Source organism: Chanos chanos, chromosome 3, assembly GCF_902362185.1.
Source record: "Chanos chanos chromosome 3, fChaCha1.1, whole genome shotgun sequence".
Lineage (NCBI taxonomy): Eukaryota > Metazoa > Chordata > Actinopteri > Gonorynchiformes > Chanidae > Chanos > Chanos chanos.
Window position 1 is genome coordinate 18,415,701 of NC_044497.1, and position 72,089 is coordinate 18,487,789.

Below are 72,089 nucleotides of genomic sequence, written 5' to 3' on the forward strand. Positions count from 1 at the left end.
AGTTAGGAAAACGTGAATAAACTATAAACAACGATATCAACTTCTAAGTAAATAATCGTTTAAGTGGGAAAAATGGTAGAGGCCCTGATGAAAAGACTTCAATTACCATATCAGAGGGTCAGCTCGGCAAAGCTGATCACAAACACACGTCTAAGAGAGCAAAACGAGTGAGAATGATCAGGTGTATCCCCACCAAATAGGACAAAGGGAAATACAAAATTATATTCTTCTCAGAAATACCTCTATAACACTGACTTCAAAAAGAATGCTTAAAATACATATTTCACCCAGGAGCAGCTCTCATAGCCTTCTGCAAACAAATTTTACATATTTTTTTCAGAGGACCTCCTTATCGGCTATTGACAACCGTGTATCAAATCATATTTGATAGCATTCTAGACATAGCAAAGTAACATTTTATGCTTATACCACATGGGGTGAATTGTTGTAGGATAGAGTTATGGCAGACACTCGCACGACCCATCAGAATGACCTTTTGGATCAGAATAACAGATACTCTGGCACACATATTGAACACTGGGTAACAATAACAGCATTATCATCAACAATGAGAAGGAGAAGAAGAAGAAAAGGAGAGGGGGGCTGATGATCTGCCAATCAGAAATAACGTTAAAAGTACTGTACTAGACGCAGCCAAATTTTCACCAGCTTAATCTTTCCATGATTATCATGATGATGATTATTGTTTCTCTTGTGCTTGTTGGCGTGGAAAGTTTAATAGACTCATGAGAAATCATTGCAGTTATGCTCATTTCCATAGGAAAGGTAAAATGGTAAAATCTTCTAAAACATCTTAAAGTTTGTAAGGAGTCAGGGCAACAATTGCATCAAAAGAAGAAGAAAAAGAAGAGGATGGTGATTGTTGCTGATGTAGCATACTATATTGTCATAATATATTATCTGTACAATTCATAAACGATAGGAACAAATTATAATTGTAACTTCATGACTTTCATATATGTCCTGTTCTATTCATACAAAATTTGCTTTAATCAAAAGAGTGTTAAAATGAAAGTCCGTGTAATTTCAAAGGCCGAGATCTGATTTGCAAATAGTAGCTTCATCAGAAATGCCAATTTGCTCACCTAAAACATCTGGAGTCTGTGTGACATTAAAGAAATGCAGGAAAAATTCTCTGTTGAGTTTACATCGACTCATAAAGATCAGAGCTGGGATGTCAACACAATTAATCTTCATAAGAGGGCTGAATTCGTCAGTAAACAGTCAGTCAGCAATACTACAGCAATCATCCAAATGCATCTCAACTCTGTCTCGTATTAGCTGGCGAAAATAAGCTAATTATTCAAAGTCCAAACCCTAGTGCTCCATGTGGCAACCTTGTGATGGGATTCAACAGAAACCCAGAAGCAGAAAAAAATAGTAACACAAACCTTCAAAATTATTATCAATAAAGAGTGTTCTGGTGCTAAAACAAATCACTTTATTATGAGGATATTGGTGTTCAGTAGAGTATCAAAGTCAATACCCAGAAATATTTAACAGTCATTCATCACTATTAATTGGTGTAACTAGCTCATATCTGGGTTATAAGGCTTACCCTGGATCAGCCCTTATAAACACACAAATCCCATTGACAACCACTGTTTTCAAGATACTGTCATGCTGGCCTTGGATGGGACTCACTGAGTGTCAGCTATACAGTTTACTCCAGTGACAAAAAAAGACGTTGTATGAAAGAACGTAAGAATTTTAAAGATATAACGTGTTTTAGAGTATTTGAGAATACGCATGTGGTAAAATGATGTAAAATGCTAGGTTTCCAAACACCAGTGGCTCAAAACACCTTTTTTTCCCTATTGATTGGCCCCTTTTTTCACAGTGTATTAAAGGCTCAAAACAAGAACATACATTTCATTTGACATTTCATAGCTGTGTCTGAGACCTTTTGACCTCTGTATTAAATTCTCATGACACCTTTGACCTTTGAACAACGATGTACCCATTTGGTTTCCAAATCGCTATGTGCCCTATACTTGCTGAACACAGAGGAAGCAGTGTTAGGACCATACAGACTCTGACCTCTGCATCTCCTGTAGCTTGAGGCAGAACACATTGACCAACAGCCCCTTACAAGACAAAACCACAGAGATACTCACATTACAGTATGGTAGCTATTGCCTCTGAGGTCTGATCTTGGGGATGGTTTTTATTTTGGCTTCAGAATTTATTGAAAGGATGGAGATTTGCATCAGAGATTATGGGCATGCTAAACTCCACAAAGGCACAGGGCTAGAGGGCAGTATGTGTACCAGTGTTGTGTATGTACATATGCAGCATAATAAATGGAAGAAATAAAGTAAAAACCTCAGTAACACAGACTCTTACAGATTCAGTAGTATGATTGGGGGAAAATAAATCAACCTCCGAACAAACCCTAAAGACAAAACCAATGACAAAAGAAAGGACAAATACTTAAATTGAGTCTGTGCTTGTGTGATTTTGATTTTCTTTGTCTGTGTAATGCTCAAAATAAAGTGGTCATAGAGAAAAATAAGCCTGACCTCTTAAACCAATCATAAGAGACAACCACAGGCCAATGAAACAGTCGATTTCATGAAAGTTCACTTACACTCAGTGAATAATCAGGAGCTGTTTCATTCTCTGGGCTTTTTACTAAGCAAAATGTTTTTCAGTGGGGGGATGGGAGTCACAGAGAATTAACATGGAATAAACAGGTACTGTCTTTTTTCTGTTATTAAGTGTGGCACGCTTGTCATTGAAGTGGATTTAAACTGATGAGTTCTGCAGTAAGGCCAAGAGCATAGAGGCCACTCAGTGTCTTAAGAGATGACTGTATTTTAGCATACAGATTTGCTATGAGCCAGCTGAGCCTTAAATTACTAGATCTGTGGATGTATCTCTCTCTCTCTCTCTCTCTCTCTCTCTCTCTCTCCCACACACACAGACACACAGACACAGACAAAGACGCAGACACACACACACACACACACACACACACACACACACACAAACACACATTCCTCCCACATATCTTGTACATATGTTGATATATGGCATGATTTGATGTATATGATTGCCTATGTACACACATGGACAGATTTACTGATTGGCCTCAGCATGTGATCTGATCAAAGTGAAGCTGAAATCCTGTAAGGATAGATTTGCCATGCTGTCAGGGTGCCACATGTAAATGTCCACTTAATGTCCATGATAATAACATGCTAATCTGAAGTGTGTATTTTTAGCAGAGAAATCATTTTTGTTTGCCCAACCTTATGTTTGGGGGTGGCGGGCGGTGGGGTGGGGGTAGGAAAAGCCAACCTCAGAATGCAACCTTTTCAAAGCCTTTGAATGAGCCTGAAGTAAATTACTCAGTCACATTTAATTTGTAATGCTATAGTCATTAAACATAAGCTGAAACACAACTCCACCTACATCTAGGCCTCATGGACTCACATCCTGAGTCTCGCTGTAATTACCACTTAAAATTAAAGCGTTTCGTCTCTTACTGTGGCCGTACACAAGAGAGGAGTTGAAGGAAAGAAGGAAACGGGCACTAATTCTCCAATGTGGTTTACACATGTAGCTTCACACTCCCACAAAGAGCCCGGGTCCTGTGTCCATGTGATGCCTTAGCTATATTTAGAAAACACCAAAGTGCACTCAAGAGCCAAACATAGCCCTCATTTTCCTTTAATGAGTTAAAGAAAAAAGACATGGTCTGTAATCAGTGTACCTCACTAATGAAATTACAGTGGGCTATCCAGCTCAAACTGTCATTTTCTCCCCAATACACGGGAGCTGTCATCAATGAATTGGTATGTTTTTATTTATTGACTCGATACGAACAGATACATTAATCACTTTGTTCCCATGGCCAGAAAAGGCCAGAATTATTTTGATAGACAAGAACCCTGGATCACATTTATCCAGCAAAATCTGTCGAGAAATGATCAAAGAACCTGGAAAAAAAGGGTCATCCTATGGACTTCATGGCCTGATCATTACGAACTGGTCTTAATAAGGATTACAACTAATCCTGGACAAAGTTTGATTTCTGAATGTAGAATCTTCACTGATCCTTGTCTCAGAAAACAGCTTGAGGTTATACATTCTTACAGATGCAGTAATCAGTTCACCTCAGCTGCTTTGGTACGTAAACAGCTTGGAATACGTTTTGATCACTGCTGAATGACATCATCAATAATCACACACATACACGTGTTCCTTTGCTGGACAAACCGTGAATCATTATGGGTTTAGTGGCAAAAGCATTGTTCTGATCTAAGACAACAAAAAAAGAGGAATGAGTACAACAAAGGAAAACAATGGAACGGTGATTAGACAGATGTAAGGAGTTAATGAGTTTTTCTGTAATATTTCATATCTCAAGCTGTGACCCTTGATTCTTGTTATAATTATAAAAACATTCCTATGAAAACTTTTCAGAAAAACAGAAAAACCAAACTGTGGAGTGGATGACGTGTGTGGTGGGATAACGCAGCAGTGGTGCCAGTCTGAGGGTGGCAAACCTCGCCAGTGTGCCCTCAAAAACACCCTACCGTGATGCCAGCCCTGTGTCCACTGCCAAACATATCAAAACATTCACTCTGGACAAAAATGTTGTACACAACTTTTAGGAGGTGCAAACTCCGCTGTAAAATAGCAGGCGGTTGGCAGGAACGTGTGTTAGGATCTATTTCAAGGTTCAGCGTTCAAGTGTGCAGTACTTTACATTTAGGGTATTTTTGTCATATTGAACTGTTGCAGTGTCACTCAAGTAACTAGGGTTTTATCATTTTTTTTATACAAGGCAGATATTAAATTTAAATATCTGGAAAAATGGGCCTAGTGCTGCTGATTGTTAACTGTTTAGGTGCAGTCTTTTGTGGTGATGTGAAACGTGTAAAACTACGTGCAAACATGTCACAGAAAAAAGAAACAAAAACAGCTAATAAAATGTTTAAATTATAACTTTAGTGAAGGTAAAGTAGGTTTGTTAGGTTTCTTGAATTTAAAATTGTTTAAGTATGTGTAAATATCTCACCAGTTTCAATGACATTTGTTTTCCACCTCTCAGATGAAATTCACATAGTCTTTGTAATTGAGCTGAGAGTTCATAGAAACATCAATCAGTGACGTGATTTAAAACATACATAATTAAGGTTATTGAAGTTGTGTGATTGCTTATATTTTGTAGTAATTCTCTAAACTGATCAAATAAACCATCAGACACAGATTTTTGAAAAAAAGACTTTATTCAAAAGGCACAAGTCCATGTATAAAAACATACATTCCTTTCATATATTGCTCAAGTTTCTTCATTTTGAAAAAAAAAATTAAAAAGGGACAATTTGTTTAAATTATTTTTAACATTTTTGTTTTTTTGTCTCTAGAACAAAATGCAGTCACATGTTTTTACCAACTGAAAATCTCATTTGATGAAAGTTGTTGCAGTGGAAATATGCAAATATCAATAGATAAAGAGACAAGAAACTGGAGCAGAGTTCATTTAAACCACTGGAACTATAAATTACATATTTATCATTTTGACATATTTAGATTATGTGCGGTCACGGTATAAATAAAACATTGAAATTAAATTAAATACTAATTGAATCTGTTTTCTTTTCTTTGCTGCTAAAAAGAGCGGTCACATAAAGACCTGTGTGGATTCAGAGTGAGAGCTGAGAGAGAAAAAAAAAAAAAGAAAACAAAAAAGAAAGTACAGTGCATCAAAAAGGGTCCATTGCCAATTGTTCCCTCTTTGGGCTATGGACAAAATGCTGCCTACATTCTGTGCACAAATCAGAAGTCCTTGTGGTCAAACTGAGAAAAGAATAGAAAAAGACAAAACAAAACAAACAAATGCAAAAACATTGGCAAGGACTAGCTGTCAACAGGCTTCCTCGTGTCTGTCTAAATCTTGTGTTGTGGTCTCCATTCAGTTTTACGTATATTTACACCTTTCCGGAAAGTTTGAACTGACAGCGGAAGTGGGCTTCATCTGGCTGAGTTAATTTCGATAATGCCAGTATTGGTAACGGTACTGTGCTCTTTTGAGCCCCTGGGCGGACTGGTCCTCCGGGCTTGTCTCGATACACAGGACGATGAACTGATTGGAACAGCTGCGACTTTGCTGGTTCAGCAGACCGCTGTACAGGAAAGACGCCTGCCCCACAATAGCCATGTCGCCGGCTCGCCACGACTCACAGTTCTGCTCATCCAGTCGCTTCCCCCTCTCTGAGGAACCATGCCAGATGGCCTTCTGGGGCCTAAACAACAGAGAAAGGTGGAAAATCACACAGACACAACATAGTCTATGATGTACACACATACATACATATAAAGCCAACACAGTGCAATCAGTTTGTTAGCAGTAAAAACACACCAATATACAAAGCTCACAAAACACAAAATACCCAATTTAGAATTGAATATGATGAATATGTATGTCTCCTTTTCAATATCCATGTCACGAAGCACTCAGGTGTTTGAAAACCAAGGACTAATCTCAAGCAAACATATATTTAGCTCAGATTTTTTCAAGTCAGAACACATTAAGCTTCCTAAAAGAGCAAACAAAGACTATATCTTTCTTGACAGTCTTTTGTCAGCCATCATAGAATGGCTCATTTTGTTGAAAGGCACAATGTCACGTTTCTAACAGATTCCTGAAGGATTTATGATGAGGTTTTACAGGGCAGTAACAGTAGTGGAGTCTTTATTAACCCTACACAGATGTTCACCATGATAACATGTGACATAAACAACCCCACTTCTCTCTGCTAAATTCATTCATCCTTTGCCTGAAATATGAGTTACCACAAGGTCCAAAAATTGTCCCATTTCATAAACAACCCTAAAAAAAGATGACTCCCAAACCACAATTGCTGGTCCTTGGTCTCTATTTCATCTGGCATATGAGTATGAGTGTCTATATATAACATTCTGGGGCTATAAATAGATCTAAACTGAAAGTGAGAGGGCAAAGTTAGTCATAAAAAACAGCTTTGGTGGAAAATGCAGCAAAGAAACTCAGAGATGCAGCCCCCGTTGTCTGGGTTGTGGCTGGGCCATCCTGAGCTTTTGTGGAGGCAGCTGGTGTTTTTCCCCTCTCTGTGCAAACACTTGTGCCTTGGTGTTGTGTTGGGGATCTCCCATGTGGTTTGAAGCAGAATGTTCAAAATGATGGAGGGAGTCAATTTATTCCCATTTTAAAGCTACATTTCAATAGCATTATTCTTCCAATCAAGTCTTTATCAAATGTGTAAATGGATGTGGTTCTGACTCCCTAAAGGTGTTTGGTCCCTAGGACTGAAAATGTGTTTCTTGAGCTCATCACAGTAAAGTTTAAATATAAAAACGGGTTTAGCTGTTTTTTAAAGTTCAAATATCCCAGTAGACAGAGTAGACAAGGCATAGTATGTTTGCCATATAGTTAAGATGAAGATGAGCTGGTGAGACACCTGGTTCAGATACTAAACCGTGTGTAGTCATCATTCGACAAACTGTACATGGTTTATTAAGGTTCTCACAAAAGATGAGTAAGACTTATTATCATTGTTTAGTTTTTACAGTAAGAAGCTCCTAACCTCATAACGTATACTTGCTTATCATACCAGCCATTTGGAATGTGAACCCTCTAACTTTCTACGGTGTAAAAAACGAAGGAAAAAGAAAGAGAGGAAGAAAGAAAAAAACAAGTTTGACCCGGTTACTGACCAGAAAGGGTCACTCATTACGTCCCGTCCGTCAAAGGAGAAGAGAGGGATACCAGGAGGAAGAAGATGGTTGATGAAGATACTCTCCCAGTTCTTAAACAAGATTTCACCCTAGAAGCACCCAGAAAGAATAAGCTGACATTAAACATCCAAGAACACAAATTTATTATGAAAGCTTTCCCTTACAAACCATGGAAGAAGTGATTCTATGTTTTCTGTTCCTCTTAGGAAGCAAAGTAAAACACTTCTGCTCAATCATTGTGGTTATTTAAAAAAAAAAAGAAAAAGGGTTAAATCTTGTTTTGGAAAACACATTTTTCAAAAGAACGCATGTTAATATAACACAAAGACGGGCACTTCCAGAGCTTACAGACAAATACGCACTAAGTCATCATCTAAGTGACATTACGCATTTACTGGATCATCACCAAAACCATTTGTCTTTCTCTCATTGAAAAAAAACAAAAAACATCAGAAATACTGTTGACTTTAAATTCTGTTGTTATGACCCGTGGCAACGGAACAATGAGAGGACTCACAGATGCTCATATTCATGCACAACTATTAAACACATCAGGTATTTTGTGCAAAGCGAAGCGTCTCTCACTCTGAGGTTGACGACTGGCATGTTGGTCCTGTATGCCGGGTGGACGAGATCGATGAGGTCCTGGAGATGGTGGGAAAGGAATGCCCGGTACTCATCCCGAATCCCCATGGCCTGGGCCTGTGCGCGGCAGGCTTTGTTTACAGTGTGAATGGAACCCATGTTTCCAGTGTAGGGTGTGTTTAAGGCAACCAATCTCAGCTGTACAGAAAGACAGGCAGAAATAGATGGCAGAGGTCAATGCTGGTAGAAGTGGACCAGGTCTGGGCCAGGGTAGATTTTTCAGGTAGGGGTAAGGTAGATTCTCAGTTAGGCTTGGCCTGCTCCACCATGGGCTGTTTCTCAGTTAGCCAAATACCAAAATCTGCACAGTATGGATGTATAAATGTCCCTGTAACAAAGAACTTATCCTACCAGAGATACATTTGTGAAGGATTTTAACTTTAATTCTCCATTTATCTGAGAAATCCTGCTTTTGGGAAAATTCCCCCACAAAGGTAAATACAACTCGACCTGGATTTAACAGCAGTTATTTGAATCGGTCTTTAAATTCCAGTTATTAAAACCAAATTTTCATCTTTCCTCTAGCATGAATGAGTTGGGAGGGTGAATTTACAAAACCTGAAAGAAAATGGACCTGGATAAGCATTTTGGAGGCAATTTAGTGCATTACCAAATGCATCAATACATAGACATGGGGTTACAGCACTCACATGCAAACCACATGATTTCCATGCCTGAAATGACAAAAACAAAGCCTTATATCCTGCAGTGCCTTCATTGTCTTCTCTCTCTCTCTCTCTCTCTCTCTCTCTACCTTTCTCTCTATACGGACACTCCATGTAGCTAAACCATGAAACCACGAACATACATTTGGCCTGTCTGGCGTGCCCCTCTGCAGCAGTGGACAGGCAGGACAGTAATTTAGCAGTTTACTGTATAACTTAAATATTCCACATCATAATCACAGGGACTCACTGGGCACACAGACATACTGGGCACATTTTAAGACTCTGTTTCAACCAAACAAATCAGCATGAAAACCAATGATGAATGTAGTAAAAAAAAGAAAGAAAGAAAGAAAAATATCACAATCTTTAAATATCACACACGCACAAACACACACACACACACACACACACACACACACACACACACACACAATTACACACATAAAGAGAGGGTGAGGGAGGGAGGAAGTGGAAGAGAGAGAGAGAGAGAGAGAGAGAGAGAGAGAGAGAGAGAGGGCTCACCACGTTTCTTGTATGGATTCTGGGAGTGCTGCTGAACTGAGGGCTGAAAACCAGGGGCTGGGCCTGAGCAGAAACAGGTCAATAGGACATGAACTCTGTGATCCTAATCAATATCATTTCCTATTCAAACGGTGCATCTCCCAAGGAAGCATTAACAACACTCAGATCTATTTCTCTATATCTTTGAATCCCACGGTTTAGGTGTCTAAATAACAAGTTCACTGCTATTATGCTCTAATAATAATTAACAACCTGCTATGACTGGACAGATTAAAATTTTATCCCCAGCGTTTCATGTAATTCAGTGTGAACAGGCAACGTGTCACATTAAAAAGAAGAATAGTGCAGACTACAAGCAGTACCTCATCTTGTGAGAGGAAAGTGGAGGACTGGATCTCAATTAGTCCACCAAGCTGTGAGCAGAAAAAGAGGGAGAAAGGGAGAGAGAATCAGAGAAAAGGTGAGAGAGGGAAATTATATTACATATTTTGCCACAGCCATTTTTTTCCATCTAGTAAAAGCTTCTGTAAAAATCAGGCCCTACACCTGGGCAACCATTCATATGCATTACATCAGCTCATTCCAGACATTATGACAAAACCTTCAAGTTCAGATCATTTCAGATGGAGTAAAGTAAAATGATTCTTACCTGAATCTCCTTCCAGCCTCCAGGTACTCTGATGTACAGTTTCCCTGTGTCAGTCACATATGATAACGTTCCATCAGTGTCCAAATACGCCTGCCGTTTCATCACTTGGAGACTGGAATATGTCTTTAACTATGATACACATGGAAGAGACAGGGTCTTTCACTTCTTACATGGAGTGTACAGCACTGTCAGAGTGTTGTCAGTCTGAATGTAAGGGCCTCTGTTAAATCCTGTAGGTTTGTGTTGGATCAATGTGCAGATGTGTGCTCCGTTTAACTTCTGAGACATTCTGTTTCCCGGTTGTTGATAAAATGACTTTGATAAATGATCCTAATCCTGAAATACTGAGGGGCCATTTTGTGTGTGTGTGTGCGTGCGTGCATGCGTGTGTTTGTGTGTACACTTTTTCAGTGAAAAATTGTAACTGTAATGAGAGTGATTTATGGAGGGTGTCATAGAAATGACCTTAAGTTATGAAAGAGAAAGTTAAGCTAATGACTTCAGAGTCTGGGAAGTTGCTGTATCAGTCTCACTCACTTGGTTAGAGTTTTCAGCTGGTCTTCCAGGAGGACCTGGGGGTCCTGGAGGGCCGGGGATAGTGACAGCTGAAACGATATTTTTCAGAATTATCTTTGAGTGTGTTGTTGAATAAAGAAGACAGAGTACTTCATAACCTTCGTCTTTCTTTAATAACCACATTCCAAAAATAATGTCCTCCATGCTCATCCAAATCATTCACAGATCTCCTGGTGCTTCATAACTTTACTATATGCCTCTCCTTGTTGGGAGTGAAGTCAACAATTTTTCACTGAATTTCCTATTTCTCCAGATACATTTTAAGTCACATAACTGATAACTAACTTGTTAATACTTCCTGTACAAGCAATTTCTACATTTGTTCCTTGAAAATGAATGCGACTTCAAAGAGCCAAAATATGTCAGTTTACTCCTCCCTACCCAAATAAGCACAGAATCAAAGTATAAAACTAACATATCTCTCCTTACTTGGCATTTGAAATCTGTCATATTCGCAGAAATTTGGCTCACTGAATCAGTTCCTTACTGATCACTTTCCTTGTCTGGACTGTTTGCCTGACTGATTTGAAGTATATTCCAGAAACTAGCTGTTTTTTTTTTTCAAGCGACTGCACAATTTAATCACCCAACTGCAAAATCTCTTTTTGTGACAAAAAAGTAATTTGCAATCTCTTGGGTTTTACCAGAATAGTAGGTCAGTGGTATATGGGTTTCTCCGGGACTCATCTCTTTTCTAGAGTTTTCTTCAGCCTCACTTTCCAGACTGCAATTCTTCAGCTGTACTTTTCAGGGATTATCAATACACCATTCCAGCGTTTATGAAATCCCTCACAAAAAACAGGCATATGTCAAATGTTTGACATACCGAATGAGCAGTGAACCATCATCGCTGTTTACCGAAAGAGCTCTCCTCCCGAAACACATATCGTCTGTCCTTCAATCTTGCAATCTTCTATAATTTTATCTGTTCTCCTGATAAACATGTTGGTAATTCAGGATCTGAGAAGAGCCCCTTGTTTTGGCATCACACTAAACAGCTTTGTCCAAACTTCTCTTTAGAAAACACAAACGTTAAAGAGTATCCTCTAGGGCAAAACGAGGAGTGGAACAATTGAGCGGTAGTATATCTGGAATTTCATTTTTCCACCCCTTTTCCTCACATTTTACAGCTCTGAGGATTTTTTTCAGGTGTTTGTGAAACTGCTAAATCTTCAAATCTTTCTTGTTTGTGGGCCAGCATGTGGATGTTTGAATATGATGGATCCCAGATGAGTTCAGAGAAGTTTCAAACGCTTGGCTCACAAACTGTCCTTCATTATAATTAACAAGTTCCACTGCACATCCAAAATGAAAAAAAGTCCAAAAACAGTGAATAATAACATGTCTAAATATGACATTTTAGGTCCTCCTGGATCTCAGAGGTCAAGTCAAAGTGTGTTGACTATATATGTATACTTTTTCCCCTCATAGTCATCGTAGTCAGTTATGGATAAAGGAGATTGGACAATGACTCAGCAGTGCATGCTTTTGCTACACTGCCGTGTGTATCTTGCACTCATAGGGTTGCAAAGGTTAAATGCATCGTGGTTCTGTGGTCAGCTTTTCAGAATGAGAATGAGAAGTTTGTGGACATTTTGTTTGAATGAGGAATTTGTGGTCAGCGGTCATTCGTTCAAGTGAGAAGGTTGCAGTCAGTTTGTAGAGCTAACCTTTCTACCCAAGGGTGCAGTGTTTGACTGCCCACACAACCTCTTGCTAATTGTGCATAAGAACTTTCCATCTTGGTCTGAGTGACTGACGCAAAAGTTCAGCCTGTCTTGACCACGTTCACAGCTCTGGAAGAGTGCCTCTTAAACTTTAACTGTATTAAGTTATAATTTGGCATTTCACAGATGCTTTTAGAAATGTGACTTACAATCAGTGCATCAATCAGCTCAACTGATGCATCTAAACTCTCTTCATTTCTCTGAATGAATTCATGTTCCTAGAGTCCAGTCAGACATGGATTTTAACAACTGCCGTCCTTAGCTGGAAACAATGGTGCATATGAGGTCATGTTTTGGCTACTTCAAATCTTGGCTTCATTGCTCCCTTTGTTTGCACCTAAAAGAATGCTAACGTTAGCGTCTTAAGACTCAGCTACCAGAACCAGTGAAATGTCAATCAACAGACCCGTTTTAAGGTTTAAAAAATGGAAAACTTGTCCTTCGTTGAACTAACACATCAGCTCACTCTTCCTGTTACTGCATTCCTTGTCTGAAGTTGTGTCTCTCTAAAACCACATATCTCTGTGAAGTAAATTTACTGTAATGTAAATACTCAAAGCCACTGAAATCTGATCATTAGCACCCTTTTCCATGGGAAAAACATAAATTTTGCACAAATCTTTGCCCCATAAAGTACAATATCATAACTCTTATGCTCTGGCCCTAATATTCCACTAACAAAAAAATAAAATTCATATTTTTTTATGTTTAATAGTGCGTGGATTGCACTGTGGTTAGGAGACCCAAGGTGGAGAAAGCTGAGTTACACAAAAAGGTAATAATTGCAAACGAATTTCAATCTAAAGTTCACTGAAAGGAAATCCACGTCACTAGCTCTGACAAAAACACTTATACTCAAAGTTCATCCCTAAACCCCAAAATACTGTGCTATTGAATAGAGAGGACAAAGTTCCCCTGTCTCTAATAATATTCCCAAAGACAGCATGTCCTTTGTATTTATCTGTTCTACACCACTCTACATCTTTCTAAGCAATGAATGAGATAAGCGATATTTCCGTAACTATGTTACAGAATAAAAGGACCACATAAGACCATATGCCTCCACCATGGTCCTTTTGTGGCATATCGATGATTACAGCACACCACCACTGTTTTTCTTGTTAATCTTTAGTCATTTTCACTGATTAGTCATCTGGCAAGACAGCAGGAAGTCTCACACCAGGGTGTGTGGGAGTGCTTTTTCAGTTAGGCTCCATTTGTTTCTCTTTAATTATAAAAGAGATTCATAGCCACCCATGTAAAATCTAAAGGTGTCAGAGATATGCAGATAAGAGGGGGCTGTTCTCCTTTAACTAAAGTACAATTAAAATAGTTCTTTGTTGCTGTTGTTGTTGTTGCGTTTATTAAAACTCACTAAAGCAGCAAACGCACTGGCATTGAATATGCAGCAGTTTTCAAGAGTTCTGAACTGTTTTGGTTTCATAAATATATCATACCCCCATTGTCATGACACAGCTTTAAAATTGCAGAAAACCTAAGCATTATTTCTTCTGATTCTTCTGACATTTCAAGGACAAAGAAAGTGTTTGTTCTGCTTTGTGATGAATTATTTCTGTAGATTGAAAGTGGAATTTCTTACCAGCTCCATAGTGTCCAGGTTGTCCCGGTGGGCCAGGGGGCCCAGGGGGACCAGCAGGTCCAGGTCTCCCAATACCAGGTGTTCCAGGAGGCCCCCGTAAACCTGGATGTCCAGGGGGTCCAACAACAGAATCTCCTTTAGGTCCCTAGAAGCAAAACAACAGATTTCACAAACTTAACAGTTTCCTCAGTATATTTAAATTTAGTTATTAAAATAAGAAGTGACATTTTACTGGACTTAATGGATTTAAATCTGAAAATCTGTCATCTGAATCATCAGAAGTGTTTTCCTCTATTTTCCCCCTTCATAAACAGATGTTGTGTAACGGACAGGGCACGAATGAAACAGTAAAGTGACGTGAAATTAAAGTTAATTAACGTTATTCTGCTGGCTAATCTGTGTTTTGGTATAAACACTGACTTTTGGAGCTTTCAAAAAGAAATGAAACAGTGTATACAGAACGCTATCTACTTGTCACTTGGTAAGATATACTGGATCAATGGAAAAAAATCCAAATAAAAAAAGAAAAAAAAAAACACAAGAGCTGGGTAAACAATCACACTCATTATCTTCAGAGATTTTCCCATTTGGCTTGTTTTTCCACTACACTCTCTTTAATCTCTAAATGAAGGTCATTTCTAAATCCTGATTACATGAGGTAAAACAGTGCCTAAGACATCTTGAATATATGAAAAAAAACACATTTTGGCAGTTAATTTTGGCAGGGACATATTAAATTAACTAATTGTCGAATCATGGAGACATCAAAAAGACTTTGAACCAACTACAACGAGCGAATCAAATAGAGGAATTTTCATCGGACACAAAGAAAGAGAAAATACTCGCAAGAGAATAGAGATGAATGAAGATGGGGGTCAGATGGAGAGAAGAATATGAGATAATTCAAATAAGAAGAGGGAAAATGATGGGTCAGTAACAGAGAGTGACAAAAAGAGAGAGAAATCAGAACAAAAGAGGTGGATTTTGAAAGACAGGCAGAAAATAAAGTCTAGTTTACACTGAACATTCTAGTTGAAGAGAAGTCAATTTTTGTTTGTTTGTGTGTGTGTGTGTGTGTGTGTGTGTGTGTGTGTGTAGACTCACCACAAGCCCAGATCTCCCAGGGACCCCAGGTGGTCCTGGCATCCCAGCCTCCCCTTTCTCTCCCTTCTCTCCTTTGAAACCCTGGTCACCCTGTAACACACACACACACACACACACACACACACACACACACACACACACACACACAGATTCATTGAGCTACATTTTATTGGAAACAAAGTTATTTTCAAATAAGTCATGTTTAGTTTTTTGTATGAAAGTCTGGCTTCAAGTTAGATATCTATAACTTACCGACGCTCCCTTTGTCCACATGGGGACTGCTGAGAGAAGAGAATCAAATCATGAAAAAGCAAGTGAAAGATTGCTGAATTTTGACTCATACACACAAACACATTTGCATATCAGACGACTAAAGAATAATTATTGGTCAACCCAAAGGGATTCAGACATAGCTGAGCATTATGTGAGTAAAGGTAAGAGGCTGTGTCATTACTTGAGATGCCTGGTAACCCTGGGAGACCTCTGTCGCCCTTTTCGCCTTTGGCACCAGTCAGTGGACAGTTAGCTCCCCCTATAGGTGAAGAGGGAAACAGCAACAAATCATCTGGGCATAAATGATGGCACATGTTTAGGGACTTGTTTGTTATTGAGATACACTGTTGTGTATTAAAAAATATAGCTAGATCTGCTGATTAACTGAGGTTCAATTTCTCTGAGAGATAGACAATTATGTCTTATAGTAATATAAGTATGAAGTTTCTCCCACATGTAGGCTGCTGAAAATGCCATTACTATCAGTCAGAGCATCAGTTAAGTTACAAACAAATTATCGCCATTGTTCTTATGAATGGATATTACTGTATTCCAGACATCTTTCTTATATTGCCATGAGAAAAGGACAAAGAAAAAGACAAAGATTTTTGCTGACAGGCTTGTGTCAGCACCTGCCAAATGTTTTTCTCTTTACTCATGAAAAAAGAAAAAAAATCTGCAGAATAAAGAAATTAAACTGGGCTTTTCTTATCAGATCATACATCTATTTTGGTCAGTGCTTATTCACATGATCTCTGCGTCCCACAGAAATGTAAAGGATTACCATAATCATGTAATACTAGTTAACAATTTTTTTTTTAAGGAGGAAGGAGGCAGAGAAAAGGCTTAGTGTGATTATTAAGACATTTAACACTCACCTTGTGTGGAATTACTATTAATCTGCAAAACAATAAAAACAACAGAATGAGATGACGCATTTAACGTCAGCAATGTGACAAAAGTAAACAGATTTGTGCTAATCCAAAAGGAATGATGCAAAATGAGCTGTGAGAGTTTGGAAATGAAATGCTCTTGGAGGAGAAATCATGCATGAGACAAACACAGATCATGACCAAACTGAGAAAGCAGATGTGTATGTGTGTTCTTCTTCTTCTTTTTTTTTTTTGTTAAACACTTTCACATTTGGTATCATACTGTTTAGACCAGACACAGGAGAAGAAAAGACACATTTACACAATCTGAGGGGTTGGAAACTTTTTTTTTTTGGAGTTTTAAGACAAACTTTAGACAACGCTTCATTCATATCGTCTTAGGTTTCAGAAAGACGGCCTTGGTCGTTTGCGTCACATAAACATCAAATCTGTGGTCCACAGAGAGCCTGGTAAGAAGGCATGACTGCTGGTCTTTGATAAAGGGGATAATGTCTTTTAGATTGGTTAGACTATTCTGTCAGATCTCTGAAAGATCTGTACAGATCTCTACATCTGTAGGATCACATAATTAAACACGGGGACAGGAAAGCAAAAACACAGCAATCTTTAGGGAGGTCATTAAGAGTAATTGTTGTAATTGAAACAGCAGCAATTGTGGCACCAATCACTCAAGTGATCACAACCAGTTAGGATGATGCAAATTCAAGATGGCACTCTACATATATTAAGAGATCCAAACCATCAGAGAGAGAGAGAAGAAAACGACAACATCTCCCTGTTGGTGCTCCATACTAGAAGAAAAGATGTTGTCTATGAGAAATCTGTTCAGACTGATTGGTTTGGTTCTTTGAGGTCCATCCTGAAGTTCTGTGAGTGAGTCAACCCAACAAGTCATCACTAAACACCACACCATGTCTGACTGACATGCACCATGCTGACAGAAGCCCATGACAGATGCCGGGTATGGGTTACGGACTATGATAATGGAACGGGTTTTCTCATGAATGTTCTGCATCTCACACATTAAAAAAAAAAGCATCCTTACTTCGGAGATGCTTTAGAAAGTACAAATTGTAAGTCAAAATGTGAACACATCAAAGCTGGGAAAAAAATTAAGCTTTGATGGATTCATAATTTAAAAACAATTACAAAAACAAGTATGAGCATGTAACATGTGGAAAGTGTGTGTGGTACAAGGATCTTTTTCAGCTTCACAATTGGGGAGGATTTCTTTTTGTACATGTGTGTGTGTGTGTGTGTGTGTATCTGTCAGCAACTTGTCATATTATGTGAAACCAGCCATTGTACCATACTGTACACTGCCAAGATATACTCAGGTCCAGATCTTTGCCATAAAAAATAATTCACATAGTCTTACGTTTGGTTCAGGTTTCCAAATATAGTCCATAAACCATGTTTTCAGGTTGACACAAACCAAAACGGCATCTTCAAATGAAATACAACCATATGGTGTGCAGTAAATGTTTATGCGACACCATGCAGTGGTGCCTTCCCACATGCTTTTGACTAGTACACCATGCAATGGCCGAGAGAGAGAGAGTGAGAGAGAGAGAGAGAAAGAGAGAGGGAGAGAGAGCGAGAGAGAGAGCAACTCAGGATGATAAAATGAATGAGATGACACATTCGGTTCCAAACTAAATGTGAGGTACTTTTGTCAAAAAAGCCTACATTTAGATCCATAACATAAGATCTGATTTTAGCACAAATCTGCCTTATTTCAATGACATGTTTATTTCAGTCATCATTGCTGGTCCTGCAGCAATTACTGCCAGCCAGATAATGATAACAGGAAAAGGTTTATTTAGTTTGACAAGAGCACCATCTGAATGTTTAGGAGGAATATGTGTCCTAAATGAGACACTAAATGAGGGAGAGTCAGTGTAAAAGAGGATGAACTCAAGCCCCAGGCACTGGCTTGACCTGGCTGCCTATCACTCAGTCACTTACGGGCTGTTTGCAGTGTGGCCGAGGAGGAATGGGAAACACTGTCTATAAAAAAAGGTGAAGGTAAAAAGAGTTCTGAACAACCAAGAGTCAGCAGACTCACATCTAAACAGGTACGGTTTACCAGAGAAGGAGGAGAGAAAAGAGAGACACAACTTACTCCTTTGGGACAGTTGAATATTCCTGGACGCCCAGGGGGGCCGGGGGGACCAGGTGGCCCCTGCAAAGAAAGAAAGAAAGAAAGAAAGAAAGAAAGAAAGAAAGAAAGAAAGAAAGAAAGAAATAGGATGGGAGAAAAAAAGAAAGTTGGAAGTGGAGGAGAGAAAAAGTAGATGTAACACTGAACTTTATTTTGGCCACCATTAAAAAGGACAAAACAACTTTGAATAATTAAGTAATTGAGTTGTGTCAAACTTTATAAAGAGTTTAAGGTGAAATCAATATGTTTGCCTTTATCTGTAATCATCTGCACATAGCTGAGCTTTCAACATGTGCAACGACCAGCTCGTTAAATGCCAGTCTTGTTTATAGGCCGTTTTCAAGTCCTAAATGATTAAAGCTTGTTTTTTCCTGTTTGCATTTCTGAGCACGAGCCTGACATTAGTATACTATTAAAAGGGCAAAAATGTTGACTGGCATCTTTAAAAGCCATCCCAGAAATAACAGACTACTTGATTATTCCACGGTCTTCTGAAAGAGGCTAAATGACCTCTGTCAGAAGCCTGAGTTGTGGCACAGCAGGGTCGTACTGACCTTTATTTCTGTTATTATTCTATTATTTTGGTAAGAGTCACTCCCATTCCCTCTGAGAGCAAACAAAAGTGCCGAGTCAGCTAACAGGCACTAGGTTAAGTACTCAGAAAAATGTCTTTTCCCTCAGTCATTTTGTCCATTAGCACAAAGTACAAAAGAATGAAGAGGGTACGTTAACTCACTGAGGACCTCATCATAGTTATAGGAATCAATTCACAGTTAGCTAACTGTGCTTTAGTAATACACGAGTCATCCATGGTGGCTGAGAAGGCAGCGGTATCAAAATGAGGGGTTTAGCAAGTTAGGTTAGCACCGGGGCGTGAGTGTGAGAGTGTGTGGATGTGTGTATCGCACACTCACTGGCAATCCAGAAGGTTCTCCTTTAGCTCCTTTAGGGCCAATCAACCCAGGACGACCCTGAAGAGATGCATAAGTGATCTTAGCATTACTAGGAAATAATTATGAATGGAGAGTGAATGGAGACGATGCATCAGCCATCTTAACCATTTGCTACACTGAAGTTATGGTAGCTGGTGGGCAATAACAGATTTCCCCATGATCCTCTAAGGCATACTCACTACAAAAACAACTATTTAATCAATAACACACTGATTCTTGGAACTTACAGGGCGACCAGGAAGACCGAATTCTCCTTTAGCACCAGGCGGCCCCATCTGACCCTGTGATGGGAGAAAAAAACAAAACAAAACAAAAAACAAAACTAAGATATCCTTGAGGCAAGACTGTCCACTGTTCCACCAACGTGCGCTTCACTAAAGAGCACAGAACTAAAGGAAGCCAAACTGTGTTCTGCATTACAGAGGAGAATATGCCTGTGCTTGGGCTGTCCAGGTACTCTGCATCCTTGGCCTGAACAAATTTTCCAAACCACTTTGAACTGAAGCAGCTGTAGGTAGACAATGGGACCGTAGAAAAAGAAGAAGACAAAAAAAAAAAAAAAACAACAACAAAAAAAAATGGAGAAACAAACACATTTTTGGGTCTGATAACATCACCAACTGCCACTCACTGGACTTTATTACTTTATTTTTAAGGTCTTAAAATCCTTTCTAGTTGTTAATGACCACTGAATTCAAGTTGTAACGACCACTTGGGATGTATTACGGTAACTAATTAAACTTTATAAACCTCACAATGGTTATATGAACCTTAGAACAGGGAACTAATACAGTTTAACCAAGAACTTTTTTAAAATACTGACAACATAACAATCCAGTATAATGGTCATAGCTCAGTTTAATGATACATCAGTGCAGAGATGAAATTTATGTGTGAAGGTCATTTGGAGAAAGGAAGCTCACTTACAATTTGACCAGGAGGTCCAGGAACACCACAGTCACCCTAAAAAGACAGTGTAAAGAAAAAGAGTGACCACACGAGTCTGTTTCACCATCTACCCTCATTTGAACTTACATTTAATGGATAATGTAGTTTCTTTAATGGATATAATGATAGCCGAGTGTAACTCAGAGATGTGTCCAAGTTATTGTTTAGGCAGTGAGTGTGTACAGTGAATGGACATGGAGCTGTTTGTTCACTCTTGTGAACTTGTTAGTTGTTCAATGTGAACTTTGACCCAGTATGAAGAAAAAAGGTATCAACCTTGGTCCCCTTTGGTCCCTGTGGTCCAATCAGTCCTGACATGAGCGCACCATCAGCTGAAATGGTGATCCCTGGTTCTCCTTTCTGACCCTGCACCGGAGTACACACACACATACACACAAACACAACCATGCACACATGTACATGTATATATACATATACACAAGTACACATGCACAAACATCCAACCATACACAAATACACAGGCACACAGAGAGACAGAGAGAGGAAAAAACAGAGAAAGAGAGGTTAATACAAACCACATGGGGGGAAAATTACCTAAAGCCCTTCAGTGAAAGGTTAGGGCTGGATAAGGATCTCTGTTGAGTAAGTCTGGCCCTGAGCTGAGTCTGCTATGGATGGAGTGTGTATGTGTGTGTGTGTGTGTGTGTGTGTGTGTGTGTGTGTGTGTAGGTGTATGTGTGTGTGTGTGTGTGTGTGTGTGTGTGTGTGTGTGTGTGTGTGTGTGTGCGGGAAAAGGGGTGCAGTGTGTGTTTGAGGGAGGGAGGGGGTTTAGGCTGGAAATCATTAGCTGAGTGTTTTTTGCACATCAATGCTTTGTGAATGCAGAGGTGCTCTTTAATCACAAGTCTGGTGCTCAATTTCACACACTTTTCACTGATTCTAATCTAAAAGACTTTGACTGAGAATATTACGTTTCTCTTGGTCTCATGATTACAACACACAATGGGCTGAGTGTCAAATGACCACATGAATGTCTGAACCATCGCTGACCGAGTTTTTAGAAGATGAAGTATTATAAGATTCGTATGGAAGCTGTTGTATTAGTTTAACTGGACCCAGTAACTTGTTGGTGATTTTACATTTGGCTGTAGGTTCATGTATAATGTAGCGTTGTCACTAAAAGAACCAATGCATGGTCATCTATGAGTGGTTCACTGTTTGGCTTTGGTTGTCTCCTCGAGACACACACAACTAGAGGCAGCAGGCGGGTACACACACAATGTGGATTTCAGTTTTGTCTGTTTTGACAGAGATAATCTCAGAGGAGGAAGTCAGTTCTCTGCTTTGAGTCCAATGATGGTTTCTGTCAATGCACCAAATGCACCAATTACAAAAAAAGTATTAAGGCAGTTTCTCACACACACATACACACACACACACACACACACACTCCTCACCTTTACCCCTGGAGTTCCCATGTCTCCTTTAGGACCCCTTGGTCCCTGAGAGAAATCAACAAGATAATTAAACATTTAATAACAACAAACCTAATCCAGATAAGTCAATGTGAAATCCCTCAAAAGTATTATTATATGTCTATTCAGCTCTCAATGGCATAGCACCTGTGTTTGAAGTAGAGTGAGATTTCCTGCTCATGCAAAAAGATGAGGAAATGTTCAAGTGATATGTTGACTCATTTTCTTTACGTCAATCTTTCAGCAAGGTTTTTTTCTTAAATGTGAGAAACCTTCTCATCCCACAGAATTAACTAATATTGTGCTGACATATCACTAACTACAACAACAGACATCCATCTCAGTTTTTTTGTGGTGCAACATTTGGAACAAATGGTTATGGAAATTCACCTCAAGCTTGTATCACTGACAGTCATGGAGAAACAAATAAGGCTACAGCAGATTTGCATTAGGTGTAATCTCTTTCTGACAGGTCCTGTCTCACAGAGGATCAGGCCTTGAGCTGGCCTGTCAAACTAATTCAACAATGTTATTATCAGGCGGCTGGCATTGTGTAACTTCAAACACAAACAGTTTCAAGGCCAATATTCCACTAAACTCTCCCCAAATCTGTGACAATAGGGACAAGATCCACCAGTGAAGCATGGATAATGATTTTCCATTTAAAAGTTCTGGTAAATTTAAGGACAAAGCATTCCAAAAGAGAGGGAGAGAGTATGCACTGTGTGTGTGTGTCTGAGAGAGAGAGAGAGAGAGAGAGAGTGAGAGAGAAAGAGAGAGAGAGAGAGAGAGAGAGAGAGAGACTAGGTGTTTTATGGTCTTCTTTTACTGACAGAAAAGGTATATTGTATAAATCCATGGCACTGACTAAACTGAACCATTTCAACCAGAGGGGACACTCTACACAATGTGGATTTCAGTTTTGCTGGGAAAATATACCACAAGATCAGACATAAACACAGAGGATGAAGTGAGTTCTCTGATTTGAGTCCAGTGATTGTTCTATAAATGCTCCTATGGAGGAGAGACGCAAAATACTGAAACAATATGAAGGCAGTTTTTCACAATGTAAAATTATGTTTGGTCAATTACCTCAAACCACAAGCCTTGTTTAAAGGCGAGCAGGTTTTGAATAGGATCTAAAAAGGGTATTTAACTGAGAGAATTAAACAGAACTATAAAATTTGAGAGTGAAATAAGCAGTCTCCCATTATATTGTACATGCTATGGCACAGATGTTCCCATCAAATCATCTGGAGAAGAGAAAAGTCCACACAAACAGAGAGAGACAGAGAGAGAGAGGGAGAGAGAGAGAGAGCAAGAGGGAGAGAGAGAGAGAGCAAGACAGACAGACAGAGAGACAAACTCAAAAGCTTTTTTTTCAAACTGTCAGTCCTAGGTGATTAAAATGGAGATCACTAGGTTTTTTGTTTGTTTGTTTGTTTGTTTGAGTAGTACAGGTCTCAGAGGACCATCAAGCCACAAAGTGAAAGGATCTATTAGCTGTCATCTGGGTCAGGAATTAAGATTCAGAGTTTTCAAAATGAGTATGTAAGTCAGTAAAAATAGCAAACGCCCCAGTAAAACCGAAAATACGTTTTATGGCTGCTATGATGTCATGGAGTCAGACTGTTTAGCACAGGTCTTCACATCTCACTCAGTCTTTTGACGTGTCATCACAGAGAAAAACATCCTTTACAATCACTCTCTGCTTTGGACTTTATATCCAGGATCCAGGCACTGCTCTGTTTTTAAGTTTAAATCAGTAACAGATCACATATCTTACACCACAACCGTCAGCCTGTACAAAATCCATTCCTGTGCTTCGAAAATGTGATAACAGACATGGAGATGTTTGATCAGTCTTGGCTGAGAAGCAAACTTCAGAGTTATTATAAAATACCACCCTCAATTCCCTCTTCTCGTTTCTCCATGTCACCCACGTTTGGAAGCATGTGGATTGCCAGAACCACTTACCATGGGCCCCTGAGGCCCGAGGGTCCCTGAGAAGTTGAAGATGCCTTCTGTGTCATTCAGTAGTAGCTGGAGGCAGAGAGGGAATCGGTCAAACTTTGAACCAGAGTAAATATAATTCTAAACGGACTGATGCAGACATGAATAGATCGACTTACGTCTGGGAGGTTGATGACAGGTCCCGGTGGTCCGGGAGGTCCTGGCGGGCCAGGGAGACTTAGCCCGTCCTGACCTCTCTCTCCCTGTAACACAAAGCCCCATGGGTCAGTACCATCCATACTGACACCATTCAGACAATCTAATACATAAACTAGCACAGAGTACCTTCAGTCCCATGTCCCCTTTCTCGCCTTTCTCTCCCTGGGACAGAAAAAACAGAATGAATAACAGTCAGAACAGAAAGATGAACGAAGGTCAATGCACCTGAAGCCTGGACAGGTGTTTTCAGTGCCAGGCACTGAAATAATTTCAGAAAAAAATCGTGGTGGAGAATTATACACTGACATTTTTCCCAGGCAGTCCAGGTATTCCGGGTTGGCCATCTGCTCCTTTGGCCCCAGGCTCCCCCTAGAGGTTTGGACGACAAATGACAACAATGAGTAAACAATGAATGGCCCACAGCATCAGCTGCTCCTATTCATTAGTGGACAACTCACTTGACAATCTTCAACAACTTAACTCATTTATAGAAGAAAAGAAAAGAAAAGAAAAGAAAAGAAAAGAAAAGAAAAGCCATCCTGTAATTAAGGATGATGTCAACTCTCTTCATATTCTCTGTTTGCAAATAGTGTCTGGAAAAAACTGGTGTTTGGAAAGAAACATTCTGTGTCTTCACATTTTGGGGATATTTGACTTTGTTTCTTGTATACGCTGGCTTATTTTGGATCAAAAGAGAATACATGGTCTTAAAAAAAGTCTTAAAGATTTCTGTTTTATATTCTTAATCACAACAGTAGGTTTCTCCAGCTTAGTCATCACCACTTTTGATGTTTCCAAACCTTTTCTTTTAATAGTGAACTTGTGGTAAGCCATGTATTGTGTTACTGCTTACTGTGGGTATAATGAATTTGCTTTTTTTCCATAACTTTAGTTCATCGCCGCACAGCCGAGTCATTGGGATTTTCAAATGATTCCATGTTGCACAACATAAACAAAACATTACAGAGTTACACACACCAGTACTGTGTTCTTCAAGAGTCCCATCCTAAATCCAGTTGACACTCACCCAAGTTTATTAACCATTAGAAAGTCACTTTCACGCTAACGTACCATCAGCTGTTTGCGTGTGGTCACAGTCTGTCTCGTTAGAGTATTTTAACAAGAGATGATAGGTTCTGTTTACATTTAATTAGCACAACTCAGACAGATGAACAAGGAACTGTGCCCCCCCTCTACAACTGAGAGATGAAAGCAGCGAAATGATATGTTATTTGAAGACAGATCCCCCTAGTAACACATAGACAGGGAAGTGAAATGTAAACACGGATCAACGTGAATCATAACGTAAACGAGTTCACGTTTAGAGTGATGTGTGCTGAAGGGTTAAAATGTGTGAAGCATTCCTTTGACCTTCACTGATGTGTTGTAGAAGGACTCTTTGTAAATTAAGGCCTGATGGGAAACATATGGGTGTGAACAGCGTGCTTCCTTTGGAAAAGAGGAATGGGAAACAGTTGTGTGCATGGCTGGCTGTGTGAGTGAGCGCAAATGTCTGAGAGAGAGAGAGAGAGAGAGAGAGAGAGAGAGAGAGAGAGAGAGAGAGAGAGAGAGATGGAGTCTGGAGAGAGGCAATGAGGTTCCAACCTTCACAGATACACCAGGAAGACCATCTTTTCCATCCTTGCCCTGAGGAGGAGAAATATGAAATGAATATGAATTAGTCCAAATGAAGGAGGAAAAACACACATGCACACACACACACACACACACACACACACACACACACACATTCCTCTTGGTATGTACATGAACATTTCTAAAAACTAAAAAACAATAACAGCAACAGCAAAAAAAACAGATTTTCATATGTGTGTATAGAGATGCACGGAACATTTTGAACATGTTTGCATGCACTCACACAACTCATATCATTGAGTAAACTCTACAAGGTCTGTAAAAGTCTAGAAATCTATAAACGTATGCTTTCATATTCCTTCAGACAAAGCACGACTGGACCTACCTTTGGCCCTGGAGGGCCGGGAATCCCAGGAGGCCCCTGGGGAGGAAAACAGAAGTAATTTAAAGGGAGGTACAGCGTAAAAAAAGACCCATGTAAATGTAAAGGTAAACAGTGTTAAAGTTTTTTTCTGCCTCTGAATGTCATTAACAGAGCAGCTTAAGTCTGTGGCCTGTCCTTTTTGCCAAATCAAATCACTAAAAAAAATCACTCTGCAAATCCCTCAGCTCTTTCTCATCTGGGCATCTGACTGATCCATCCCTGCATGTTCCTGTACCTTCTTGCTCCAAACTGGTGGAATGATCTTCCTACGGATGGGAGAACCGTTGGGCCCCTCCCCGTTTTCTATCGCCAACTGTAAACTCACCTATTTTGGAACGTTCCTCGACTCAGACTCTCTCTAAACACCAGACTGCTTTATTTAATGAAAAAAGGCAATTTTGTGTAATTATTCTTGGCTCTCACTCATGGCAAAGCTCTGCACTTGGCGATACGGTGGCATGCTGTTATTTAATTTGAATGCAGTTTGTTTAGTCCCTCAGGGTAAGAATGCCTGCTGAATTGACATAATTGCTAATTGTGAAATTGTACTCACTGGCGGTCCAGTGGGCATCGCTGCGCCAAAGCCGCTGGCTCCCCCTGAACCCTCTGTATCCTGTTAAAAAAAACAGCAGGAGAAATCTTTTTTAGCATAGCCAAAATCTATTCACATGCTACATAAAGTTTCAAAGGATCTGTAATGAATGAGTCATTAATTATGGCTAGCCTTGACACGAGAAACTGATATTAAATCTGGCCCCAACGTACAAGCATATTGACTTTCCTCATTCAGTAGCTGACAGTGGAAATAAATGAGATATGTCTGAGGAGTCTGAGTAGCTTTTCAAAGGTGCTCAGACACAAATGCCTTTTAAAGGCAATAGAATACAAGCATAAACCTCCAGTGAACCTCACACTCACTTCCAGATTAAATCTAAAGCCCAGTGCTGGAGGTCCCGGAGGTCCTGGTGGCCCTGGGGGACCAACTGGTCCTCTGGGCCCCTGTGGTCCATCAGGTCCTGGTTGTCCTGGGTCACCCTGAGACCCCGAAACAGAACATAATATCAAGAATGTTGTCTTATAAGACTTTCAACAGAAATAAACTTAGATCAGATTGACAGACATTTATCAGTGTGATATGTTAACGATGAGTGCTAATGCAGATATATGCAAACTCTCTTATTATAATAGATTTTCTAGTGTAGAGACTCAGGTCAAACTACCTTTGGGCCTGCAGGTCCAGGCAACCCTGGATCACCCTATAAAAGAGACACAGCATTTTATCATGTAAATCAATCAATCAATCAGTCAGTCAGTCAGTCAGTCAGTCTCTAATTTAACACTGTGTGTTAGGTACAGCCCTCTTACCTTCTCCCCTCTTTCCCCCTGTTTTCCAGGCTCCCCATTGTGACCATCCACACCCTGTAACAACCAAACAATACCTGAGGCTGTCCTTCCATGAACATGTCATTATCAGATTCCTAACCTAGAGTTACAAACTCAAATGTGAGAGCATAGGTTTCTCTGCTAGTTTACAAAGGGTTCAACATACAATTACAACTCATTCAGAGAATACAAAAAAAGTGCAAAAGTACAACAAACAAAACCAAATGATCTAAAACAGCAACTTATGTTTTGCCAAGATATCATTTGACTGTGAGTTCCTATGATCCTGTCATCTTTCCCTCTCCACTCCAACATTCAGTCTCTCCAGGTCTCTTGTTCTTTTGTTTAAAGCGTGAGATGCCTTTGCTGGCTTTAGTTCATTTAATACAATGAATCTCATCAAAATAAAAACAATCACATTAAAATAAACAAACACACAATAAAAAAACTTGTGAATGCAAAACTTATTACAATGTGCACTTACCATTACAATGTATCAATATCTATAAATCAACATTTCAAAAACTGTAAAAGCGGTGGTGTTGCTGTTTGCGAGGTGGACAGTTAGTGAGTCAGTGAAAGCTTTTGGAATAGTGGCAGTGACTAGAAAAGGCAGCTTTCCCCCCAGCAACTCGGGAAAAGGACATGTTTCACCAAAGGCAGTCGGCTACGGTCAAATGTCTTAAGCTCCGAGGAGAAGTGCAGGAGCAAAGATTACATGGCTCTCTCTCTCTCTCCCTCCCTCTCTCCCTCTTTCTCTTTCTCTCTCTCTTTCAACTTCTGACCCTAACGATGAAATAATCTTTAGATCTTGCTCCTAACTGCTCCTTCAGCTGACACGGTTGAAGTAAATTCTCAACTGAGAAGGCCAACACACTATTAAAGATCTTATTGGATTAATCCAGTCTGACTATACGGCCAGGAAGAGGTCTTGTCCAGCTGGTTCTCCCAAGGGAGAGGAAACATTTGGTAAGAGTTAGATCGGACAGCCTTGTTATGACTGTTGTATTGCTTGTATAACATCAACATATCCATATCTCGACACAACAAAAAAATGTCAAGTTTCACAAAAGAGATGTTTTCCTAAATGGAAAAATCCTATGGTAAACATGATAACACAGGACAACAGTTTTCTGCACTAGTCTACACTTATGAACTATCGATGGATGGTGTGTAAAATGACTTTTGGCTGATTTCTGACTGCACTCAGCTAAATCTCAGCCATGACTGTCAAATGGGTAATTTTACTCATAGCAGTAAAGCAAGCCTGTGGCATGGTCTTCTCTCATACAGCATTTGGGCTGAGTAATCAGTCTTGGGCAACAAAATGACTTTGGAAGAAATCTCAAGAGATTTCTCTACTGTGCATTCTGTGAGCAAGACATCAAAACTGTATGATTGTTCATACGATGGCCAAAATGTCAACAGAGCAGACCACACAGAGAGAGAGAGAGTGCTTGTGTGTGTATGTGTGTGTGTGTGTGCGCGCGCGTCGCGCGTGTTTGTGTGTGTGTGTGTGGGTAGGAGGGTTTTATGGTCTCCAAATCTGTGAAAAGATTAAGAGCAGGATACTCTGTTCTTATAGTAAACTTATATTTTACAACCCTTTGGGGTTTATGTAAAAACACTGACATTATTCATGTTATTCCATGTGTAATGAATTATAAAGAAAAGACATGAATGCAGGAATAGACTCTAAGCAATACAGTTTTCTGTTATCAGTTACAGACTGATATATTAACAAAATGTAATAAAAAAAATTAATTAAACTGTTCAAGATGCATTTCTTCATTTTAAAATGAGAATATATTATCTAAAGCATTAAATTGCACTTTGTCATGAAGGCTTTCCTAAGCTGTGTTAGATAACACAAACACAAAGTTTTGTTCGCGCAATGAAAACAACGATGAATGTGAGGAGTAATTTTCAAAAGCAAGTTCAAGTTGATCAGATGATTAACACATTAAGGGACATTAAAGTTCACACCCAAAATGATATTGGCCCTGAGTTCTGACCACTGGGATTGTTCTGATAAACACATCATTCAAGAACCTACTGAGGGGTGATGGAACAACAGTAACCCACCACTTGTGTGGAGGGGCATGACAGGCTTCTTTCAACCCAAATTTCCATCCAAACCATCTCTAGGATTATCAGGCAGAACAGTATTCTGCCAACGTTTTGCCTGCACAACCAGCTTCTTATACATATTAAACCATATTTAAAGTTACAGTTGGAGTTACTCAAGTCGACATACTTCAAGCCACTAAGGTTAAACGACACTGCTCCTATGCACTGTGTTCCTTTTCACTGAGCATATTTTTGCTTTTTTAAAATTCCATTCCAAAGACATGAGAATTGTGCAAGTCATTATCTCTTGCTTAATTCACTCGGCTAAGGCATTCAACTTGTTTTGTTCGTTTGTGGGATGAAAGCGGAGTGCATGCGAAAGCAGCCAGGCAGAGTGTTATGAAACATGGGGGATCAGAGCAGTGGGCTGGGGGGTGAAAGGCTGCCTTTTTGGCCCAGAATGGTTACATTTTACCAGCTGGGCCCTGTGTTATACCTCTACTGAATCCAACCCTGAGCCAAACTCATATCCAGACCCAAACTCAAATCCAGAACCACTAAACCAGTCCTCAAACACCTGCAAACAGACAGGGCAGTTCAGGGCATAGTCAAAACACAACACACAGTAAAAAAAAAAAAAAAAAAAAGAAAAAGGAAAAAAAAACACATGCTGTCTATTTCTGTGTTATCTAATTCATCACTGTTGTTAAATACGTTTTGAAATCCAACACCCTGTGAAAACAATGCGTGATCCTAAAAAACTTAGTGATCCTTGCGTTTTAGCCAGGAAGTGCTTCATTCCAGTGAGGGATGACTTCGGCCTGGGTGACTGGTCTACAGATGCTTGCTCTGATCTCCAAACGGACTGCTATTGATCAAAAGCCCAACTTAAAGCGCCAAAAGAAGGCAAACAGTCACTTAAAAAAAAAAACAGAGAGCTTCTAAAGCCTCGTAAAATATAGTATTACTCTCCAATGTTGTTTGGCCTTTCTGCACCATCCCGCACAGATGTAATGAACAAAGACTAATATGAATGTAAAATGAGATGTGTATGTTGTTTCAGTATTATTTTTCCAAAATACATCACTGTCAATAGGCAGGACCTTGTACATAAAAGATTTAAGGGGACAGAGCAGTTCAAACCCAAAGACACATTCCATGTACTGCTGTTCTTAATGAGTTCCACATGTCATTTACAACACTGACATTAGCTTAAGTTTAAAAAGGAGAGATTTTAGATGTTGTAAGCTGTGTCACAGGCAGACAGATGATGTGACAGCGAATATGTAAATATAAACCCATCAGTGTAGCTTTTGTGATGAAAATGACAGTGTTACAAATTACACACATTGCTTTGTGCCCCATTCACCCTGTTCAAGGAGTCAGAACTGAAGAACTACAAGATCTTCATAACCTTATCCTTATAGCTTTACAACTGTAGAACTGTAGATCTCAATAAAGAAGGACCTGGAATGGCCCAGAAATGGTTATACTGAAAAGACAACTCACCGGCAGACCAGGTTTACCCATCTCTCCATCCTTGCCGTCCTTTCCAGGGGCCCCTGGAGGCCCGGTTGGCCCTGGAATAGGATCCTGTGCAGGGCCAGGTGGTCCGGGCTGTCCTGGGGGACCAGGAGGTCCTGGAGGACCCTGCAGGTCAAAAAAATCACATCAGTTCAGGCATCAGCTCTTACACAGAGAAATAACTATCCTAATGGCAGTGATCTCAAATAGAATGTGACATCAATTAATTTAAAATACAGCCATTTATAATTACATATTAAATAGTTACATATTAAAAGTCACACTGTGCTCATTCCGTAATGCTGATTAGCAATACCTTAAATGATCATAATTACACATACATCATTGCATATACTTATATGATATTTCAAGACCTATAAATTTGCTGACGTTTAGAAGTTAAGACGATTCCTAGTGATATGTAAATCTTATGTAGATGCACTGCAGACATCCTGTGTTTGATGTATTACCCAAGATTTTTCTTTCTGTAGAAGTTTGCCTATTAGTAAGTCAGAATGTGTGACCTTTCAGACTCCCTAAGAGGGCAAACTGTTGGAACACAAATGGCTGGTGATTCAGTAACAAAAACTGCTGAGTTGTTTAACGTCTCAAGAGGAACTGTTTCTAAAGTCATGATGGCACACCAAAAACTAGGGAAAACTAGTTCTAGTACGTAACCCTGGATGGAAGCCAAAACTCTATGAATGTGACTGCAGTGCACTAAAACGCATTGTGTCAAAAAATCACAGAACCACAGCTACTAAAGTGACTGCAGAGCTAAACAGTTCGTTGAGAGCTCAATGCAAATGGATACCATGGGAGGACTGCCATTGCCAAACCTTTTCCCTCCCCCATCAATGTTCGAAAACGCCAAAAATGGTGCAAAGAGTATCAGAAGTGGACAATGGACCACTGGACAAATGTCCTCTTCTCTGACTTATCATCCTTCACGCCTTTTCCTTGTTCAGGACGAATTTATGTTTGAAGGAAGCCAAAAGAAGCCCTTGATTTCGATTGCCTGACCCCAACCATTAAGCATGGAGGCGGTCCTGTGATAGTTTGGGCCGCAATATCATGGAATTCTCTTGGTCCTGCATGGTAGGTTTACCTCTAAAGAGTTTTTGTCAGTTTTGGGTGACCAAATTCACCCAATGGTCCAAACACTCTTTCCAAACGGTGGTGCCATCTATCAAGACTATAATGTACCAGTTTACACTGCTAAAATCATTAAAGACTGGCATGAAGAGCACAACAGTGAAGTTGAAAACTTGGATTGGCCCCCACAATCACCAGATCTTAACATAATCGAAAATCTCTGGTATATTTTGGAGCAGCAAGTAATGAGCCACTTCCCTCCACCATCATCTCTTAAGGAGCTGGAACAGGTTCTGCTTCAAGAATGGATTAAAATTCCCTTAGTCACTGTCCAAAAGTTGTAGGAATCTATTCCTCGACATATTGAAGCAGTTATTGCAAAGGAGGACCAACTCGATATTAAATAATACAACTGTTATTTAACAAGGTGTTTCCATTATTTTGTCACCTGTAGGTACATACAGATAGGTATGCATATATGTACACGGGACTTACTCTGATCACCTCTGTGTCACTATCAAAGTCTTCAAATCCGGAGCCATCGATAGCATCCTGACAAAAGAAGAAAAAAAAAAGCAAAAATTGAAAATTAGGGTACACTGCTACTCTAGTGGTTAAGGGATTATGGGGGAGGGATATATCATGTGATTAATGTACAGTTATCCAGATGACAGGGCCCAATATTTCTCTTTGGTCTGTTTTGAGATTTGTGGAGGTCCTGACTCAGTACATACCAAAAACTTTGAGGTCCCAGGTCGTCCAGGCGGCCCAGGAGGTCCAGGGGGGCCAGGGACACCCACTCCAGGATCTCCCTGCAGAAATCAAGCTTGGTTAATAGAGCTCTGAAGACCACCAGTTGGACTATTCTAAACCAGATGTCTACAGATCTAGTCCCAGCAGTCTACACCTCTGCATCTATCATAACATTTGATGTCTCTAAATGGAGTGTTTTGACAGATGTTTATATGAGAATGATCTGGGCTTGGTGGCACCTTATCTCCTTTCAGACCAGGCTCTCCTGGCAGGCCCGGAAATCCCGGAGGTCCAGCTTGTCCCTGCAACGAAAACAAAGCTCAAAACCTAAACCCCTCCATCCATGGCCACAGTGTAGCCAAGGCATTCACCACAACTCTACTGCTCAAATACAGTCCACGAAAAGGATTTCATTTGGTTAATTTGGCCGAGCACTAAGTCACAGATGTACCCCACATGCTGAGACGGGCTGGGGGGAAGGGGGGACAGGGTTACAACCCCGGTCATGGTTTAATCAGACACACAGGTGTGCAGGTGCAGCAGTAAGCCAATCACACAGAGAGACAGATGAGAGAGAATCGTGGACCACCACCATGGACGGCTGAAACCGCTCAGAATTCTTCGGTGGTTGGAGTTTTTTTTTTTTTTTTTTAATTTGCCAATAATAAGAGCTGGATGCAGGAAAAAATGAACTTTACTGAACTTACACGACATTTCTGCGTAATTTCACTCTGTTCTTTTGGCTTTGGAATTAGTTCTGCTGCACACATGCAAAAAATCGGCAACTTGATCCAAATAATCACAGGTACTATATTAGGATATGTGGGCATCTCTGAAAGTATTAGCCTGACAGAAACCGGCAATGATAAAAACAAAAAGCTTTTTTCTACACTGAATGAACATTTTTTTTAAAAAAAGATATTTTTATCATGGAGTACTCTGAGGGTAACACATGCTAATGAACACAGAGAACGGAAACTAACTCAGACAGTGGAAAAACAAGTAATATTGGATTTGACACAGAAACTTCTCATCAGTCAATCAGCTTCATTACAGCAAAGAGCCTGTGAGCAGACAGATGCCTTCCAAAACAAAAAGAAAAAAAAAAAACCAAAACCAAAACAAACAAACAAAAAAAACATGTTTAAGAAGTAATTGTTACTACATGTCTCTGGATTTTGTTTTTCACTCTGTCTTCAATATCTATCTATCTATCTATCTATCTATCTATCTATCTATCTATCTATCTATCTATCTATCTATCTATCTATCTATATTTTGATGTATCTAAACCCTGATGAAGAAATGAGAGGCAGGTGTGTATGTATTGTGACCCTGACAAAACCAGAATACTCACTGGATCTCCATCTCCACCTCTGACACCCTGAAAGACAAAGGAGAATATTACTTTAAAAGTATTACTTACTTTTACATTCGGCATTAAATATGATTGTCGCTGGAAACATTTTAGATAAAACTGTTGGATGGTGACTTCTCAAAGTTTTCCATATTGGAAATTAGTTCTCATGGGTGGCTTGGTATGTCTCCTAAAAAAACCATGAGGATCCTGGAATACTTAAATGCCTGCACCAAAAAACCATTGGATGTGACACATCAAGGATATTTCATAAAAATAAAAACAGCCTTTTGACATTGACAAATAAGTTTCAAAAACAAAACTGAAAATGTCCTGTTGACTGGAGAAATGAAGGAGCCAAACCGCGACAAGCGAAAAAATAAGAATAGTCTGTTCCTAGCAGAGAGAAACTTCAAGGGCCTGCCAAAAACCTCAATGCTTCTTGTGCAGTGCTTTACATGACAAATCATACCAAGTGCGGTCCCTCTCCAAGGAACTGTTTAGGTGCCAATGTGACAAATTTTACCAATACCAAGGACAGTAGATCTCAGTTAGACCTAATTTATCACTGGTTTGGTGTAATGCAGGGCCAGGGACTGGTACACTGCAGTGACTTAGAGAACTCCAGTGGCCATAGTGTTTCAATGTCAAAGTGGTTGATTGTTTTTTTATAGCAGTTAGGTGCCATTCAATGGACTTGGTACAGCTTTTGTGAAAATATTATTCGAAGCTGAGTGCTTCATGCAAAGGTTTGGGAGCTTGATTGGGGATACTTACGGGCTCACCGTCCTTTCCTGGTGTTCCAGGAGCTCCTGGTGGTCCCTGAGGGCCTCGGGCACCAGGCTCACCTGTCCCTGAGCCTTCTCCTGCGGGGCTGGATGGACCTGGGGGCCCAGGTGGTCCAGGAGGCCCAGGAGGGCCTGGATCCCCTCTGTCTCCTTTCTGTGAGGGGGACACCTGCAAATCCACCAAAATGCAATTACAGGGTGAGAAACAAAAAGGTTAGAAAAAGATTTTTTGTGTATTACAAAAAAATACACACAAACAGAAACACACACAGAGAGAGAGAGAGAGAGAGAGAGAGAGAGAGAGAGAGAGAGTTCTTCCTCACATTCTTTGTCTGTTCAGTTTTCTCTCGATGTGCTGCCTCCTCTGTCCTGCTTGGGGCTGTTGACAAATAAGGATTAATATAACATAACATAAATATCAATTAATCCCATGTAATCCCATTCACTCCTTCAAGTGCTTGAGACAAAAAAAAAATGTGAATGCAGGTTAACTGAGAGTATTTGTCAAGACATTTTAAACACTTTTCACATCAGTTTTGGAATGCCAAATTCAGAAATATATTTATAAACCTATCAAGGTAGATGACGCAACACAATACTGCAATATAATAATGTAACATGATCCTGTACCAGTGTATACAGGAAAGAATGTCCCCTGAAACAGAGATGGTGAGACTATGGTGTAAAATGCTCTGCCGCCCCCTTGTGGTCATTATGGATAGATGCTTTCAAATCAGAGGTTGTTCTAAGCCAATAGACCAGGATTTAATGTGCTATTACAAGTGGCCAACATAAACACACAGATAAACCAAATTTATGTCTATAAGAGCATGTGTGACTTATTTTACTTCCACAAACATAAGTAAGACATAGTGTCTGAGAAACCCTGATACTGCGCCAGCTGAGCTGCAGCAATACCTCCAGTTGTGAATAAACATCTTTTCCACAAATTAGTCATTGTTCTCTAGTTAATCTAGCATGTGGAGTGGCAACCACGGGAAATCAATACATAAATAAGAACAGATATCCATAAATGAGAAGATATTAAACATTCCCACACAGTTTCCATGAACCGGTCTTTCCATGATGTAACTAAGCCTTCAGTGTACTCACTCCCTCTTTAAGAACAATGGATGTAATCACAGGCCCATAATTCTGTGTTTACATCCGCTGAAGCTGCAATGTAAACTATCCACTACATCCATCAGGTCTGCTGAAAAGCTGTGAACGTAACTTTACGATATACACAGTATTTGCATTACATTATTATGGCTGAACCGTTCCAGGTCAACTGTTACAGGTGAATTGTTAAAAGTGAATTGTTAAAAATGGATTATCCAAAAATGAAGTGTTGAAAATTAATAGTTAAAAATGAATCATCAAAAGTGCTAAAATCAAAAGTGAACTGTTAAAAATGAATCAACGGTAATGAATTATTAAAATTGTATGGTTAAAAATGAATTATTGAAAGTGAATTGTTGTAAGATTATGAATAATCTCAAACCTTTCTCTGTGGGTAGTACCAGGTCCTGGCCAGAAGACTCCTCCATGTCCTCGTCATCCAATGAAGCCTCTGTAGGGGGCGCTCTGACGGGCGTGGTCTGCAGGTCCTCTGGCTGTGGAGTAAAGAGAGCAGATGTGAGACAATCAGTATCCAAGACAACCAAAACAAGACATGGACAAACAAAGCCGATCTTGCCAAGCTTCCTGAGAGTTCTCTTAGTCACCAGACTAATTCCATTTTTATTTGCTTTGGCATCTTATTTCTGACATTAACTGGTTCCTGATAACTGCCGTGCTTCCTCATTATCAAATTTCAAACAGAATTTTATTTGCAGATGAGGTTGTGTCAAAAGCACTTCAGTGTAGAAATCAGATTCATTCTGTTTGCTGTTTATAATTTACTCATCAAATGTATATCCTCTCCTGTCTTCTTGATTACATTATCTGTAAAGTCTCTTGAAGGAATATGTGGGTAAAATGGTTACTGCAGGCTTTGTGTAGTGCTCCCTCTAGAGGTTCACTGTGGTATTGGAGCAGTGAGGGTGGTCGGGGCTGTTTATTAACTGTCTGGGTCCCTCTCCAGCTGCAACATTGCTTTATTTGGCATTCTGTAGGTGTGTCAGAGAGAGAGTTGCTATGTATATATTTGTGTGTGTCTGTGTCTGTGTGTGTGTTAGTGTGTGTGTGCGTGCATGCGTGTACACGTGTGTGTACGTGTGTGTGTGTGTGTGTATGTGTGTGTGTGTGTGTGCGTGTGTGCGCGCATGTGTGTTAGTGTGTGTGTGCACATCCCAGATAGTGCAGTGCGGTCTAATTTCAGACTCAGGGCAGAGCTTTCTTTTGAGGTTATGTTGGCTGGAAACTGGATCCATTTTCCGCTGATGCTGGGAACCAGTCCTGATAATCCCTGCCCTGTGTCTTGGTGCAGCCTTGAAGAGGACCACGAAACAACCTCACAGATAGACACGTCCACGGACTTCAAACAGACAGGTCAGAACATCTGTGTTCTAAAAATGCCCAAGGACACAGGTGCACTGTGTTTCAGTGTGGGAGCATGTGTGCGAGTGAGCATGCATGTGTGTGTGTGTGTGTGTGTGTGTGTGTATGTGTGTGTGTGCGTGTGTGTGTGTGCGTGTCTGCATGTGTGTTGAGGTCTAAGAGATTATTTGAAGTGGACCTTGGCAAGGACTTGAAGAAAAGTCTGGAAATCACATTTTATGCTTGAGAAATTGCAAATTCACAAAATATTTTCAAACATCTTATTATCACTCACACTAAAGATATGATGATAAAAGCATGTCACTGTTAGCTTTGACCAGAAGAGCTAATATATAGAAGTGTAAGGGAAAGGTTTACCAGTTTTTCATTGTTTTCAGCATGATGTCCTTATTTTATACCAACTCCACCAGTGGATCCACCAGTGAGAATCTAATACATTCTGTTAGCTGTGATAACTGTAAGCTTTAAGATGTTCAAATGATTATCTTCATGGCTGCAAACAGCTGGAGTAATGAGGCCCAGACCTGAACCACTCCTACAAATTATGAGCCCAAATAAAGTTTCTATTTACAGAAAAGGTTCTTAAAAGTCTGAATTTTGAAACTCAGTTATTGCAGCCAGTTATTGTTTTAATGTGAGAACCCCATGGTTAAAAATAAAAAATGTGACATTTTCCCTTACCATCTTATGCTGTGTCAATGTAATAAAAATGTGTGTAAAACAATGGAATTTTTGGTCTATGGCTACATGCTGCGGTCATTATGCCAAAGTTACAATAAAATCCTAAATAATAACACTGGGCATAAATTAAAATCCTGAGGAGATTTCTAACTCAGAGTGCTTCACGTTTACAGTAACCTATGGATCGGAAGGGGAAGGGGGGGGCAGAAAGGGAGTGAAAAGAGGAAAAGAGAGAGAGAGAGAGAGAGAGAGAGAGAGGGTAATGAAAATGTTTAGTCTACACACATTTCTGCATCTGTGTTGTTTCAGGTCACGGCTGAAAAGCACTGATAATAATTTGAGTGAAGTCGCTGATAGTACAAACATATCTTAAAGGCAATGTCAAAACATGCAGCATGAGCAGTGGTGCCTGCAGAAAAGATTTAGTGGGGGGACAGATAGGGCCAGTGAAAATCCTGGGGTGGCACACTAAAAAGACTATACAGCACAGAGGAGTTTCAGGGTATGCAAGGTAATACAAAGGTAAAGATATGCATCATAGTGTATAACAAATTGCATACTGTTTAATTCCTTGGCTGATCTCATGTGAATATCAGATTATGATATTCACAGGTGATCAGCCAAGGAATCATTAATTAGCCTATCAAATTCCAATTTGATTGCATCATCACCAATAAATCAAGGGTGTAGGTTGCTTAAACATAAATATTAATTATTAGCTGATAATAAAGGTTTCATTTATGTCCAGCACATCGTATTTTATATTATTTACAAGTATCTTCCATTCTTTGAATCACAGCCTTGAACAGATATTGCATTTCAAATGTAAAGATTCTATGTGGCCAAAAATTCTACAAGTGGCTAGGTGTATCTGTAATCTATAGAATAAAATAAAGAATTATTGATGCGAAAATGTCTGACCTAAAGTTCTGATGCAATTTCAAAACACCACACATCAGATTTCATACTCAATTTCTTAGCGTAATTGGCTGGAAAGACGTCATGTGAGAAGAGATGCATAAACACAGACATAGGATCCATATTTTACTATCCTGACCTTGTCAAGAAATTAATTAACATGGGATAACCTGGACTGATTACAACAACTAATACTAAGTATCATAAAATGATCAAATTATCGCACATTATGATCGTACATTGTACAGAGGGCAAAATTATCGTACAAAAATACGATCATTATCGTACAAATGGCAACACTGAATTGCTCACCTCAACATGTGTTGAACCAGTGCCAAAAAACAAGGGAATTATGTGCGCTTGTAAAAGTGACCTGTAATGCCACGGCCAGAACCTCAATTGTTCCATATGTCGGATTTTTGAGGGTTTGCCATTGCAAAGAGACTAGAATGACTGGGGCTCGTCAGTTAGGGAGGCCAGTGGGGTGGCCATGGCCCCTTGGCGACCCCTTGGGGGCGCCCTTGAGCATGAGAGAGAGCAATTTCGCTCTTTTAATCTAGAGAGCAGATGGATTGGAGAGCTGCTCCAAGTGTGTAAATTGCTGGCATTCAGCAGAGGAAATGTTTGGCTCATAATGTCTTTGTAACATGTCCAAGACTGTTAGAGAGCTGGCATAGGTTATAGCATTTTTACACAACTGTACAGCCAAGCTGGGTCATGACCTTTGATTTGTGTGTGTGTGTGTGTGTGTGTTTGTGTTTGTGTGTGTGTGTGTGTGTGTGTGTGTTAGTAGTAAACCAGATTTGGAATGAATATTTCAGCAGGAAAGACAGAGAGAGAGAAAGAGAGAGGGAAAACAACAGGTTAAAGAGGGAGGACTGAGAGTGTCTGTGTGTGTATGTGTGTGTGTGTGTGTGTGTTTGTTTGAGAGAGAGAGAGGGTCAGAGAGAGAGAGATAAATAGAGTATGTATTTGTATATGTTCACCATGGTATACTCCATCTCTTCCACTATTTTCTTCACTTCATCCATTGTTTCTGTGTCATCGAGTATATCATCACCACTGCTGTAACCAGAGGCCTGGAATGGCACACAGACACACACACACACACACACACACACAGACATGCACGCAGGCATGTACAAACAAACACAAATTTTGCCACACATTAATCAGTCTGTCACGTCCTGTGGTAAACTAAATTATTACCCTACAGTGCCACGCTGCTATGATATATTCTTGCCACTAGAGGGAGATGCCCACATTTTTTAAAGTACTCATAACATTCATTTGACTGTGAATGTGAGGCTCAAATTGACATTTCACTGCACTGTAGGGTCAATGGGATATTTATACAACTGGAACAAATAAATGTAAAACAAATATAAAAGTTTATTTACGTAAGGATCATCTTCTTCACACTGCTCATCAACAGTCGTGGGGTCAGGACTCAGCACTAGTTGTTGGATAGAGCCCTGAAAGAGAGAGAGAGAGAATTTTGTTTGAAACAGCTGACAACTTTTATTCACGTAGGCTGTGATCATACCTAAACTCATACTGAAGTAATAAATATTATACACATTTATGACTATCAAAAGAATGTAGTGGTAAACTAAACAAATTTGCCTGAATGCACAAAACTGTACAAACATCAGACAAAATATACGACACAACACATATCCAGCTAGAGCCATCAGTCAGAACAGGCGTAAATTTTTATCATTTAAATGTACTATATTATAATTTACAACCACACATTATGTTGAAGGATAAACTTTGTGTATTGAAATCAATATTTCAATACATTTCATTCAATGTTAAACATTTAAATTCAATTAATACAGCTTTTTGCCATCAATATTTAACTTGCATACCATAACATGTTTACAAGTTCATTTAACACAGAGAAACATATTCAGATGTTTCCCCAACAGAACATTGCCAGAGAATGAGACTGATATCTTAGGTGATCAACCAAAATCTGGACCCCATTGTACTTAATCATCAAAACACCTGCAAACCAGCCAGCCAAACCCACACTTAACACAGCCATACAGCTGAGATGGGCAAAGATGCAGACACGGGCGTGGTTAGCAGAATCACGTAGCATAACATTCACAGCACAAACACCTGTTTCCATTCAGCAAAAGCCTTTTTACACAGCATGTGCTGAGAGGAGAAACAAACAAAGAGAGAGAGAGAGAGAGAGACAGAGAGAGAGAGAGAGAGAGAGAGAGAGAGAGAGCATAAATCTGGGATAAACTAAAATCAACTCCACATGTTTTTCCACAGCAGTAAACAGGGATCAATGATAAACCAATATCGCAAACAACAGTTCATCTCCCTAAACAAGGTAAAGAGTCTTTACCTCTAATGGAGAAGGTGTAGAAAAAGCATTTCCTGTGGGTAAATCTCTAATCTCAAATCTCGAAGCCACAGAAATTTATGATCCATATCCCAGCCAACACACAGCAACTGCAAAATGTCTATAACGGTTACATTGTGTCCTATTACCTGACAATAAAAAATATGTAATAACACATAAGTCATAATTCACATGTTTTCAAATCAGCATCACAGAGTGCAATTATGTCTTTATAGAAGTCACATTGATTTGCCTTGAGTTAACAAAGAGGAAACACACAAACCACATGTGTGAAATCATGAAATTAAATGACCGCTCACACACTCACTGTTCAACCACAAGTTTATTCACCCTGCTGTTCTCCTATTAGTCTCTCAGTATTCACCTTAAGTCTCAAAGGCAGGGGTTCCCAACCTTTTTTTGTCAGCTGAAACCCTTCAACGCAATTTTTGCTCCTCATGTTCCCATTTAAGATTTTAACTAAATCAAACCTCATAGCAAATACTGATAAATCACAATCTTATGAATCTCCTGCAGTATCACCATGAACCTCTAGGGGCGCCCTAACACCCAGTTGGGGTCCCCTGCTCTAGGGCAATAACAGTTGGAACATCAAGTGTTTTCCCACAAGTTTGTCTCAGGCACATGAGAGCAATGCCTTCGGTTACTAAAACATTATGTTGCTGCAGAAAAAGTCAGAGAAAGAGGGAGTAACAAAAGTGATTAGTAGTAAACTTCCTTTCATTCATGTTCTTGGAATTGGTGTTTCACAGATAAAATTTCATTTCTATTCATTTGTATTCCTGGTCACTGACAGGAAGAAGTGGGGAGTTTAGATCTTTGTTTTATGCAAAAATCTGCTTCCGCTTCAGAATACAAGGCCTGTTGTAAACGCACCAGGCCTAACTAGGTTCACATACTGCATGGAGAGCCTCACAGTCCTGAACAGAGAGTATAAAAAGACTCACTCACTCATTCACTTAATCACTCACTCACTAACTCTTTCTTTCAGGTCTTCCCTCTCTCACACATCCATTCACTCACTCACTTGCTCACTCATTCACTCACTCACTTCATACTTAGTACCAGAGAAATGTTTGCTGTTACTGAATAATGAAATGCATTAAACAGTGTCAGCTGGGAAAAAGCTGTGATGTCAGTTTAGAGATCTAGACGATTTATCTCTGTGATATGGATCCAATCTGTAGATCTCAATTCAAACTTGTCCCATACATTCAGAACACTGCCTTGACACCACACATGGATTCATATCACAGAACGCTTTTAATCTGCAGCTCAGAAGTGATGATTTTCATTGTGTGGGGACTTGAGAACTTCAGTACAATCACTGTATCAGTCTCTGAACGGGTGTGTTCAGACCCTCTCATCCCCAAACAGGAACAGTGAAGATTTTGATCTAAAGCAAAGAGACAGCCAGGCCACACACACACTGAAAGTGTTGGGCAGTTGAGTGTGTTTGCTTTTCTGCTGATGTGTTTAAAACACATACTTATGCCTTTCCAAAAATGTGACAGAGAGGATAAAGTTGACGAATTTCCTCTGAAAGACTTGATCCTGGTGAAAGAGCAAGCTGAGGAAAAGGTTTCAGAAAAGCCATCACTCTATTCATGTGGAGCCAATCACCTCTGCCTTTCAGTTTATAATGATTACGATTGGAAAAAGAAATACCTCGTCCTGTTCCAGCACTTCAGTCCAACTCTCTGCGTTGGGTGGTGCAATGCAATGAAACACAACATAATAGTTGAGGATCTTATTGAATTCAAATCTCCCTTAACTATATCAAAACCTCCCTCAGAACACGTATTGCAGAGAATACAGGCAGTAAAAATGTAGAGAACGTTGCAGTTCACCCCAAGTGTCGCACTGTTCCTTTAAATATGAGGAAATGATGACGAGAAATGGCAGCACACAGTAACTATGCACAGATTTATGAGAACTGGGAACTAGCCAAGTCCACTGTGTGTGTGTGTGTGTGTGTGTGTGTGTGTGTGTGTGTGTGTGTGTGTGTGCGCGTGTGTCAGTCGACTATGAGACATTGCCTTTTGGCACTGACATTTAACAACACTGTGAAAGGCCAGGAGTGTGTATCTCTGGGTGTGTGTCTGTGTGTGTGTGTGTGTGTGTGTGTGTGTGTGTGTGTGTGTGTGTGTGTGTGTGTGTGTGTGTGTGTGCGTGTGTATGTGTGTGTGTGTGTGTGTGTGTGTGTGTGTGTGTGTGTGTGTGTGTGTAAATGACCATATTTCCCAACAAGGCAGTGTTAGAACGTGAATCCATATTAGGAATTATTACAACTGTTAAAACTGAAACAACACAGACTAGTAAATATTTCAAAAGTGAAGTGACTTTATACATCCATAAAGGGTAAACTAGCTTTAAAACTGCCCTGTTTCCTCAAGGAGTCTACTTAAGCCTAAAAAAAAGCAGCATACTGAGTGACATCCAAAATGACATTACACCTGTTACACCATGTGATGTCATTCAATGACAGTTTGTTGGTGACCTCATGAGACAAGTGTACTAAGATGTGACACAACGATTTTTTTTATACAAACACTGGGTGAGACATTCTTGTGTCATTCCTGAAAGTAGTGATTGCTGTGTGCGGCTACTAACAAAATTAAAACAATTCACCATAATCTATAAAGTGTGGTCACTGTATATTCAGAGCAACTCAGAGTAACAGCAAACTCCAAAAATAATCCATAAGCCTGAATTTATCTCTCACTACATCTTAAACTGTTTTTACCTACCATCGTGTATTCACCTAGATGCAATAGTGACAACATGGACAATCACTGATACTTCACAAATCACCAGTTATAGGCCATGACACGCATACTGCATGAAGGACATGCTACAACTGAAGGCTTCAAAGGGAGGTAGACCTCATTTGGTAGCTTTTAAAAACATAGATACAAAAGTAACAAAAATAATCTTTACTGAGATTATTGTCCCACCATGCTCACAAAACAACTTTTAAATATTACGATCAGATATTTAGTCTATGTCATTGTGGGAGTCTTCTTCAGTCAAACACAAAGTTACACTGCATGAGATCTGTTATACACATCCATGGGACACTTACAGGTAATCTAATCCTCTATGTCTTTGCTATTGCCTTACGTTTGCATCAGAAACTCAGTCATAAATTCAAGATGTGCGTTACTATGCCAAAAGCTACAGCATTGCGATCTACTGTCGCCACAAGTAGCAGAGCCAATCTAGCAGGCTTGCACTCACAGCAAGAGTCATTTAAAACACCCTTTCGATGCACTGCTTTACATTGATGTCAATCCAGCCCCATATAAAGCCGCCACGCTGTCCCTTCTGTGGCCAGCACAAAGCTGTCACTTGTTGTTCCCAGAACAAACGATCCATAATTCATTGCTTTGATTTCTATACAGTTCACTTTGACCGACTGTATGGATTCTTTGGCTTTGGCGCTTTATAAATTTATGCAGATTAAGAAACATTATAAGGTTTTGGCATTGGAAAAATAGCAGTTTATAAGGCTCAATTAATGTTCTGTGTTGATCTTGATGTTGTTCCGAATTTTAATATGGAAAGAATATCAAATAGTACAAGCACCTTTGAAATCATAACCTTATAAAGAAACAACCTAATGAAAAATATATATGAATGCATACACTAACATTCTCTCTGACAAACAAAAACACAATCAAAGACAAAGACAGGACAAAGAATCAAAGAAGACAAAATAATATATAACTAGACACACCAGTGGGATTTATGTATTATCTTTGAATTATTGTAGATTAATATTATGAATACAACTCTGAAAAAAAGCACACCAGGATTAGTGTCTGTTTGCAAATCCATCTTTGAGACAATAGACCAGCTAAAACATATGGACAAATTGTTTCTCAAATGAGACACAAGAGAAACCACTCCTCATATCCAAGCATCTCTGTCTCCATTCTGATTCATCTTCACACATCATTAAAAGGCCAGTACAGCCAGCCAGTCACCATGCTCTCTCAGGAGCATCAGTATACCACCCATACGTATATGGCGATCCATAAGACAAATTCAAGCTATTCTCATCAAACTTCACATGGTTCTAAAATGCATAAACACACTCACACACACATTCTCAAAACTTCCATTGTACTCACCACAAATCTCTCCATCCTGGTACCACCCGCATTGCCCACAAAGATGCCGGAGCTGGGCTGGAAGGTGAGTCTCTCCTGGCCTCTGTAGAAGGCCACACGATGGTGCTCCTCACAGTCCATATACAGCTTCACCTCCTCACCCTGCACAGCCAGTGTGAACCTAGCCCACCTCCCTGTCAGCTCTCCCATCTTAAATGAGGCTGCCTCCCTCGTCTGGCTCTTGCCTGGCTCAGTGTAGTATAGCACCACTCGTTGGGCACCGTCCTCCACGGGCGACAAGGCCACGCCCAGGTGCACGATCTTTTGCGGGGCATCGGTGATGGCAAAGAGCACACCCCCACGCCTGGAGGTGGGCTTAGCCGTGACAATGATGGCGAAATCGCGGTAAAAGGGGTCAGGGATGAAAGAGCGCGTAAGGCGACCCACGTTGGCATCCGGGCCAAAGCTGTAGGCAGGGAAACCCTCAAAGCCTGTGATGAATGAGACAGAGGGGGGGAGGGGCACGCCGATGAGCTCTGTCAGGTCCAGCTGACCACTGGAACCCCTCTCTGGCAGAGAGACAGAAAGAGAGAGGGAGGGACAGAAAGAAAGAGAAAGAGAGAGAGAGTTAAACGCCATGGAAAACATCATCTGAGGCCTCAGGGAGAAAACATATTACATGCCTGCAAATGACCTGCTGACCTCTGCGGTCTGCAAAAAACAAGACATTAAGATCAAAGACCGCGTCCTAAGATATAATGGTGACATACCCCAATTTTCAAAAAGGCAGAAATGTAGTTATCAGTCAGTCCGTTGAGCAGTTAACAGAGCTTCAAATTCATCACTGGTTATACATCTCTGTTCTGTGCCAACTTTGAGGAAATGCCAAAAGCCAAGCACCATATTAACCACATTCTCCCATATAGCCTGACTTTACCACACCACCAAGGTAACTCCTGGAGGGTTTCCCAGGTATCCATTCCAATCCACTTCAATCAGCTACTGTTTCTGGAGGAGATCTCCCCTCATCCACCAATTCATTACGATTTACTCTGAGGACCAGGGGACTAAAGTATTACCATCTGCCAAACACACACCCATACACACCCACTTCCCACACTCACCTCCACCTTCCCAATGAAGCTTTAACTCAAGCTCCCCATTTCTCTCCGGGACCCAGCTACCCACACACATGGTCCTCATTACTTAGTAAAAACCTATGGAAACAATCGCTCGTTCTGTGCGAGTCGTGCGGCATACGCCGCATCATCTGGAAGGCATTAGCAAAAGGCTTACATGCACAGCATGGCCAGGAGGGCTCGCGAAAGAAGAGTTAGCTGTGTTGGAGGCTGAAGGCTCTAAATGTCAGTGAGATATGTCTTAGAGTCTACCTGTGAGTTCACCTGCCCCGAGCTATGCTTTCTAAAATGTCAGTGATCTGAGAGCGATGGTGATGTTCAGAGGTTATGTCATACAGCGCTGATTTGGTTTGGTTGCATTTCTTGGTATTATATCTGAAGAGTTGTGGCAAACCACTACATGGGTGGCTAAAAAAAAAGAAAGAAAGAAAAAAAAAGAAAAAGGCATACTTCAGCCTTGGAGAGATGACAAAATGTAAGTGCTTGTTTTGCTCTCCAAGGCTGAGACGTTTCTGAACACACACCATATCACTGATGTATTACTGGCTTGAGTTTCTTCTCTGGACAATGTATCTGAAATGAGAAATGGCTGGTGGGACCAAAATGATGTGTTGTACTAATAAAGAAAGGATTTGGTTCAACAACAGGGCTTTTAATCTGTTCTCAAATGGGAGGTTATCCAGTTTAAAATCAGATACTGATTTTTTTACTGAAATTGTTCAGTAAATGGAATCTGATGAGAACAAAGGACTTGTGGTATTTAAGAGTTTTGAAGACATTAATCACCGTAAAGCATTAACAGTCCATTTACATTTGGAGGTCTTTGCTTTTATGCTCGGACATTTCATAGAGCACAGGTGTTCTTAGGAGTTAGCATTAGCATTAACCCATTTTGACTGACAACCATGAATATTCACAGTGTTTTTAAAACACTGTATATATACAACATTGGCCACTGTGTGAGCAGACGCTGAGCTCATTTTGACAAGGCCAGAACTCTGAGGATTTATAGACTGATACTGGACAAAGCTCTATGCAGCTTCGAGGGCTCAGATGTAATATCATGCTTGGCCAATACAAGCAATTTTAAGCCAAATATCATGTTGGACATGTCTAGTTGGAGCCAAGCAGTTCCCAACTGCCAAAATCATTGTCACAAAAAACAGCAGTTTTTCAGAAATTCCACTGTATTAACACTGCTGGGCTATTAACAAGACTTTTCTTGGCAACTGCAAGACGATTGGACCTCTTACTTCAACAGACAAAGCAATACAAATTATGAAAAACCTGCACAGCTGACGATCTGTGGAAAACCATCCCTTGTGATTCTTGTGTATTTAACTATGAGTATCATCTCCAGTACAGTTACTGAATAAAATGATCTTATTTTAACTTCATTATTATTTTTATTCTGTAACAGAAAGTATTACCAGTATCTACAGAATCCAGTAGACATACATTAAAAAGAGAGATTAGTGTTTGGGGCTCAAAACAAAACCGCGTTATGTGAATGTTTGCTCGTGCTTCATAAGGAAACAAAGCTGAGCCTTAGATTTTGTATCAAGCACCAATAAATGTTTTATAGATTGTACATTCCCGTAAAGTGGTCATGACTATTGTTTCGATGCTGGAAATCCCCAGCATGAGCCAGAAGCTACTATTCATCAGCACCTTTCCATAATGGAACAGGGAGGCCCTGTCACAGAGCCAAACATTGCATATAAGGTGACGAAACTTCTGGTCTTCAAAATAATTGAAGTGAAGTTAAATTTACTTTGAATTGAGTAAGAGATTAGTCAATATTTTTTTTGTAAGGTTAGGATGAAAGTGTAGTAAGCTGTACAGTATAGTGCAGTAAGTCGTCTGCTGACCGGTGTTAAGCATTAGCAGAGTTATTCTGAAAGGGGATAATGGTCCTCTCTCCTACTTATTTTTTTGTGGCATGTCCTTGACAAAGACTGTGACCTTGGTTGGAATAAGCTGGAAAAAATCAGAGAGCAAACATAACATTCTGATGTATTCTTCACAATATGTTGATGAAAAAACTCTCTAAAACAGAGTTCTTCCAAATTATCATCAACGGTTATGTTGTTCTGTAAAGAAACGTTGAGAGTAATCAGCAAACACCAACAGAAGATTACAGCCCATATGGGAGACCACATCTTGGAAAATATATGCGTGTTTATGTTCGTGTGTGAAAGAGAATGTGACCTCCCAGCTAAAGACATTCCCCCTAATTGGGAAAGCCACTCTGGTCTGCGTGGAAACTACAGTCCCCTTAAGTGGCCTTTGCTTTGTCTGAGGTCACCGGTACCATCTGGTCTACTTCAGAATAACAACTAAAGCATGATCTTCATCAGATGTCTGCAAGACACCATAGTACATGAATTCCCAGGATCTAGAGATGAGCACAATCAACAAAACCACAACCATGACCATGCGACAATGCCTCTATGTTGTAAGGCCTATATTCACATAAACATTACATGTTGGGGAAATGGGTCTGGGGAAGAAGTCTTGTTTAGGGCAACACCCTTCCAACACTTGAGATAACTAAACTAGTGTTTTGGGGTTTTGTTTTGTTTTTTGAAAGAAAACAAATGTAAAATTGCACAAAAGTTAGACTAGAACACGGCATGTGATATCATTAAATGATCTGTTGTGAACTCATGTAATGGGGAACATTAACCGCTGATCCATTCTTTCGACACTGGGGGAAGAAACCACAGAAGTAATTCTTTCAGCAGTACCCTGTCCACAATGCCATGTGTTTAAAACCAAAATATACAGGGCTTCAAATCTCAGTGTAGAAACTGACACTCTGAATAATTTGTTCAAAGTCAAAAGTTGAGTTTCATCATGTCCCATTTTGTCAGCCACGCTACTGCTGGAATTTTTCCACTTGAAATCCTTGCTGAAATCCCAGAGAGCCATGATCCAGGCCTCCGTGAAGCAGTCACAGCCTGTGGTTGGGGGCAAACAGAGGGATCATTACATCTGTGAAACTGAGGCGCGCGACAGACTCTATCTACGGTGCTTTGACTAAAGATAATGAAAGTATCGGTATCCTTCTTTTGACTTTCTTTCAGATAGAATTAAACTTGTTTGGGAAATGTTTACTTAGATCTGCACTAATGAGGCAGAAAAAAAGAACTTAGACACTTAGCAAAACTGTAAAAGAAGAGGCCTCAAGGAAAGTGAGCCAGAATGCACAGGAGACACTATGTGTCTTGGTGCTATGTTAAATTTACTATAGCACCAGGGTGATCCTGTAGGGTTTCAAAACCTCAAGCGCTCAACCTCTTCACTTATCCAAATGTGTAGATTCAGTAATACGATGGACTGTAAATTCAACAATACACTTCAGCAGCACCAAACCCAATATGATTGAAAAAAAAAAAAGAAAAACAGGGAAGACCACGACTGGATATGAAATTTTCAATTCATACCACAGAGACCTCTCTTTTTTCCTGCAATTAGAGCAAATGATGGCTGTCTAGAACAGACGAAAAAAAGTGAAACGCCTATCTAGCGGCATTGTGAGGTGGATCACGACCTCAATGTCCAGACATTTCTGGATCTCTCAACAGTTCCCAAAAAGAAACATCATATGGGATGTCCAATATTGTCCTGATTTCTTCTCTCCAGACCACAGCATTTAGTCATTAGTCATGGTTTGCTGCAGCTGCAATTTTGGGTCCAGCTGGCTTCCTTCATAATGTTGTCGTAATGCATGTTTTCGTCATGTCCCACTGTTCTTTTTAGTCTTGGCGACACAGACAAAGAAGACGCTAGTCTTACTCTTGGCAAGATAAGTCAGGAGGTTTTTAGCCTTTTGTGAAGGTAAACCTCAGCTCATCACTCTTGGATGAGGCAACATGTTTCTCAAAGACTTCTGTGATGACTAGATCTAAGGGATGTATGAGAGAGATGTTATGAAAACAGGAGGGGGGAAAGCCAGCAAATGAAAAGCTAGTTGTAACTGCTTAGCTTACAGGGCACGCGAGCAGGTGAGGGGATACCTTGCCTCACACAAAGCCTGTCTGTTGCTGGCAGTTTAGAAAAACATTTGTGTGCAGAGTAACTCATACAACTCCAGCCAAGATCAAAGGATTATAGCACTTAGCTGAACTGAATGGGATATACTGTCGGAGAATCCTTCAGGGCTAACATGTTCATGCCACAAATATGTGTAGTGCTATAATTTCAAGTAATAGGGCTTGAGCTTGTGGCTCTGGTGGAAGAGTATCCCTTAATCTTTAAGTCTAACATACAAAATAATGATTCTCTAGGAACCACTTTCTGATTATGGGAAAAACTTTTAAATAACCAAAATTGAGATGACGGCAACTATATGACACAATGTGTGTCATTTTGGTCATAAATTTCAGATTATGGTGTGGGATCCAAGGATCCCTCAGAACACCAGTTTGTGAGGTAAACACATTAAGATGTATACTATTAGATTTAAACATTTCATCAGAAAGTATCAAAAACACATTTCCCTTATCCTCAAATTCTATGCTTCTAGGTCCATCGTACAGCATGTCAGGATGAGGACAAATAAATTCCAACCTCAATTCTGCAGCCAGTTGATCTGTTGGATATTAACCAGCCTTATTCCATTTCCTTCCACATCTAATCTGAGGAAGCAAGAATCCATTTCCAACTCCATTCTAACGGCTGCATTGAATTTAGGACAAGTCATTGCGTTATTCTGTGGCAGTGCTTGGCTATATTACCTTGAACCCTTAATTTGCCTTCGCTTAGCCTTTGAGGAAGTTACACTATGTCTTTGTGTTTGACCACTGGAGTACAGAGGACTCAGTTGTGAGATGAACTGTTACTTTGACCAGAGTGTAAACCTCTTGCATTTCGAATCCCTCATATGTCTTAAAGGGAATCTTGTTCACAGGTGATATACAACTTAGAGACCATGAATCTGAATCTTCCATCTCAGAAAAGATTAATATTGTCCTGAACATGCATGCTATACAAGTATCACCCCTTATTCTATAAGTCATCTATGAGCATTTTATGTCTATGGAACAGTTAAGTAGTGTTATGTGGGCAAGAAGCTAATTAAATTAAAGATCATTTAAGACAGGTCCTCATTGACCTTCAAATATTGTTAAATTGCATAGCTTTTCACTGTCAACTGCCAAACTGTTTTGCATTCCTTGTCTTCTAGCAGCCTTGAATGGCAATAGGAACTTTTTCCACTATAAATTTTATACTCTTAACTCCATTTGTGATGGGACTGCCCTATGACAGTGAAGAGGTGGATTAGTATGTTAAATTGGGTGCATTTATTGCCATTAAATTTTATTTGGAAGTCGGTTCCAGATGGTTTCAAGCATCCAAAGAAGAATGTGTTTAACCCGCTTCTCCTGGACTGCAGCCAAAACACTTCCTTGAACTCTTAATTTGCCTTTTTAATTCATTTAGCCGTTTTTCCCTGCTAATCACAAGAATAATCTTTTAACCATGTTTATCAGAGAGACTGGTATGGCTAATGCTCCCTCACAAATGTTATTTACAAGCTAGTTAAAATTGCTAGGGGCTAAACAGAAACCCCTTCAAAGGATACCTTTGTTTTTCCCCTGCATGTGCCTCAAGATGACATTTGGAGAACATCAAAACATAGGAACACCATGACAGGAAGGTGTCAAAAACCAAATAGGTCTATAAAGACATTGTTTAAGTTATGGATCCTCCACATCAACATTTTACAGAAAAACAGCTGTAGCATTCAGAGAGCAGATGTGTCCAATCTTAATGGTTTATGACCTTATGACATTCATCAGTAATTAGGGACCTTAATCCACTTTATTTCAGTTGTGGTCATCTCTCTGATTATCAGAATAAACTGGAATTTTTACTGCAGTGTTTAGAGTGATCACAAGAGAACAGGAATCAAGAGAGAAAGTGTGATAAGGGAGGAGGGGAAAGGCAGTCCAACTTCTGATATGTAGCTTTGGCTGGCCAAATCAGGCCATGTGGAGTGAAGCATTACCTCATCACATCAGTGCTTCAGGATCTCCACGCAGTTCCCATAAGTGGGTGCCCTAAAGGACAATGTTATAATGGAGTGGGGGAGAGGATTGTTAGCAGCTTGTTCCAGGTTCCAGCAATGTTTCATGTTTAAGGCTCTCACACATCAAAGTTTATTGTCTAGGAGCCAACATGTCAGTTTATCAGTGTAAGATTAAAGACAATGTGAAAAAAAAGATAAGAAGCACAGTAGAATGAAAGCCAGTTTCATCCATAGCATCTATATGCTGTATTTCATTGGCTTCTCTGCATCTCATGAAATCCAGCCAAAACCCTTGGCATCACTTTAGCCTGCTGTGTTTTTATTCCAAGGCAACATTTAATTGCTTTGTGCCTCCACACTAATGCCAACTCAAAAAGATAAACAACTTTTAAACATGGCTTTTGTAAATGAGTAAATTGTTTGATGACTGTGGAACAAAGAACAAATTATTTGGCAATGATTGTTTTTGCTTCCAACCAAGGGCGTATTTCACAAGAGAAGATTTTTCAGGTGGATGGAATATAAACTGTCAACAACTACAGAGCAGTCAAAGATGAGAACAGATTGGGAATATTCCTACTGGATATCCTTGACACAAGGTTTACTGACAGGCAAATTACAAAAACTTGCCTCATGAAAACCCCCTGTGTGTCATGTTTTGCAAGTATTGAAGGGCAAGACTCAAATTTGTTTTGTTATGTTTTCTGTGATGATGCAGCTGCAGCTTTGGGCTATCACTAAAGTCATGACCTCGGCACCAGGACATGGTGAACCCAGGCCAAATGTGTCTTGTCACGCTCAAATCTTGTTTCTCTGTGTCCAGAACCCACCAGTTATTTCCTTCAACCACTCCCATTAGCATAGTCTCTGCCAGCTTTGCTAGTTAGGACAATTAGCCCTTTACCGCCATTTCCTGTCTACATCTGCGTGTGATCTGCCTTAAACAGTCAAACCATTTTCAAACAGCTTTAAGGCTTGAAATTGTCTGCAAATGTGTGAAAATACGATGACTAATCTTAGATACCTATCATGTTTACTCAAAAACAATAAGTAAAATATTTTACAAATGTCCAATAGTCATTGCACAATCACGGCAGCACAATCACGGCAACACAATCACGGCAACTCGGCAAGAACACGTTAAATCAGTTCCCTCAATTATTTTATCTTCTTGTTTTATAAACCAAAGGGATAGTTCCTTTCTTTGTGGCATCATCTGGATACATTATGAGACCATTTCTGGCAAAATCTATTTGATCGCTGTATCTAAGTGTACATTTTATAAGGGCGACCTATGACCCTCTATGTTTAGCTAATGTATCTAACTGTACTTTGGTGTAAAGGTGAAGCAAGCCCATGCTAGCATCTCCTTTTGAGTTCATACAAAATTTATGACTTTGCTTATATTTGGTCCTAAATACACACGGATATACATTTTTTAGTCTTGCCTCACAGACATGGACAAGCACACAGACTTGCATTTCTGTGGGTTTATGCTCCATGGAGGTGAGCCTCTCTCAGCCAAGTCTTCAATGAACCCTCTGTTTGGCTCTGTGAAGCTACAGTGTCTATGTTTTCAGGCATATTTTCAACAAGTATAAACATTTGAAATGTACAGTCCAGTATTTGGATTTGGCTCACCTTATCTGTTCCCTTTACCTAAATCTAATCGTATACGTATTCATATATATATGTGTGATTTTTTTATTTTTGCACCTATATAGTATCATTAATTGCATTCTAAATACTCTTAAAGTTGAATTAATGTTCTAATCTGAAAGTGTAGTAAAGTGACCAGCTAAAATCCTAAAAGATTACAGTGTCACTAATAATAATACAAATGGTGTTAAGAGTGCCAATGAGAGCTGTGTTTTGAGATGGTACTGTCACAAAGTGTAACTGGATATAATATCCATTTTTCTATGATATTTTACTCAGCAGCAAAATCATTTAATAAAGTCTAATCTGGAACGACTGAACTCCTGTCACAGTAACTTGATGTCTGTTTATTTGTTTCCATAGGAATATGCTTTCAGGGATGAAGTAAATTAAAATCTGGAATGCTAATAACATTAACCTCAGCTTCACTGATTATTTGTGATTTTAAAACTAGTTAACTAAACTCACAGAATAACAAACTGACTGTAGTACCATTAGGAAAACTGTGCTGATATTGTAGCAGAGTTCTGTTATTGTTACTTCTGGGATTGTACACGGCATGCTGGGAGTGGATTTCTGTCTTGCAATAATGTTGCTAAAGAGTTTTTCTTGTTCGAGAAAAGCACTGTTCGGTAATGTCTTGTGTGTGTGCTTGTTGTGTGTGTGCTTTGCAGTTTATCTACTAGTGAATGGTGTAAACATGTTTGTTAATTTTGGGCAGAGCAGTTTTGCCAAAGGCTGTATGAGCACTATTATGGTGTTTGCAAGAATCCAACTAAAACAAACCTTATTAGATTTTGTGACACTGATGTATAAACACAGACCATTTAAAGCTTAAACAAGCTTATCATCCTTTACCAGATGTACCTTCTGCTAAGATGTGTGTGTGTGTGTGTGTGTGTGTGTGGCTGTCTGCTTGTCTGTATGTGTATCACTGTTTTTGTATTGTTACTGTTACTGTTTTGCACTGCAACCCCTGTCTCCACAGCTAGTGGTTTGTCTAGGCAGTTTTGGTATGATCTTTGAGATTAATGGACCCAATGCCCTTTTCACCAGAAGTGGCTTCTTGAGGAAGGGTGCATGACTCAGAGATACCAAATGAAGCACACTGTTTAAGTGATTTACAGTGACTGAAACTCATTTCCACATTTGGGAAGTAAGGAACATATGCTGAGGTCATTTGACATTCAACAAACATTTAAGGAGAACAAAGAGGAGAAAAATAATTATTCCGACTGACTGATCCAAGCACTGAAGGAGTAGAATTTAACATGGCTTGATTCTTGTATTGTTTTACCCATACCTCTGAATCTCAATAGCATCTTTCGTACTCACATCATAATAAATGTCATTAACTCAAGGGAAATAAACAAGAAGAGAATCATGGCAGAATAAGCAGCACTCCCAGCCGTAAGGGACAGTGCAAAAATGTTTTTGATTTCATCACATCAACTAGGGGTAATGTTCAAATGATTTTCCAGTGGATACATTCTCAGAGTGTGTATATATAACAGTTAATAAACGTGAACACTGTAATTTCTCTGTGGTTGGATTTGTACCCACAATGTTTGAACGACACCAGCTGAATCACTAAGTCACAAACTTAATGGAAGACACTGCTGTAAGATTACCACTCCAAGGCTAGACAGCATTGGGAACTGAAGCATGTGGAGATGCACTTTACTGTTGGGTGAACAATGTTTGCTCAGACACTTGGGTGTAAAACAGGGAGAGGAAACGGCATGGCCGTGTATTGTGATGCGGTGTCCCTAACAAATGATTGCGGAATTTGGTTTGGAGAACTTGGCGAATGCGTTCGTTTGACCTGACAACCAACCCCCTTCTCCTCCTCTCATCAACCCCTGACCCAGAGATAAATTCTTAAGGCTGCCGCTTCCCAGCTAACACAACCACATTCTAATCCTCCCACTCTCTGCATTACAAACAAAGACTATATGTGCCAAATAAAACTAAACAAACTGATCAAAGCTGGTCCTGAAACAACTGTCAAAGATTGGATGGGTGAAAAAAATATGGAAACTAACTACATTAGTTGGACTAGTAGTGTATCTGGAACCAAGACAGGCCAGTAACTGTGTCGTCAGAGAGAGTCAGTTTAAAGGCCCACATGAAAACGTGCTGACAGACAGTTTGGCCAGTCAGGACTTATTAATGAACGTGTGCAGCTGCGGCCATTACGAGCGCCTGCTGTCATTCCAAAGGTATCCTGAGGTAAATTATTTCATCGAGGTCTGTTTTACCTGACTCAGGCCAATTGCTTTAATAGCGATGAGGTCACTCCATACAGTAGCGACTGAAGGCGAAACTGGCTGCCCAGACTCAACGATGCAGGGCACAAAGACGGTTTTATGGGGTAATCCGATGTCTGGGGATATGGCTTGATAAGATGCCAAGAGGTTCGGAGGTCAGGCAGCCGTTTAGCTCATGTAAGGCTTTCCATAAGCAGACTATGCAGTTTGTAATATGACCTTTTAGCCACACTGAATAAGTCTACCTCAGCGTCTCACTGTGCATTTCCATAAGGACCACTGGCCTAAGCAGTTTCACTCCATACCAAGACTGCCACATCCGAGTCTCATCAATAAAAACTTTCAGAACGTGGCTAAAATAAGTTAATTCATTTTAACCAGGTGTGTCAGGATTAAGTCAAAACAAAAACATTAAGAATATTTTGTATGGCTACCTCATAAACACTGCTGTGTTGAAGATTTGTGTCAGGACTTACAAGATCAAAAATTGCTTATGAGATTAAAAATGGCCAGGTCTCTGAAAAACTGTCCAAGTGTGTATCCCATCTTTGTGGTGTGTGTGTGTGTGTGTGTGTGGTCAGCACTATGTATGGTCTGCCTATCACAGCTCAGTACCAGAGTGCCAGCTTGGCTTAGAAGATTGGCACAACCTTCAGTCAGAGAGAAGGCTCTGTGTGTGTCCTCGTCCTTCACCAGTGCTCACACACACGCACACACACACACACACACACACACACACGCCCACGCACACACACATATACACTGTCTGTCGAACAGGTAATGAGTGGAATGGTCTGTCAGAGCACATTCTTGTGCTCCATCCAAAATTCTTGGGGGACAGGGGCACCTTCTCTCAGCAAAATCCCAGTTTTGACAGATGAGTGGGTCTACAGTGCAGCAAGCACACTATACTCTGAGGCTTCGCTCTGCTCCACTCAGATGAGGTCTGATTTACTGAACAAAACTCTCTGATTCACTGGAGGAAAACTCTTTGATTTATTGAACAAAATTTACTGGAGTTTTCCTTTTTTTGAAACTTAAAAGTGATTGTTGGCAACAGAGGCACAACTGTGTTTGCCTACAAGGCAAACTCTTCAATCTAACTGTAAACACAAATTCACCTGCAGTACAAACACACAGTAACACACATGTCCAAACAAAAATGGAATCTGTTCTGAAGCACACTGACTCTCAGAATATGTAGAAGGCTCTTTGATTTCTGGACTGGATATGGTATGGAATATGCTTGGTTCTGTTTCACAGCAGAGCTGTGGACTGTGTTGAAATAGAAAGTTTGAGGGCTTGATTTATGACAAATCACTGTACTTTTTCATGCTGTTCATATGACTTCCGAATAACAACAGAACAGTGAGGAGTTTTAAGCCCAACATCACAATCAGTCATCGCAGTAATGGCCAGTGTAGCAAAGAGAACCCATTCACTGGACACTCATTTACACCATATTTCTCTGGATGGATTAGGAGCTATAATAAACACAATGGCAAAGGGGAGGACTCCACTGCTCGAGTGTGACAAGTAGGGCCTCAATACAAGGAGACATCCTACACAGCAAAGCATACAGCAGAATTTAGACTGTGTCAGTACTGATTTTTTTTCTTTTTCTTCTCTTTTTAATCAAGCTTAGGGCTCATGAATAAAAAAAAAAACAAGATCATATCAACTTTTTACTTTACAAAGTTTATAGGCGCCAAATGTAACTGAAGAATCCAGAAATCTGTATATCTGTCATCATCAGTGGCTTCCCAAAACCCCATCTGAGTCCGCTCTATTGAAAGACTGACATGGATACAGTTATTTCAGTTATAAATAGCTTGGGATTGTACAACTACATGTCCAATATTAAGGGAAGAAATTAACCGGAGCTTTTTCATTTGTTTGAGAACTGTGCCAAGAACAGCTAATAGCTAGCAAGAACTTTAGGTCATAGTAGCAGAATATTGAAATGACCCCCCCTCCCACATTTAATAATAGTATTTGTTCTGTTGTTCACATATCATTCGTCTGTGGGATAATCTAGATATTTAAGCCATCAATGTTTCTGAGAGAGAGAGAGAGAGAGAGAGAGAGAGAGAGAGAGAGAGAGAGAACAGTACAGTACTTGTTTGATAAAACTTCTTTTTTCTCACATTAACTTTCCTTTTTTTGCTATTCCAGGGCCAGTTCTCAAGTTACGCATGATTCTTTGGCATTTCTCCTGATAAAAATGGGAAACGTTTAGAATTGTTGAATGAAATAATGCTATATATAGCCTCATTAATGAAAATATCAATGAATTCTCAGGACAAGCTAACACACTGGAGGAAGGCCAAAACATCATTTTTATTTACTTTTTGGAATGTAAGGGGAAAAAATTAGGATACTGTGACATAGAGCAGTATTTCTTTAAAAAACAATGTAAAACCACATGTGTTGGAACTCAGAAAACTCCTTATTCAAGGAAACCTCACAAATGCCACAACACCTTTCCAACTGACAAAGAGCTCTAACATGGACTTGACAACCTGGACCAAAAGAGAGATTAATAGGATAGTAGTGGTGGAAAATGAAAAATTACCATTTATTTTTACCATTTATTTCTCTTATGCTGAAGTTGTCTCCCTGCTTCAAAATGTAGCTACATGCCAATAAGTGTGGGAAGTCTGGTCTAAATGCACCCATTAACCACTGCAACAGCTGAATGACAATGTTTGGCTGCAGCTTTCTCAGTTAAATTAAATGTCAAATTGGGTAGAGTTCACCATCATCATTAAAAACATGGTTCCATGGCAGTGGATAAAAGGATGCAGTTTGTCATCATCATTAAGAACATGGATCCATTGCTGTGGCACAGCAGTGGACAGCCATGGGCCTTTGACCTCACCCAAGCAGCACTGGGCATATGTAATTGTATGGTCCCAACAGTGTTAGGCAGTGTATGGATTAGGCCTGGACAGCATGTGGTTCTCAGAGTAAACACTGTGTTGTTTCATTCACCTAAAGCTGTGTTTGACTAGCTGTAAGCCTCCATAGTCAGACCAAAGTGTCAAAAAAGTAGTGGTCCTACTAAAATTGCCTGCTCACTTTGCAGCTTTGCTCCAAAATGCAGCCTCGTGACAGATTTAGAAATACAGAGAGAGAGTGAGAGAGAGAGTTACTTAATGTACCATGTACTGTAGAAATCTTTACATTATCTAAACCACATGGGAACAAAGAAACAGTGGAAGAGCAATGGTGAGTGGCAGCTTATGCCCCTCTACAGAGAGGAAGTCCAGTGAACAGAACACTCCCTCAGGTGTGACTCCACTCGGAACGCTGCTGGACAGCGATCCGGCAGGAGTTCAATATATACAGTATGTTGCCCATGAAATGGAACAATTCCACACGAAAGTTAGTCCTTTTCCTTTCTCTACAGAATAGGGGAATTTTCCTGGCCTTCAGTAATATATGGGTTTGAGCTTGTCTCAATTCATAACTATGGATTTCCAAGAGCAGGCACTGAAAAGGGCCCTGGAGACCTGAGTAATGCCTATGGTTTCGGCCCTAAAGCGATACCATGTGTCTCTGACCACGCACCACAAAATACATTAAGTCTTAGAGTACCGGCCACAAGGGGAGTCGGAACTAACCTCTCCGCCAAATGGCCTCTCCCCTGTCCATGGGACAAAGAATACTGTAGCCGGGAAACAAACCCATTGTCAAACTTTGATGCCTAACAGTTGCTATGACGATAAGTAAATCCTCAAAAATATGGTCAGTGTGCACCGGGATCTCCACACCAGTGATGACCAATCAGGACACTGATACACACTCTAGCATTGTGCTCAATTCTCAGCCATAGACATAACGGGGGTTTCCTCCCTACACATGTCTGTGTTCTCCATACACTCTATCTCTGTGTACAGTGGACTAGAGAAAGCGCCAGAAACTTGGGTCTCTCTCTCTCCCTCTCTCCCTTTCTCTCTCTCTTCTCAGGGGCCTGTGCCAGGTGTGTAATCAGTGCAGACACTGGAAGGGATCTTTCAAAAAGTCTGCCAGTGGGTCAATTACTCTGGTATTCCCTGAGCTCTGGTCCCTGTGATACAGTCTGGCACACGACTGCAATGCTCCATTCGCTGCACAGGCCACTCCTGTCAGGCCCAGTCTGCTGTAAAAATATCAAAGACTACAAAACTGCTTTCTTTGAGCTTTTCAAACTAATGTGAATATTGCAAATTTAGTTTTTGCAATAGTTAAGGCTTTTACTTCTGAATTTCAACTTTGATAACCATTAATGGTATCCATTAATCAAACACCAAAGCATTAGATATGCGTCATTAATGCAGTATGGTCAGGAGTTTCTCTGACTGCAGCGCGTGGTGACTTGATGAGAAGACATTTGACAGTTTTCAAGACAGAATCCACACTGTGAGATCCAATGAGCTGACTTTGCATGACAACATCACATCTCAGCTGAATCAAGTAAATATTATGATCTTAAGTTGAGGTAAGTTTGAGTTTCCTTAAACTCATTAAGAATTAAATTTGTAACATTAACTTGAATCAATATAAGGTAATGTGTTTATATTATGTCTTTGAGTAAGGTTATAGATTTCGCAGTGCCCTGCAGTGGGTAGCCAAAGCTTCCATCAATTTCAGTGAAATTCTGCATTGAAATTCCTTTGGCTCCCTTAATAAGACTGTGTCCTTCATGACAGCATTGCCCCCTCCTTAATTTCTTTCTCATTGCTTTGCTGCTGATCTGATGAGGGACCATACTAAGAGCACAGCAAAACGCAATATAGCACCTGTCAGGCGCTTGGCTAAAAGACTGGAAGAGTTTCCTCAGGTTAAAAACACTTGATTCATTGATCTAATTTGCAGGAATAACAAACATGGACTGTTTAACCAGGATGACCAGCCAGGCAAGATTTTTTAGATGACCTGCTCTGTTTCTGTCTAGAGCTTTAAATTATCAGTCATATAAGCTCTGGCACAGTTGTTTGTTGCTTTGTCTTTTGTTTTATTTGTTTATTATGTAGTACTGGGTCTTGGGTGAGTATTGAACTTGAGAGAGGACTTTGATTCATTAGAGACCTAAGCAGAAAACTTAAAAACATCTGCTGCTGCTGCTTTTGTTGTTGCTGTGTGACACTGAAACAGGGTTACACACACACACACACACACACACATTCATGCACTTTCATCCCTAAAGGGGACCCCAGGGTGAAATAACTTGCAGTTTTAAATTTGATTGACTACCATAAGTCTCTGAGTGCTCTAGGTTACCCAATAGCTTCTGATACTCATCTCACATCTGCAGAGCACAATCTGTGGCTCCACCAGTAGTATGAGTGTGGCCTGCACCTCAGCTACAATTTACAATTTGGTATTTGGCAGATGCTTTTAGCCAAAGTGACTTACAATCAGTGCATCAGTCGGATTTCTAATACCTCGTGAGCAGCGATCACAATAAGACTGAGTGTCAGCTGAGTCTTATTTTTCTGCAGTCAGTACCCTCCATGTTAAACCACATAGACTTACTGGAAAACAGCTCACCAGCAAATTTATGAAAGAGATTTATGTGCATTGAGACTCCCAAACGCTTCTATTTACATTAAAAAAATAAATAATTTTAAGCCACTTGCAAATCATCACCAAAGAAAGATTAACAATCTGAATGACTCCACATTTCTCCCCCCCCCCCCCCCTCTCTTTTCTTTTTAAGACAAACATCCACAGGAGCTTAGTTGTTAACAGCCCAGCGTTAAACTTGGTAACATTAGACCTTCAATTTGACCTGGCTCCTTCTGGTACACTCCACAACACAAGAGTTAGCGGTTAGCTGTTAGCCCCATAAATCCACATACCATGGTCTTGATAGCAAACAGCCTCCATTTGTTGGTCTTTGATACTGAACTTGGAGTACATGTTTGAACCCCATGCTTAGTTCCACCTCTATGAATCATGCTTCTAAAACAAAGATGGTGAAACAGGCCAGTTGAAGAGTGATGTGACAGTTTTATGGAAAATTATCATCTTGATTTATGAGCACCCCGTTCTTACCATATACATATATTCAGGCAAATAGATATAGGCTTTCAGAGAAACCTGTTTTTGATCTTTTCACTAGCTGTAAAATTTATTGTGATTGTTACATTATATGGACAATATTTAGATTAGTAACTTTTAAAGCAGGCTAAAATACAAGAACTGCTTCACAGTTAAGGCAGTAAAAAAACTGAATATATGACTCCTGACACAGAGAAAAGTCTTTTTCTATTTTACTTTAAAAGACAGAATAAAAAGTAATTAAGATTATTTAAAACTCTTGGTTAAAGGGAAAACAAGTTCTTTCATTAGAAACAACTATATTCAACCGTCAACTTTTCCTCTACTCCTTTCCAGTTTCACCTATGCCCCTTTACCCCCCCCCCCCCCCTCTCTTCTCTCAATCTCCCAGTTATTACAGCCACTGGCACCCTGCCCCCTCTCCCTCAACAGTCTTCAGTTTCTTTTCCATTCTATGCTTCACTTTTGCTCCCACGTCATCTCCCATTCTCTTTCACCGCAGTTCTTCTCCTCTTAAATCTCTCACCCCATTCCTCAAATACCTCTTTCTCTCCTCCTTCTCCTCCTCTTTACTCTCCCACTCTCCGAGGTGCACAGTGTCAGCTGAGGTAAACAGTGACTGCTGCTTGAGGTTGAAGGTCACCGGACAAATGAAAGCAGGCTTCACTTTATACCATTTTCACGAAAACATTCATCTCATATACCATTTTCACAAAAATACTCATTTCAGTCATCTCAGGTCTTTTTATTTCTTTATTTATTTATTTCAGGTTTCCCTCAAGGTATATAACCTTATAATCATCATCTGACAGCCTTGTAAAATCACTTAAAATGCATTTATACGTTTTGTGAACTAGAATGTATTACATATCTCAAGTTTCTTTCTTGGTTCCTCTACTGAATTTGACAACATGGCATGACATCATATCTTCAGTTTTTAATGTAACTACAGTTTTTAATGTAACTCTTTTTTTTCCCATTGAGCTAAAAATGAGGAAAACTGCATCACCTAATGGAAAATCAGCAGACTTGAGATTGTTTTTATAGCTGTGGTTCAAATAAGTCAAAACAAACAGATGAAGGAGACGTTTGTGAAGTCAGAGTTAGCCATCCTGCCATAACCAACATAAACTTTGTCAAGGCAAAGCTCAGTAACTTTGAACTTTAAGGACTTCATCTGCAGCCTACTGTGTCTGCGCAGCTGACCAGTGGACTGTTTAAAATTACAATTTATTAATAACATAAAAGACTATGAATATGAATATGAAACATTAAGGTCCACTGCACAGTATTTATACAGCGGTCAGCAGTTGCTCTCTGCAAGACAGTTGTCACTGTCTGAGAATACCAAAACTGCTGAAATGGAACAGATAAGAAACCTAGCAGTCTGGAAATCCAACATATTTGACGTCAGAAAAAGACCCACTTACTGACATTTAAAGACATTTCAGACACTGCCACAGATTCATTCCACAGATACCTGGATAGTCACAAATCTCAAATTCAAGGGTGGTTTATAGACCACTGGCTACTGTGCTGGACTGTCTGAATGTCGCTCAAATTCGCAATTCTGCAGACTTGGACAGTGACCTGCTGGCTAACGATGTGCCATTCATTCCTATGCTCAGTCTTTTTCCTTCAGTGACATCTGGTTTTTGCTGATGACAGCAGTTCACCAAAAGCCTCAGCAGATAATAGTAAGCCGGAGAAGGAATGATTCAAGTTGTTGCCAAGAAAACAGCAGAAACAACAAGAATAAGTCTGTTCTCCCACACAGTAAGGATTAGAAATCAAGGTCAATAAAGGTCAAGCTGAAGGTCAAAGATAATGGAAGTTGAAACAGCATCTCCAAAGGAACACTCCATATCTGGACAATGCATTGACAGAGGAGAGAACCAAGATTCTCTCTGTTTGAAGAGTTTACAAAATCCTGTGAGAAGAGAACTGAGTCCAACTGACTGTTTGAATATGGTCTATATCCTCAAATATATTGGTTGCTTCCATCACACATTTGGCCAGACAACTGACTTAAAACTATAAAAAGGACTTGATGACATCTGACAAATTTCAGAGTTCCTTTAAAAGTTCCAAATGACGCAAAAGTTGAGGCCTTTCTGAGGTGCTGATCAGCAGAATCATAGTTGAGGCTCTAGACAAACAACTGACGTCAGCAAGGGGTAACATTTCAAGCAGTTACATCATTGATACACTACCTGCATAATTTCACATACACGTCAATGGAAATTCATTCTGGATATGTTACTAATCACATTCACTCATGTTAAAGCTCCAGTACCTACAGGTCCTGCAGTTAATCAGAATGCACCAGCAGAGAATAAGAAGACCACTGTAAGCAGTGAGTCATGAACACAGCCTGTCAAAACATATGCACTTGGACTGTTCGTTCAACATCTCTGTACAGCAGCTGAACTTCTATGGGTTCTCACTCAACGCCTTACAGCATAATTCAATTTCACAGTAGATGAGGCCACAGAGCAGGAAAGACAAAAAAGCTCAGGCCTGTTAAACTGACTGGTTGGACTTTTGAAGGTTACCAGGTAAACCCTCATGCATATGATCTTCACCATAATTCCTTATTAAAACAATGGCAAACTCCAAATCAAGTTCAGCTCATTTCCCCCACTGATTGGAATGTCAGAGTGAATAGCGGTATGTCTGAGAAAAGGTATCCATGCGGTTGCAGAAAATGTTGCCAGATTGGCTACTGAGCATACTCTCACAGTGACGGTGGTGGTGGAAAATCTATGTTTCCACTCTCCCACTAAGAAGGCTGTGAAAGTTAAAGTGTGGGTTAGCAAAGTGAAAGTCTAGTTGTTTACTTTGAATGGATGGCCTGCTAAAACTATTCCAGTTAAGACTTTTCAAAGGTTACATGCCAACCTTTTGTGGAGTAATTTTACTAGCGGAGACAATAATTTGTTTTTTACAATGGATTGTTGCTCCTGTACCTGAAATAGTATAATAAAGAATTTCAACTGTAAAACTTCTGGAAGTATCATTCTGTGTGTTCTACAATGAATCGTGCCTTATACTGGTAATGAAATCAGTTTTGTATAGTTTAAACTTGTTTCAGTTGAACCTCAGTTCAAGTTCAATGAGTGCTGCTTGAAAACATCTGAAAGTTAACACAGAGGAGCCAAAATCAGTTTGGTATAGAACTGAAGTTTAAAATCCAGGGCTCTCTTAATCCTGTTTCTTATTCTGTCTGCATGGTAAACTTTGTCCCCATTACAACCAATTTTTAACATTTTTAATTCTTGACTCTGAAGCAAGTATTTCAGTGATGTGAAACTGGTTCAAATACAGAAAGCACTTAACCCTTAGTTCTGTGAAATGGATGGAGACAACAGACCCTATGAAAACATCAAAGAACTCAAAACATCTAAGATACAACAAACATTTCCTCACATGATGATAACTGACCTCATTTGGCATTGCACCCTGTAACTGAAAATTCTGGGAGTACAGCTTTATCTTATCTGTAAACTCTATAACAAACAAGTTCACTGTTCATAATTTAAAAAAAAAACTGAAAAGTTCGCCTTCCAGGGCTTATATCATTACTTGTGTATATCTGTTTTTCTAAATGCTAGGATCCAGATACATAAAACTTTCTTTTAAATCAAAAGTTGGCAGAAGAGTGTCACACTCAGAGTATTTCTAATCTCTTGACTTATCCCAACCCAATAAAATTGTTTTCTCCCAAAAACAAATGTGGAATTGGCAAAATTTTTGCCTGTTCATTCTCAGGGGACACTGCATCAAGAATAATGTTCCGCAGAGCGTACAATTAACTCTGCATGGAGGAGCCTCATTGACGGAGCATTACACATCGTGCAATTAAGAGCTGACAAATTCTTAAAGAATGCTGTCATTTTCCCACAGGATAAAGTCTTAAAAAAATATGTGCATTTGCCCAAAGCTCAAACTTTTACATATGACAGTCAGCCGCAGTTAATATTTCAGCTCCAACGCAACCCGCTGCACAAAACAGCCAGGACCTCCCCTAAAGAGTAAAGGTGATTTCTTGGCTTACAAAATGCAAAGTCAGTAGTAGTAATTCATTGCTGAATTGCCCGGAGTCTGTTTAAATGGGTCCCTGCTGGGCTCTTTTGGAGTGCGTTGGTTGACTCTAATTTCTGCCACGTGAAAGGTGGGTGCAGTAAGAAGCCCTTATGTGTTAAAAACCCTTAGTCCCAGGGGCTGTTTTTTTTACATTTCTGGCGGCAGCGTAATACAAATATATCTCATCTTATTTGTCATGGTAACATTGGTTTTGTTGCTGCTCTGTTGCCACGTTGTGTGAGTAGCCGTCATCTTAATCAACTTCTTTACACAAACTGTGGCAAGGAGTGGTAACTAGAAGGGGGGGGGGGGGGTCTGTCGACTAGGCTTTTAATGGTTCACTCATGCAACCAGGAAGCTATGACTATCCTTTACACAAATCAGTCGGAGCTGAAGGAAGACATAGACAAATAAACACGCTTACAGAAAGAAAGGACACTTGGAGAGAAATTTTGGTGAGACGTTCTGGCTCGGAGAGGTGTGGGTCGATTGAAAGCAGCTTGCTGATAAAATTGTTGGCAATGCCCTTGCGGGAAGCCATGCACACATGGTACAGTAATGTCACATCTTAAAGAATGGAACGCAGCTGCAGGCCAGCTGCACAGATGTCTCTTGCTATCTAACACACCTATCTAAATTGGATCTATCAAATCTGACTACTAAACTGATCTTACTTTCCTGTCCACTATTCTCCTGCTGGTTCCAATGTTTCTATGACGGTATGAGAAACTTCCATTCATCTTTAGGGATGTGCTGTATATTTAATCACAATTGGTTTTTGTTTTTGTTTTTTTGCTTCTCTTGCAGGTGTGCTCAACCAGATGTGTTTCCACTGCTCTTATATGAAGAGAAAAAGGCGTGCTGCTTCTGAACTAACCTGAACCAGCATTTTCAGTTGCAAATTTCAAAACAAATCTGTTCACACCAAATAAAAGCATCTCTGTTTTTACAATTTCCCTGCAGTCTCTCCCATTGCTTTGGTGGTGTTAGCATTAAAACTCAAAGTGCTCAATAAACATTAAACATGGGAGTTTTACAGCCAATGCTTTTGATGGCTATACATTAAGGGCAAGCCATAATGGGTCATATCCTGTCTCTGCTGGAATCTGGAAAACAGACACCTGTTGATACCCCCCCCCCCCCCCCCCCCCGCCCAACACTGACACTGATTTTCCAATTACTCATGCAGCCAAACTGATGTTTTCCCCTTGCATAAGAAAGGGATGTTGTTGTAGGAAACTGAAAATGATCATTCCCCAAGAGACAGACTCTTTCCATCTACTCCTATCTCTATATACATCATTTCTTGATCAGTCATCCATCCATCCTTCCATTCATTCTATACATCTGCATGTGCTTCTTCTGTTCCATCCCTCAACTATAGTGACCTCATGTTTAGAAATGTGAGGGAAAGTCAGAGGCTAAACTTGTTAATTGAGAGTTTAAACATGTAGTCAGTGTGTTGATGTCCATTTAACATGCTACATTAAACCTAAAAGAGAATAAACCACATCAAAAAGCTATGGAAAACCACACTTTGCAGACCTTGGGGTTTGTTTTTATTTATACATAAACAGGATGTGAAACGAAAGGCATTTAATGATAGATGAATAACATACAGAGCAATTGAAGTGTCCGGGAAATGGTGTTGTCTTATCTGGTCAGAAGGGCCTAGGTCTATAAATATAGAGATCAGACCTCTTCATTCTCTACATCTAAGCCTTAAAAAACAGCACCTCATAAACTGTTCAAAACACCAACATTTCAAAGAAATTGTCAGAAGGCAAAACTACTTGATTTTTGAATGAGTCACACTGACTCTGACTCCAGACAAACATTTTTAGTCAACATAACACAACAGTTAAGCTCAAGATCCAAGATCAATAGTTAACGTCCATCTGTCTTAATGCCATCAGCAAACACAGTTGACCCACATGTTTGCATCCAATGTGAAAAGAATGAACTGATTCTTGCTTGGTTAAGAGTTATGCCATACACTGCCAGCCAAAGACACATCACTTTAATCAGGGCACAATATGGAACATGTCAGTCAGAGGCAACAGGCTGCATATGACAAAGTGCGAACATAATTGGCTGGTGCATGATGAGTGTTTGTTTCTTTAACGGTCAGGATGTGTCAGATGTGCCACTGAATCATCCAGCTTGCTTTCCTGTTTTCTTTTGACCTAGGAATCATTTTATCCCCTTGTTGTGCCATTCCTTTAGCTTTGGCTATCTAGCCTTACCTGTAAAAATATCTATCTTCACAGGGGCTCTGTTTTTCAGACATATGTTTGGACGTTTCCATTAAGATTGCACAAGAGGCAAGGTAAATGCAGTGATTTTAATGGACTCATTTTTAAAGAACAAACCCACTGCCTTACTTCTACAGGGTGAGTGTGGCTCTCTCAACGAGTGATAGAGAGCAATGGTTAAGCTTTGCATCTACAGTAATCTGGCAAACTTCGAGAAACATTGAAACCACCTGTGAAATGTTTTGTTTATAGAGCTCTTGCCTCTTGTTTACTGTAATGTACACAGCCCCAAAATGCATGGCCTCAGTTACATACGTGGTATTTGACGTACATTAGGGAGCTTTGAGAAATACCAGCATCCCTCTCTCTCTCTCTCTCTCTCTCTCTCTCGTGTTGACACTAACTGAGCATGCTCCAGATGGTACCGACCTTCTCTCCGACTGGACCCAGCTCAGGCTGGTATGAGGTTACTGTCACTATATACTAAGCAGATATTAAACAGATACACTGGGCACCACTTTGGCTCTCAGGCTTTGAGGAACCAATGGGATAGAGTAAAAGAGACCAGTTCCTCTGGCCAAGGAGAAAATCCAGCATTCATAGCTATGGACTCTGTCTAACTTGACACCAGCCAAATCAATTACACCATGATACCTTATTTTTCTTCATCTAAGCTGATGTTTTTTAGAGTCTAGAGTTAATTTATCCACTTAAGTGCAGAGGAAATTCCATAACATAAAAATTGTTATCATTCTACACACACACACACACACACACACACACACACGTGTGTGTGTGTGTGTGTGTGTGTGTGTGTGTGTGTGTAGAATGATAACATTTTTATGAAATGGAATGTGACCTGTGCCTAAAGTGTGTCGATTTTTCCCTGTAGCAAGTACAACATGCTTCCCCAATGACAGTACACTGAGAGTGAGAAAAGAAAAACTGTGTTCCCACACATCTTGTTTGGATACTGTCATACATTTCCCTCTGATGGACCAACATCCTCTGTCTTAATATTTTCCAGAAAGTGGAGACGGATATATTGGGATGTTGAGGAAAAAAACCTCTCCCAATCTGCAACAGGTTCACTTTACACAAGCCTGACTTTCTGAGCATGTGAGCAACACTGTTGTCCTGTCCCCTACCAGAGTGGAATGGAGTCACTAAATACTTGAGACTGGCACATTCTCTTCAACAAAGATTTCCTAAAAAGGCCTGGAGAGAGTTCTCATAGGCTTGTCACTTTCCTCTTTATAAACTGACCACACAAATTTGAGGACTGCAGACTAATATTTTTGCTCAGCTGAGACTGGAAGGGCAAAGTGAGTAATATGATTGCATTTATTCAAAAGCTACTCCCACTGAATGGATTAACCTAACCTTACAAAAGCCCACGAAATGAACATATATCACACACAAACGCGCGCACACACACACACACACACACACACATACTGTGAATTTTTAGAGATCACGCATAAAATCCGCTGCCAGCATTAACAGACTGTAGTTTATGATATCAAGCCACGTTTGCAAACTTCAGCCAGGGTTTAGTCAACTTACAGCAAAGGCCAAGACTAATAATGAATGTAAACACAACTCAGAGAGCTCAGTTCGGTTACCATCCAGCAACACAATATTTGTCTACTAGACCAAACAGCTAGAGTGTTGACCAGTAAAGCTGACACATATCTGACAATTCAATTTGTTTCATATAACCAGAGAGGATGCATGTCTCAGGGCATGTCACTGTTCTCACTACATCTTAGAAAGAAAAATCAGGGGAAAAACTTATACATTTGCCATATTTTCCAATGGGTGAGGCATCAAAAATGTCCTGACTATATGTTTACATACTTAAAGTAAGTTACAGTGTTTCTCATACTTGTTCTTGCAGACAATGGAAAAAATGTTAACCTTTACAACTGATTGTTGAAGTTATGAAGTTATTGCCTAAGTCACACTTACAGTATCTGAAACACAGTTTGACATTGAGCAGTATATCTAATAATACTTAACAAAGTCAAAGCGGCTTGGAGACACTAAATTCTGACCGCAAGATTTCACCCATTTTTCTGCACTGACATAGTGTGAACATGACTATAATCATACCGTGACGGGATTTTAAAATGGGCAGCCGTACAAACGTAATGTACAAAACCTAAAACCTGCCTCACTGACACATCGGGCTATACATTTAGAGGGTGGAAGTGAATGGATAATTGTTAAAACATTTCTCAAGTGGAATTTACTAAATATTATGAGGCGTTTTTATTTCCTCCAACATTTATAATTAAATGTCCATGTATGAATGAGACAAACTCAGTAAAGTCATACTTTGCAATAAGCAGCCAACAAACTGTCTCAAGGCAAAGATTTACAATGAGTTAAGTGATAATATCTTGCCTCTTGCACTGGTTGGAGTTTCACTGGGACTGGGCCAAGCTGATTCTACACAAGCAATCTCCAGAATCTGTGCCCTGGCTCCAGACTGACACATATGGCTGGACACTCTCATGCCAAAATCTTCCAGCTGTGATCGCATCACCATATTCTCTGCGTCACCATAGAGGCACTGGAGTCCTTAGTGATGTTTATGAATCACAGTCCTGAAACTATGTGACAAACTCCTTTTTTTCCCATTGAATGTAGTTAGTTATTCAGTTGTTATCATAAACACAGAGACTTTGGCTTACAGCCTTTAAGTTGTGTGGCCCAAAAAGAGGGTCAAGTGGGGACAAAGTTTTATTCAGTCAAACGGCCACTGAGCCGCTGGACTGAAAATGAAAAATTGGGCATTTTGCCTGTGTACAGACTACAGCGCTGGCATCCCTTCTCATCACATCATTGTCTCTGCTATGGTCTCTATGGACGTAACTGCCCTCCCTAATGTGTGGTGTGTGACAAGAGACCACACATGC

At 39.9% G+C, this 72,089-nt stretch overlaps 1 protein-coding gene across 1 annotated transcript; it reads right to left on the reverse strand.

The window, feature by feature from the left end:
* Nucleotides 1-6,019: 6,019 nt before the first annotated feature.
* col15a1a (collagen, type XV, alpha 1a) lies at nt 6,020-46,310 on the reverse strand. The gene is made up of 41 exons (XM_030767629.1): nt 45,693-46,310; nt 40,571-40,645; nt 40,157-40,249; nt 36,574-36,685; nt 35,393-35,448; nt 35,059-35,238; nt 34,282-34,308; nt 33,164-33,226; nt 32,906-32,983; nt 32,667-32,723; nt 31,062-31,202; nt 30,049-30,129; nt 27,465-27,518; nt 27,320-27,355; nt 27,012-27,134; nt 26,653-26,712; nt 26,061-26,096; nt 25,685-25,726; nt 24,386-24,448; nt 24,206-24,241; nt 24,040-24,123; nt 23,885-23,950; nt 21,890-21,934; nt 20,748-20,837; nt 20,451-20,486; nt 19,751-19,804; nt 19,485-19,541; nt 18,532-18,591; nt 18,375-18,416; nt 16,392-16,413; nt 15,695-15,772; nt 15,493-15,521; nt 15,241-15,330; nt 14,137-14,281; nt 10,771-10,838; nt 10,234-10,362; nt 9,947-9,997; nt 9,585-9,647; nt 8,335-8,532; nt 7,729-7,838; nt 6,020-6,278 (listed from the first exon to the last, which is right to left on the reverse strand). Exons 1-41 carry the CDS (start codon nt 46,308-46,310, stop codon nt 6,020-6,022), a joined length of 3,807 nt encoding a protein of 1,268 aa, XP_030623489.1.
* Nucleotides 46,311-72,089: the final 25,779 nt, after the last annotated feature.

Coding starts and splice junctions, on each gene's coding strand:
- col15a1a (XM_030767629.1), bottom strand. CDS start 46,310: ATGGCGTTTAACTCTCTCTCTCTTTCTCTTTCTTTCTGTCCCTCCCTC. Junction 34,309..35,058: donor CAGGAAAGGACGGTGAGCCC/GTAAGTATCCCC, acceptor TTTGTCTTTCAG/GGTGTCAGAGGTGGAGATGG. Junction 9,648..9,946: donor CTTTCCTCTCACAAGATGAG/GTACTGCTTGTA, acceptor GTTTCTGCTCAG/GCCCAGCCCCTGGTTTTCAG.